A 72,089-nucleotide genomic window follows, 5' to 3' on the forward strand; every position below is an offset into this window, starting at 1 on the left:
TGAAATTCGACTTTTATATTTACTGGGAGCCGGTGAGAAGTAACCCAATCAATTGCTGCGACTGTCACATGACTTCAAATAAGCGAAGAGCAAACCGAGGGAATTTCCCTGGTGAACTCGAGGACCGGTCGTAAATTTAAAATCCAATCGCGAGACAAATCAGGCAATGAGGTCAAACTACGGCCAGATTGAATTAAGTCGGCCGACACATGCGACGCTGATTAAGCCGACACGTGGTTCACAGTCGAACTTGTGCAACACAGACGGATGTTACAGACATGCTTGGAAGACGATCCACCATCTCAGCTTTCTATTTTGAAGACCGGATTCAAATCCCGGTGAGTGTCTAGCTGGCATTTACGGAGGATTAGGACAATATTAGGACAGTTTTCTTCAGAGTGGGCTACTGTAGTTTTGGCGCACCATTGGCTTTCCACGCTAGACGCTCGGATTCAAATCCCGACGAATGCAAATAGGATTACTTCTTATGAAGACTGTTAGGGACAGGTTCCATCGAAGTACTCCTGCTTGAAGAATACTGTTAACCGAAAGTCAGGAGTGTCGGCTTCTCACGCTGGAGACCCAAATTCTAACCCCGATGAACCGATGTGTAATTTTTCTTGAAGACGGGTAAGAACATATTTTCTCGTGATACTCCTGTTTGAGGCGCAGTTATCAGAAAGGTTAGCCCTAGAAAGTTAGTTTTCCACGCTAGAGACTCGAATTCGAATCCCGGCAAAGGCAAATGGAATTACTTATGTGGTTGGCTACTCCTGTTTCAAGCGCACCGTTATCCGGAAGACTGGAGAGCTGACTTCTCATGTTGGAGGCCTGAATTCAAAACCCGATGGCCCAAGTGTGTTTTTTTTTTTTACGAAAACAGACAGTGACAGGTTTTCTTCTGATACTCTTGTTTGAGACGCAGCTAACACAAAGGTTAGAACGTAATATTTTGACCCTAAACTCAAATTTCAAATCTTGAAGTACATACTATCAGGTGTAATTTTTATGAAGGCTGTTAGGGACAAGACTTCTTGTCGTGCAGGCCTACTCTTGCTAAAGACGCATAATTTGCAGAACTAATTCGCATTTTTCTCTAGATACCAGGATTCAAATGCTGGCGAATGCAAATGAAACTATGCAATTTGTAATGAGACTAAATGAAGATAATAGGTCTACTCCTGATCAGGCCAACAGCCAGAACATCGGCCTTCCACGCTGTCGACTTAGGTTAAAATTCCGCAAAGTTTAAGTGGAATTTATTTTTTTTATTTTAGTAGGTTATTTCACGACGCTTTATCAACATCTTAGGTAATTTAGCGTCTGAATAAGATGAAGATGATAATTCCGGGGTCCAGCACCGATAGTTACCAGCATTTGTTCATATTGGGTTGAGGGAAAACCCCGGAAAAACCTCGACCAGGTAACTTGTCCCAACCGGGAATCGAACCCGGGCTACCTGGTTTCGCGGCCAGACGCTCAAACCGTTACTCCACAGGTGATTTTTTAATATATCTTTTTTTATTTTAGTATGTTATTTTACGACGCTTTACCAACATCTTACGTTATTTAGCGTCTGAATGAAATGAAAGTGATAATGCCGGTGAAATGAGTCCGGGGTCCAGCACCGATAGTTACCCAGCATTTGCTCATATTGGGTTGAGGGAAATCCCCGGAAAAAACCTCAACCAGGTAACTTGTCCCGACCGGGAATCGAACCCGGGCCACCTGGTTTCGCGGCCAGACGCGCTAACCGTTACTCCACAGGTGCAGACAAGTGGAATTTATGATGGACGAAGGCAGTGAAGAGAATTTTCTTTTTTTGGTACTGCCGTTTCCTTTGTCAACATTTCATCATCTGTCCACGATTCCTATTCCTCGCCGTAATTTCTTTGAGGAGATTAACCCTATAGAATACCTACAACTAGCTTCCTACGGTGCAAGAAACCATGAAATTTCCAGCAGTCATGCAAATCGACCAACACAGAAGTAATCTAAGTTATTGAGAATTAATAATGGAACGTACACTTATAAAACTAGATCGATCCATTCCGGATATTCAAGGTCGAAAACCTTTGTTTTATAATTTTGGTACAGCTGTTATCACAATACAAGAGCTTGTCGGGATCCATACTAAGAATTCAGTATATAGCTAAGTTGACTTGTTTAGTTAGTTGGTTATTTAACGATGCAGTGTCAACTATCAAGTTATTTAGCGACGATGGAATTGGTGATACGGTTGAGAAAAACCTCGGAAAAAACAAGTACTTAGCCCAAGCGGGAATAGAACCCACTACCGACCACAGCTGCGTTTCAGCAGGCACAACATTGTGACAGAGTTGAGAACTTACTTCGCCTCTGTTTGTTATAAGATGAATGTAATTTACTTTTAGGTTGAATTCTTACAAACTGAACATATTGCATCTAATAAGTCTATCATGAAGGCATCCTAAAGAACAGTCTAGAAATATGGCAACCTAAAGAACACTAATGAAATTTCGGCACGAATTAGACTGGATGTTTTCGCAGTCGCAGAATATGTTCATTTTTCCTCTGTAGGTCATGTTTGCAATCAACAGTAGGTCTACTACGCGGTCTTCACAATAGCAGAGTCAGCTGACGTATTTCCCCAAGAGCAACTAGACTTCGATTCAGCCTGTATCTTGCAGGATCTGTGGAGAAGAGAGATGTGAGCTAAACATCTCTCCGGTCTCTTGTATTTCACCACTGTTTTAGTGTCTAGTCAATTTTATAGCCAAGCAGGTCGTTAATGATGACATTACACATACGTTACAAATGTTAGCACACCGAACAAACTGAGAGCTTTTATTTTTATTCCTTTTGGAGTGGAAAGAGAAAGAAATCTATATATAACAAAACGGATAGAGGCAGTGACAACATTTACAGCGGTAAGTTTCAACGAATCGTTATGGAGACGGGCAAAAGTTTTCTTTAACCACAAATGAAGACAATTTTTTAAAGTGATACCAGCCTTATTTTTGTCTAGCTTCACAACTATCTCTATACTTAGGCTACAAGAACGAGCGACGGTAGAGATCTACATCAGTAATTAACTACTAAATTCAGTGGAAGAGACGAAGGGGTGAAGAAGATCAACAGCAGCAGCAGCAGTAGGTCAATATTGAAAATGAAATGAATTTAGTCAACTTTTATTATTAGAATCAATTTAGAAGATCAGTATCATTTTACAGAAAAAAAAAGTTGTTTGAATAACATTTATTATTATTGCAGAAAATAAAGAAAAGGTTCCGTCGCGGATGTTACAAGATTTGTGAACTCACTTTACACCTTATAGTTAGCTCTGTGGTAGCGTGTCTGTCTCCAGACTAGCCGGTCCGGGTTCGATTCCCGGCGGGGTCAGAAATTTTCATGTAAAACTTCTACCTCGGGACTAGGAGAGATGGCGGTGCACAACTTCTAATCACTAGATTGTGCACCAATATGCTTGGGTTAAATCCCAAATCTCTCCGCAGTGCATATGAAGAGAAAGCATATGTCACTGTTGATAGTGATTCGTCTGTCGGATGGGGACGTTAAGCCTGGCGGGCCTATTGATGCTATTCGACAGGAGTAGGCTACGTGCCGGGACCGGGTTTCCCTTCATCATCATCATCATCATCATCACTCATTCCAGACACTACACTTACACTTACACTCACCCTAGTACACGACATAACTCTCCACAGACAGACATCATGTACAGCGAAGTGGTGTAAGACTAGAAAAATGGGTCACAGTTCTGCCATCTACCCGCAATATGCGGAACCCGAATCACGCAAGTGACGTGGGTGGGCATCGGATATACACACACTTTACACCTTATTAAGAAAGTGTAATCAAGCAAAAACAGAATCGGTAAATGTTTTATAGCTGTTTCTTCCATGTCACGGATGTTACACACATTTTGTCAGGGATGTTACAGATGAGTTAATGTCCTTCATTTTTCCAGTTTCAAGACAACTGTGACATTTCTAAGTAAAAATATTTACTTGAACAATAAGATTGCTAATTGTTATTAACCCAAAATACTTAAAATAAATGGCAGAAAGAATATAGTACAGAGTAAAAAATCCCCTCTCAAGTTCGAACACTGCACGACACTACATATATTCTATCGCCCCTTTCAATCTGCACGATTATTCCACTCTCACTCTGTAGACCAAGGGTCGTCAGCACAGAGCACGCTGGGGCTAGTCTCTCTTACCCGCGGAAAATGCAGTGCACTAGGGTGCACTCCGTAGTTGCTAGCGGGTATGCTCTCTATCTCTCCCTGTTGCACGACAGTGCACACGGGACAGCACCGCGTACCCTTTGCACATTTCAGCCAGTGCTGACGACCACTGCTGTAGACTATAATTGCATCTTACCTGTGCCACAAGATATGTTCAAAGTATCCTCTTTCTGCTTCAATAGACCTACTTTCTTTTTACATATCCGAATTACTGTTCTGATATACTCAGTAATTTAGTTGGAAAGAAATATTTACAGGAACTCGCCTTTCCAAATTAGCAATAACCAAATCGACTTGTACTGGTGTCAAATTTGGCATACTCATGTTTCCAACATGCATAATTTTTACTTTTCGGAACGGAGTTCAGGTGCTTTCCCGGTCTTGGGAAATGTTCGAAATGACTTATCAGGTAGTTCGCTGTAACATGCCATAGGCCTATAGGTTTTATTCCGAAATAATTAAAATAAAAACACATTAGTTTGCACTACACTACGCACGAGTGAACAATGCCTTAGTGTTCTCAAAAGAATAGATGGCGATAGTGAGTGATCTACTCGAAGGCAGAATATAGCCTACGTTAGGCGATGCAATTGGTATGCAAACCACGACTCGTCAAAGAATTACTACATACCGCACGAATTAGTAATCCCTTCAGTGTTCTCGATAAGAAAAAAAACACAACTTGCCTACATTATGCGCGGATGAATAATCTCCTCCGCAGCTTACAACAGACTGAGATGAACTTCACACATGCAACACCCGACAAACGCTCTTGAACTTCGGTGCGTACGACAGGAGCACTGTGGGAGGCAAGGATTCTGTACTACATCCCTTAGCGTAATATACGAATCCCACACTGTGGAACAAAACATTGTTATATAGGTCTACTTACGTTAGCAAAGATTTTATTTTTTATTTTATTTTATTGGGTTATTTTACGACGCTGTATCAACACGTAGGTTATTTAGCGTCTGAATGATATGACGGTGATAATGCCGGTGAAATGAGTCCGGGGTCGAGCACCGAAAGTTACCCAGCATTTGCTCGTAATGGGTTGAGGGAAAAACCCGGAAAAACCTCAACCAGGTAACTTGCCACGACCGGGATTCGAACCCGGGCCACCTGGTTTCGCAGCCAGACGTGCTGACCGTTACTCCACAGGTGTGAACTGTTAGCAAAGAGAGAAAAGAAAGAACACATCCTATTGTAGTCTCACGTGGAAACACTCCCAGACCGTGTGATCGGTGAGGACTACCGCAGAGACGTCACAGGATAAACGCAAGGCAAGGGACAAACATCCAGTTGCATGAAACGAAATTAAACACTTGCCCACGTCGGGAATCGAACCATGGGCCGCTTGATTACGAAGCACACGTGCTACCCATTGTAGGCTACAATAGCGGAGGACACATAAATCTATGATTAAACAAATCGTATTGTAACGACGCTTTTAACTGCAAAGATTGATTATTCAGAATAAAAATTCAATGGGCAAACAATTTTTCCTGGAACACTAATATGAAAAATTTTTTACATACCGTAGATTTACGAAATGGGGCTTTCCTCCCAGAGAAAATCGCGCTAAGTAGGCCTATTTTATTGTTGTTTAAAATCCACTGTCCTCGGTCGAGTTTGGAACCACAAACATTGGCTTCAGAGGCTAACGTGGTAACCACTAGACCATGGATGTCAGCAGCAGCAAGATGTACTGGGTGTTCATTTCAAAGTGTGTCATGACGTTACTGTTGATGAGTCAGCGATTTGAAGCGAGTTTCAGCTTTTGTGTCAGAGAAGTTGCCTATTAATCAAGGCGTTCAATCTGAACTTGAGAAGGTGTACGGTATAACTTAAACGTCGTAGCAACAGATGGCGGTCTGTACGGTCTGTGTGCTACCATAACCTCTTTCGAATTGTGTTTTGCGCGGCCAAGTCGTACGCAGGATATTTATCATCGGTTGCGTACTGCAACATTCCACAACACAAATCAAAAGCTCAGTGTCCATGTTGACCGTCGAAGTTAATGTCAACAAATACGTAAGTAATCGTCTTAACCCTCTCCCCATATCCCGACAGTAAGAAAAAACTCACATCAGTACATGTTTCGAAACAGTTCACATTCCTGCCACTACCGGCGTTACCGTACATATCGGTAAGTATTCTGAATGAACGCCGTACTTGCTAGGCAATTTCTCTGGCACATAAGTAATACACCTCTTCGGAAGTGTAGGAGTTGAATTCTCTAGGCTCATCGACTAGCCACATGACGGCATACAGCGAGCCATGACAAACTTTGAACTGAACACCCAGTATTACTGTAGTCTAAATAACGTTCGATCTGTTTAGATAACGCCTTACCCATTTGACGTACCTTTAAGTAAGTCATGGACGCGAAATGAAAACGGAATATGAAGCTCACGGCATATTGTGCAGTTTGAAGAAAAACATCTAGGTTACAGGTATAGTCAGTAATTTAAAAATTATTTTTAAAACGTTGTTGTCAGGTTTGTCTGAACGGCCGGCATTACTATTTGTAAAGACGCACATCGCATGGCCAAAACTCCACTTGTAGCTAATTTTCTTTACTTTTTTTACTGCTGAAAAATGTTTTGTTACTGTTACTCCTTTGTTGAAATTGGCAAGTTTAAATGTATTTCTCGCGTGTACTAAATTACGAGTTTCGTAGATTAATGTATTATAGAAATGACATTCAGTAACAGTGTTAATAATATAAAAATTACTGAATAGTGCAAAAAAATAAAAATAACAGAAGCTGTAATAAGGAGATTCGAGTCTAGGATTGCACGCATATAGATCATTCGTTATCTCGTGAAACCAAATGTTTTTGTGCGTCGTAGCATATAGTAAGAACCTTATGGTGGGGATAAGTGAGGTTGATTGCTACAAGTAGAAGCGTAGCGACGGAGGGAAGTTTCTCAAGCTACTTTCTTCTTTCCCTGACGCGCAGATAGATTTCACAAGATACCGAATGGCCTATACTAGATCCAATGTTGCTTGGCTATGACGGGTTTTGCTGCAGCTACAAACTGCAACTCATGGTTAGTCTAAGCACATCACTTTAAAAGCGACTACCTGTCTACATCTATATCTACTCGTCGACCTGGGTAGCGTAGTCGGTATAGCGCTGGCCTTCTGTGCTCGAGGTTGTGGGTTCGATCCGGCCCAGGTCGATGGCATTTAAGTGTGCTTAAATGCGACAGGCTCATGTCAGTAGATTTACTGGCATGTAAAAGAACTCCTGCGGGACAAAATTCCGGCACACCGGTGACGCTGATATAACCTCTGCAGTTGCGAGCGTCGTTAAATAAACCATAATTTTTGTTTATATCTTCTCTGCGTTTCATAACCTAAGTATGCTGAACTCATCTTAAAACCCTACAATATTGTAAGAGTTTCATCAAAGTTGTGCTGGTCTTGCTACTGCTGATGATGATGGTGATGGATAAAGTTATTTTATGAGACATGTCGGATATTCATAGAAGACAAATAATAGCCTACTGCAATTGAAACACTATCTGCACACTTTGAAGTTTGTGTATTTTATCTCGATTCTTTGGCACCAAATAAACATTTAACTTCCACATTTACATAAGTAGGAACCTAACATTGCTCTTACGTAAGGAATACAAATTCTCTGCATTAATCATAACACATCAAAAATATATTAGAAAACCAAGTCTCTATCAAACTTGTTACACTTACACTGAAATCAAAGAAAATCAACTTGAAAGTGCATGGTATAAAATGTAGGTTATGTTTACAATATTTGTGAAGTTGATCTAGAGAGTTCAAATTCTAAACTGAGAATTTTTAGTCTCAATCTACTCTATGACAGTAAAATTTAACGACAGGCCATAAGTCAGCATATCCGAATAATGAAAACATATATTCAATCATTAAAAACATTATGTAGCCATTAAGTTGTAGCCTGCTTAATGGCTACCGGTGTACTATAATAATATTCAAAGTAAAGCGATAAGTTATTACTCACCACCTTGTAGTTTTCATTGAACGATACGTCATAAATGCAGTTGGACATAATATCATATCTACAAGAGCTATTGCTCGACGTGTTCACCACTGGTTTCAAACCTACCTAGGCCGCTAACTGGCTATCTCAGATAACGTCTTTGCTAACTAGATCGCTAACTCGCCGTTTCAGGGACTGAAGTCCAGTGAGCTCTATGCTAGTGTAGAGCTCACTGCTGAAGCCGTGGTTTAGTCGCTTGGTTTACAATGGAGCCTAATAATAATAATAATAATAATAATAATAATAATAATAATAATAATGTAATAATGCATTAATTTTTGGAGCAAAACTTTATCCGCTGAACAATAATGGTATAGTTTGTCGTTTTGACAATACTGTACTAAGATCTCTGAGCTATGTCGCAGCTAGAGTGCCTCTATATAAACCAGGAACTCTAGGCTTGCAAGTCTGTGACCATCCAGTTCTCTGGCATGCTTTTTCACTCTCATCTTACAACCATTAGGCCTACAACTGATGAATCAATGTTATTCAAGTAATTTATATTTCAATAACAATTTTTACGTGTACTGTAATATATCAAAGACACTTCTTTATTATATATAATTTTTTTGAAGTACTGATATACAATTACATTTAATAACTTTTATTTAAAAATTATTTTCAATACAATTTCACCATCAAATAGTTTATATTACACAACATCCGACAGCATTCATTCGACTTTCGAACGTAAGTGATCGTGTCTGTAAGTCTACTAAATTATATTTTCTGTTTTAACACTCTTCCCTGTTAACAACATTAGTAGGCCTGCTGACGCAATGAGGCGTTTTGAAAATGTTTGTGCTAAGTGAAAAAGAGCTAAAGAACGAGAAGAAAGTATTAAGAAAATTTTGAAACTCTGTAGTAAACCTTATGTAGGCCTAGATATTTCTCAGAGATTTGTATTTTTGGAAAATCTGCATGTGTTGGGCAGTTCAGAAATATCGAAGTATTGAGAAAGTCTTGCACGTTTTTTATAACGGAAATCTTGTTTCTGCTGTCCTGACAGCTCAATGTCACCACTTTCCTGCATCTCTGAAAGTGAAATCTTTTCAAGAATACGCTGAAGATGATCAGGATTATAAAATTTAGTATTAATAACTTATATAGTTAGGGTACATAACAATGACATCTTCTCAGCAATCTCCAAAATGGAAACTGCTATGAGAATTTTCCTGACATTGCAAATCAAGCTTTCAGGTAAAGTTGATTTGAATAATTTCGAGGGAAAAATTGTTCCGGGGCCGGGTATCGAACCCGGGACCTTTGGTTAAACGTACGAACGCTCTACCAACTGAGCTACGCGGGAACTCTACCAGACACCGATTCAATTTTTCCCTCTGAATTCACAGACCTCAAAGTGGGCTGACAACCGTCAAGCAACAAACATCTAGTGCACACTAGCTCTGCGACTTAAATTATGGTTTTCTGTTAACGAACAGTGACGTGTATGATGCAAATCAAGCTTTCAGATATAACTCCCTGTAAAGTTGATTTGAATAATTTCCTGACATTGTTTGCGACCAGTGCATCTGGAGAACGTTTATTTTTCATGCTAAAATAAAATAAATAAAAGATAAATTAAGAAATCGCACAGAACGAGTCTTAAATAATTTATTATTGAACACGAAATTTGGCGATGATAGATTTAAAGACATAGATCAATATTTTGCCTTCTCAAAGTGCCGAGACTAGAGACTAATATTGAAGGGGAGAGTGTTAATAAAATATGACAACATTGATAACTTACTGTGAGTGAAGTTCGTCCCTGTGTTCAGCATCAAAGAGGTTGTTTCCTTTATTAGGTCTATTGCTATTATTATTAATTTTTATTTTTTACTCAGGAGCCCATACCATTCTTGATACGTTCCTGGACTTAGGTAATAGAGGTTTGTGCACCCAATTGCGGCACATGACATCGGCATTTTGTGATAACATCACACTCGGTATGTAAGTTACACTGCAGATTTAGAATCTTTGAATGTAGATTTATTCTATAGATATTATTTATGTTTAAGGAGGTTTTTGGTTTATTTATTATTTTTATATACCATAGTCTGCAACAGAAATCTGCGGTATATTGCCCGCTTTAAAAATAGCGACTTCAGACCTAGATTCTCGATGCGAAGTTAGCGATCTAGGTGGGTTTGAAATCTGCGGTGTTAAGTGTCAATAGTTTTAACATCACCTCACTTTACAATGATACCAACAATATAATCAAAATATTACAAAGTAACGACAATGACTGATAAAAACCAGTGTTGCCAATTCAGTAAACTTCCAGGTCCTAAAATGCCGACGAGTCTCTTCTGGAATTTTGTTTCAAAGAACTAAATATCAACAAGGAAAAACGGGGACACTAACTGTAAATGTTATTCATTTTATCATTCTTCATCAGCATGAATTGTGCAGGATTAGAACTTTTAGTCCTATCTTTGAAAACTCAATTTTAATTTTCTAGCCTAAAACTCACCTTTTGTCTCCCAAAGTCCCATTTTAAATTCGGCCTACTCAACTTTTCTAGAAAGCCTAGTCGAAATCTATTGAACATTTTTTTCTTTCGTCTTTATAGCAACATCTTAATAAGATTTTTTTTTTCATGCAAGATAGATTGGTTAATCCACCTCATCTATTTTGTTTAAAAAAAATTCTATTGATGAAAATAACTAGTAGGTAATAAAACCAAATCGTAACTGTATTAATTATCTCATTTTTAAACGGTTATTTAACCACCCAATATCAACCACAATCATCTAGCTTTGATGGAATTGGTGCAGCAAAATATTTTGGAGAGACGAGTCCGAGGATTCGCCATGTGATTACCTCACATTCGCTTTACAATTTGGGAAAAAGAATTCAATCAGATCGAAAATGAAGCTCATGCTTGAATCTAGTCTTGGAAGATTATCCCTGAACTACGATGGTGGGCAGACTTGCCTGGTCTCTCGTTCTATCTTACATGGCCTTTCGCCATGCGAACCACCAGTGCTGGGTAGACTGAAAAAGTCTGCTTACCTTGTATCTATTTATAGAGCAGATGTTTATCGGCTTTTCTATCAAAACTTTTGTGACACAGACCCCACAAGATGATGATGGCCATTCATTTTCACCCCCAAACAGAATATCTATAGATATAACAAATACAAATTATTTGTCTCAGAGCACGCTGTTAGCCAAGGATATTTCCTATAACACGAAAACTGAAATTTTCTATTTTGTCTTCCTCCACCCGCTATTTTAATAAGTAAATGTAGTGTCGATCCCCTATCTTTGTAAGCACATTTTGTTTCATATGTCCAACTTGAAAATGGTTTCTCTTTTAATTCTACAAATAATGACCTCATTGTTCTCTCAGTAGGAGCCATTTCACTCAAAACTAATATAAAACAACGCATACACGCGGGCGGGCGCGCACGCCCACACACAACTCCCCCCCCCCCCCCCTTTGTTTAAACTAAACTCAACAGTGCAGCATTTTCAGAGAACACCAATATCGCTCTTGATGCCTCATTTTGATTACTGTGACACTCTCTACACTGACCTTAACATGAAGTTGACAGACAGACTACAGCGTGTTCATAATGCATGTGTTCGATTTATTTGCAACGTCCGTAGATCTGATCGTATCACACCTTCACTAAATATGCTGTCCTGGGTCCGTCTCAAAGAGCGAAGAAGTATTCACTCTCTCACTTTACTCTTCAATATTCTTCAAAACTCTATTGCTCTAACTCTAGCTACTTAGCTTCTCGTTTTCAACATTTGTCCTCATATCACGAAATAGATACTCGTTCACAACACCATATCACACTCTCCATTGCTAAACACAGAACATTGTTCTACTCTTCATCTTTCATCTCTGGAACTCTCTACCACAACATGTCAGAGACTGTCGGACATTGCCTAGTTTCAAAAATAAATTAAAACTGCACTTTTTCAACTCAGATTCCTTTCAGTTATAAGCTATTTTCTCTGCGATAGTTATGTAAAAATATAGGCTATATATTTCTTTTCCTTCCTTTCCCTTTTTTGTTCCCTTTATCAGTTGACGAATTTATTATCATAGCCTTCTATTGTGAATTTTATTTAATTTTCTTTCTTTTTTTTTCTTTTTTATTATTTTATTATATTCTATTTTGTTATATTCTTCCTTACGTTTTCCATATTAACCATTTGTGCTAAATGAGTTGCTTTTGCTATATTCCAATGTATTTTACTTTCTTTTTTTTTTTCTATTATGGTATTATTTTCATGTTGTTTAGTGTTGATTTTATTATGCTATTATTATTTCTCTTTGTAATATGTTAGTATTCTGTTCTGTAACTTTTTTGTTAAATTTTAACTGCTTGAATACTTTGTGACCTGGTAGAGTATAAGAGAAGGCTCTATGGCCTTAACTCTGCCAGTATAAATAAAGAATTATTATTATTATTATTATTATTATTATTATTATTATTATTATTATTATTATATAGCGCTACGTAATTTTGAGACGAAAGGCTAGCCTCTTTCGTATGGAGATTAGCGAATCGATATCCCTTCCCTGGTCCCCCAAAAGCTTGCAAGTCAAGGTCGTAGCCATGACTTTAGAGGCTTTATACCACAGGCCTCACGGCTCGCACTGCTCTCTCCATACTGGAATGGCTGCCAACAGTGAACTTAATATATGGAAGGATCGGAATGTAACCAAGTGTTACGATACATCGTACGAATTTATTGGCCTCTGTTACTAGAAATAATAACTCAAATTTTTTGGGGTAGGCTAAGCCTCAAAAGCCTCTTAAGCGCTTCGCCACTGCCAACCACATAACTAAGAAGCTTTGCTTTCCTGACTGCTTTATAGGAATGTATTCTCTCAAAGCAAAGTATAATGAATGCATCTGATGATATCACCACTGCCGTGAGATTAGGGCTGTTCTCGAAATATAATGAATTTAGCAATTTTAACTGAATGTGAGTGGAAGAAAAAAGAATGAGAATTCTCAAAACTTGATGTGGCAACACTGGTTACAAATCAGACACATGTAACCTGTAATGTGTATATCACAAATTGTCACTCAACCATACACATGTAACGAGAGCTTTAGGAGAAAAAAAAATAGTATGAAATAATTATAATTTGCGTCTTTCTGAGTGACGCAGTGCTAACCCAGGCACTTGTGAATACAACCCAGGTCTTCAATACAGGATTTTGCTACCATAATCATGAACACTCTCTCACACTTTTCATAAACATTCATCACCAGTACATCAACACCTTACTTAATTCGTATCTGTAACAACTGGGAAATTATTAGTAAAATTCAATACATTACTATATTTACAGTGCATGACAATATAAATAAGCAAGGAAGCTAATGTCCATTCAGAAGTACCCCACTGACTCACTTCTGTGGTTCCCCACACACTATCATACTTTACAGCATCACAAAATCACAATGAAATTATTCTCAAAAATATTTAAATGCAAATCTCTCAAGTTTAAAAAATAAAATCTGATAGGTGTAATCTTTCCTCACACACGACTCATCACAGTTTACGACTAGAAGATGCAATACATACAGCAGCAGCAGCAATAGGCGCGGACTCAGGACCAATTAGGACAAATGGCTGGAAATTTATTTTCGATTTTAATGCTTTATTTGAACATTTCCTGGTCTTCCATGTATTCAGATATGGACATGATCTTACAGATTAATAGAAACTGCTTACCTGGCAATGTTCATCATAAAAAAACTTGACAATCTGGACCTTAGACCCATTTCATTTCAAGAATTTTAATTTAAAAGCTATTCTACTAAAGTTTCTTTCATCTGGGAATGCTAAATGTTGATAATCGACAGAAATTTCCGAAATTCTTTCGTACAGACAGTTTATTTTAGGTGCTGCAAATACAGGGCTCCCACACAACACCTTTCCGGTTTCGAACACATGCAACTTAAGTTTAATGAAACTCAGAAACTCATAAAATTCATATTAATAAAAAGAGAAACTCAGAAAGTTTAATACATCACATGTGGTAAGACTGCTGCATAATGACATTTATTCAATGTTGAGACGAAATGGCTGCTAAGAACAGAAAAGCTTTTTGTGTCCTTTATTTTCATTTTAAACAGTAAGTTATTAGTATCCATGCCATTTCCGAACAGGATTTGGTGCACGAACACCCAGTGGGTCTACAATCAGCAAGTGGTATTCCGATTTTAAGGCAAGAGGATGTGTCTGTAAAAGGAAATCAACAGAACACCCATCAGTAAGAGAGGAAACAGTTGAGCGTGTCTGTGAAAGTTTCTAATGTAGTCCGCGAAAATCTACCATTAGAGCCAGCAGGGAGCTGCAAATACCAAAGTCGATTGTGTCAGAGAAGAATGAACAACCGACTACCAGGCAGACTGGGTTAGTCGCAACAACAGTGAACTTCTTCGCTGGCCTCCACGTTCTCCAGACTTGACATCTCTGGACTTAAAGATAGCATCTACATGCCATCCTTACCACAGAAACTCGACTATTTAGTGATAAAATTGTTAATAATGTAATTATAATTGGAACAACGTTGCATGTTAGTTTTTGACAAAAGTGTTTGTCGGTGGAACAACATTGCTTGTGACTAGCTGGATCGAAATCAATAAGAATATGTTCTCAAACGAACACCTAGATAGTGCTGCTGTAGTTTAAGAGAGCTATAATCGTGTTGTTAGTTGTGGAGCAACGTTGCATGTGAGTAGGACGATGGCAAAGGTTCCCTCATGAGTCATGGCATTTACCTAATCACATGTCATTACTTCACTAAAATAAATCAAAAGTTCATGATCATAGAGCATAGTTTTTCGCCTTGTGATCGGGATTTTGCCCTTATCGAGCATGCTAAAAAAACGGCCAAAGCAGTTGTCCCCTCAAATTGGAAGACAGCCATTGTGGCATCAAAGATCTTGACACCCTTTCCCCAGGAAAAATAAAGAGAAACGTGTCGATCATTAGGTATGTCTGGTTCTAAGATGACCACAGACGATCCAAAGACACTCTATTTAAGAGTCACATAACCTTTTGAGACCATGGCGCTCAGATGTTTCCAGCCACTCCGAATGTGATTGATTACAGTGATCTACCACGTTTACATTCAGCCTCTCTCCACATTGCAAAAGAGAAAAAGAAAAATATTTTGGACATAACAAAGTACCTGATGGACCCTAAACATCGTAAGTTTTATGAAAATATACCAAATTGATAAAGAAATCTGATGTATATTTTCAGTTTTTTTCTTTCACTTTTTTCTTAATTTAAATTAATGATTTTGTCTTTAATTCTAACATGTATTCATATTTTTCTGAACTAAAAGTGAAATATCATTTTTTTGTTTAATAAACTTTTCGAAAAGAAGTCATGATTTTATTCTTTATAATTTCCATGGAATAATGCTGCATGCACAAATCCTTCTCATCTAGGCAGCTTTTCCGGAACTCCCATTCAATATGGCTCCTGCAAACTTGACTTTTCTAACATGCAATGTTGTTCCAGTGACCCATTCAATTATGAATCCTACAATATCTTTAATTGTGAAATATGTGCAAAATGGAATTCTATCAATATTTCTATTTAATCCGATTGGATTATTTGATCCTATTTGGTGTAGAAATAGTAAGTGTACTATTACAGTTGCTGTTAAAATAAATGGCTGGCTTGATGTGTGCCGTGTTAACAGGAAGGCCCAAATTGAACATCTTTGAGGTAAGACACTAAGAACTTTTGAGTTTTTCTTTCTATTGGTACCAATTTTATGTATCTGAGTTTCATTAAACATAAGTTACATGTGTTCAAAACTGGAAAGGTCTTTTGTGGGAGCCCTGTATATGAGGGAGACCAAACTTTTACTTTTCTTCCAACGGAACTCATTCTAAAGATTCTACCATTTGCACCCATCATTTGAACTCTCAAACTTCGGATGTAAAGACAAGCTCTGAAATGATTTCATTTGAATGTTTTTCTCTGAAAATATATGTATTTTATACACGAGGGATAGTCAGTAAGTTACAAATAAATTGAAGTAGCTACCAACATTTTTTTAATGATCCTGAAGTTATCACCACTAGATGTTAGTGTTATCAATATGTAAATAAGTGAAACAAAGAAGCCTTCACCCTCGACTGTGTTTGACCGCAAACCTAGGATCTAATGAAGAGCAGTGAAAATTAATCATTGGAATGTTTTCCATAGTGGGAAAATTAAGAACTATGTGAAGAACAAAGAAAAATAACCACATAATCCACTAACTTTTTGCTGCAAATCTTGTAGCACATTAACTATATATATATATATATATATATATATATATATATATACACCCACACCTGGGAGTAATGGTCAGCGCATCTGGCCGCGAAACCAGGTGGCCCGGGTTCGATTCCCGGTGGGGCAAGTTACCTGGTTGAGGTTTTTTCCGGGGCTTTCCCTCAACCCAATACGAGCAAATGCTGGGTAACTTTCGGTGTTGGACCCCGGACTCATTTCACCGGCATTATCACCTTCATATCATTCAGACACTAAATAACCTGGATGTTGATACAGCGACGTAAAATAACCCAATAAAAAAATATATATATTTTTACTTTGTTATTGAACGACGCTATATCAACTACTAGTTATTTAGTGTTGATGGGATTGATGATAGCAAGATGGTACTTGGTGAGATGAGGCCGAAGATTCGCCACAAATTATCTGACATTCGCCTTAAAGATAGGGAAAACCTCGGAAAAACCCAATCAGGTAGTCAGCCCAAATGGGAATCGAACCTGCGCCATTAACAATATTAAAGGAATGTTTTACCAAAGATACTGAAACCAATCACAGAACACAATAATAAAAAAATGTCTTCTATTTGGTAAAAAGTAACATGCATATTTGTAACAGAAAATAAATTTAAACAAAGCCATCACTGTGCTGTATGTACCAGCTGAGCATATAAGAAGCAGCTGCCCTAGGAGCTTAAGAAAATAATGAAATAAAATCAGAGCTGGAAATGCAATAAAGCAGGAAACCGATATTCTGGTAATGATTTGATTTGGACTATTCCAGGATCATCCACTTGTACAACTTCGACATATGGCTATGATGCGGGAGAAACTGTTGTACTGAATAAAAGCTGGTCACAACTATTTTATACACAACAAATCTCAATTTTTAATTGTTTATTCCAATGGGCAGATTTGAGTAGGTATTATACTCCTAGTGGGTATCTGATGGGAATTTTGTACTGACTTAGGTTGTGAATGGGCACTCATATAAGAACACATTTCGAAGATCAGGGGAAGGAAACTTTCTCAATGGACCAGTTACACTAGGGATTTCAATAAGAAAAGAAATAAATTTATACTTAGAAACAGCAGTGAAAGTAGTCCTTAGAAAGCTCTTTAAAAATGCCGTAAAATATAGGAACAAACAAGGTCCATGCTTAGTCATATTGAGTCAGTGCCTATTACAACTACTTTCCATTTCTGAATTCCAATTCAGTTACAGTTTGTGCAGATCTGGATATACCTACACACATGGAGCACCTCATACCAGCAGTTCATCCACAATATAGTCACGAGTACACAACTATCAGTGAGATTGTATTGTTATCCTAGATATGCCATTACATTATAGAGATTCAAAACGTAAGAGTAAATATTCTCCACTTTCAAGAAGGATGAATGCAGCCTAGTCAAATTAACACAACACATGGAAACATCTGCAGAGAAGTAACACATTCCTATTGTGCAACACATGGCAACTCAAACATGATACACAAAGTAGCGTTATTATCATGCCTCCCCTCAAGACACTGCAACAGCAAACTATGATCATTCAAGTTTCTACATTATTTTTCTGCAAAACTCCATTGGTTGAACGCTTTCTGATCAGGGTCGGATTAAGGTATAGTACAGCCCCTAGACAGTGCTAAAATTTGCCACCCCCCAACTCTCACAAACAGTTTATGAGCAGCTATTATACAATTCATGTTTAGTTGAAATTAGTCTTAAATTAAATGTTACACTGCAGAAAACAATACATTACTGGAATCAAAATACATGCTTCTTACTTGTGAATTATAAAGATTTCCTTCGCACTTTCTTCACAGAGAAAGCATTGATGATGTCATCAAGTCGATCTGACGAAGCACATCAGATCAGACTTGATGCAAAGAAACATATTCAAACTTATTCATTGTTGAAACAAAATTGATTTTGTGAAAAGCAGGCTGTAGTTTATTTTTAAACATTTGTTTTGTTGGTGGTGTAATTATTACGAGTATTTCTTACTTCGATAGGAAGTATAAAGTAAATTGAAAAATAAACTCCAAGTTTTTGCGGAATAAACCTTTCGTATCCAATTATATCATGCACATGCTGAAAAGTGAATAAATAGTATTGTTGACAATATAATTATTATATTGGAAATGTAACAGAGTTGTGGTTACTATTCATAGTGATAAATAATAAACACATATCCAATTTGATTTTCAACAATGCATTCTTGTTTATACGATCAGTTAAATTTAAGCAGTTTCATAATATAATAACGTCATTACAATATAATTATGCAGCTGCACACTTTCCTTTTACTCTCGCCACTACAGCGACAATGGGATAACAAACAATATTCGACTTCCACAAAGTGTTCAAGAACAAATTTCAGAAAAGATTGACCAACAAGTGTTATAAAAACAAAAAACACTGTCAAAAAAAAAAAAAAAAAAGTGAGGGGGGGGGGAGAGAGAGAGACTGCAGCCCACCCTAGGCAACTGCCTAGGTTGCCACTGTTTCTGACCACAGAAGGAGGTTGCCCTTTCACAGGGTAATTTCCTAAGGGAGCAGCTATGATGTTAACGCTATTTGTTTAAAATATCTGTTGCATTCTGTGATGTAATGTCGTGGTCTAACGCATCATACCTGGACTTGCACTTGTTCGAGCCCTCACTGGGTAAGGGATTTTCTCATGAAATTTCGGCCAGTGTATGGGACTGGTGTCCACCCAGCATCATGATAAATTTGAGGAGCTACGATAGGTAACAAAATACAGTTTCAAAAACCAACTGTGCTGACCACATGTTACCCTGTACTGGTTGGATGATTGTTCACCTCAGCTGAGGCATGTGGACATGAGACCAGCAATCAGCTGATCAGCCCTGATCCTTTATGGGCTGTCACACCATGGATTAGCATCTATTGTGCAATGTGAATAACTTCTCTGCAGATCCCTACACACATTACACTTACTGTTTGTGAAGGAGTCTGCAACCCTAAAAATAATATGGGATGTTGGCACTGTGAACTCTCACACTGCTGTCCACTGCTGTCATAGGTAAAAGAATGCTTCTGTTACTCTACTACTAGTAATGAAAACATTTTACTTAGCAGTGATACTACTGATGTACAATAAGGGAGAATCGCTAAGTACTAAACTAATCGTCGTTTAAGGTGAAAATGCTCATATCCCACAAAATAAATATTTTATAGGAGAATGAAAAAAACTATTTTTTGTCTTCAATAATTGCGGACTTACATGGTATTGAAATTTTTACTTTTCCGCGATTAATCTTAAAATGTGGTTTACGAAACTTTGTAGGTAGATGCAAATCACTTTGACGAATTTAACGATACAAAAAACTCTATTTAGAAAATTTTGGGACTTATGGGTATTTGTACCTTAAGCGACATGTTTTTGGAAAGTACCACAGAACTTAGAGTGATAATCATAGAAAACACACTTCTAGTATCTCTAACTCTCTCCGGCTGCCATGAATGCAGATTCCAGTCGTAGGCAATAGTTTCACCAGGCTGAGTTCCTTCATCCAAAATGAAAACATTTACTCTTATTTTTAAAATAATTATCGTGTATAACAATGCACAGAGCAATAGTAACATCAGCATACACATCACATCACTCATCACAAATTTGCTATTGTATTCACCTTGCCAAATACCTCTGTTCACAGTGGTCGCAGCTTGAAATATTTTCCTTGTTCAAGATTAAAGATAAGAGAGTTTAAATATTAGATATTTATACAACAACAACAACTACTAAATAATGTAGCAAGTCATTGAAAATGGGAAAATAAATCAATAACGAAATTTATGCATATGATGGGATTCCATGACAGAAACCCCAAGTGTAGGTTTTGTGTGCTACAGAAAGGAACTACCTGGCATGTAATTCATGAACGTTTCATTAACTCTCAAAAGAATCAGTAATTGTTTGTATCATAAATTCACGCAGAGATTACCACTGAAGAGATTTTAAGTTAACTTCTGAAGCTGTGTTAGGTTTCTGAATTGCGTAATTAATTCTGCTCTTGCAATAGAAAACTGTTGGGCACACAGGGTCAATTGGCGCTCAAGTGCTTATGGCCAATCTAATCTTGTTACATTTCTATTCTATTTATAAAGACGCGATAAGTGACGAGATGAAAAGACAGACTGAAATGACATGACACTCTCTTTCAACATGGCCTCTTATGTTATCAATAATTCAACTCGCAGAAAAACATGCTGCTTGAAAATACAAAGTTATTTTAAATTTCCATTATGTTATGTTAAAAGCTCAAATAAATAATTTATTACAATGAACGTAATAAATAATATATAAAAATACTATCATGACTAGTCCTAAAATATTCAGTTCTCACTAAACTTATACTGTACTGAGATTTTAGCTCTTCGAAAAACCTGCAGCACTTAAAAAAACAATTATGTTTGCAACTAACCACAAATCGGAGGTACAATCTATGTAATAATTATAAGCTTAAGTTAAATGAAGTGACAAAATGATCAGTGGCGGTTCTAGAAAAAATATTTCAGGTGAGCATGACCCAAACTTAAAGTAGTCTTACCCCCAAATATTTACTCTGCAATAAACAGAATAATATTCATATGTTGTTGTTGTTGTTGTTATCTAATGCCGGGCTTTGGCAACGAAGCCATTAGTGTTCTTGCTCTTCAATATTTCTCTGTGGTGGATTCATCAGATAGAACTTCATATGTTAAAATACCTTTACAAATTAATAATGTTTAATTAATTTTATTCTGTTCAAGAATTTTAATAAGTATGATGATGTGTGTAAAACAATTAATAAATGTATTATAAACAGAGACCGGAAGTTTAGGCAGGCAAAAAGTTATCATAAATAGCTAAAATAGGCAGGCAAAAAGGCATTATAAATAGCTAAATACGCATTAAAAGGCAATTACAAAAACCTTGCACTAGACCCACAACCTTGCATTTTCCACAAAGGGATTTCAGCAGCAAGAAAAGCTTTACATAAATCAAAAGCAAATTGAGATTTTCAACTCGATGTTGCAATAACTGTTGGAAGCAAAGAAATCTTCTTCCCAGTAGCCCTGGAAAGTGCATTTTTGTGTTTGGTTGTGCTGATATGTTGCGATATGAAATATTTAGCTAGCTACAACAATGTCGCAATGAAAACTGAAAGAAAAATAACCGTTAAAAATAATGTTAGACCCTCACTCATTGTTGCCTTGTCAAATAAACACAAACGATAATTAAAACGCTTACTGTTGTACATTTTTGCACGGCAGCACTCATTGTTGCAAAGAGAATATGAACTGACTGAAAGACAATAATATACATTCGGTGAAGTCATTTTCATTGTAGCGGTTATAGAAATAAATTAAAATATACCTGTAGGCAATTTTTAATAATAAATTAATAAATAATAGATAAATAATCAAATAAAGGCAAAAAAAAAAAGCATTTATTTTGTAAATTAGGCATTTATATTTAAAAAGGCAGAAAAGGGCAACATAAAACTGTGACGTTTCAATCACAAAGGTATAATTCGTACAGATTTACTTTAAAAATGAAGATAGATTTAACACATTTAAAAAGGCATTCTGCCAAAGTTCCAGTCTCTGATTATAAATATCATGCTAGATGTGAAAAAATAATTACTGGATAATTAACAAAAACTGCAAACTGACTGATCAACAAATGATGTTCAATCACTCATCTGACTCCCTACGATTACTAGAAATGTAAAAATATAGAGCTTCCAATATCAAGCACTCCAACAGGCATCAGCTGTATTCTAGCCTGTCGCTCGCCCTTCGTCTGCCATAACAGAGCCCACGTCACAGTGAAATGCGCAAACTGAGACTATTCTTATGATTAAACTACAGCAGTGGTTCCCGAAGCTGAGGTGGGTAGCTATATGATTTACAAAATAGAGCAAAAAACGCCTTACTGACATAAATTTAAAGTGTATTTAGAACATAAACAAATTGAACATAAAAACAAACAAAAAAAACGTTTCAGTAGTTACGAAATAAAAAAATAATCACACCTAACACGATAAAATATGTGCCTGTTTCTGAGAAAATAGTTTTTCAAATCCGGACATTGTATTCAATACACACACAATGATATCATTTACCAGTTCAAGAATATTTCTCCCTTTTGTTCTGATGGCAATCATAGACAAGAAACATATTTTGCATAAATACGAAGTTACAAATACTGCCAACAATTTAAGATCTTCTGTTGCAAGCTCCAGGTATTCTTGCATTCTTTTGATCCAAAACTGTCGACGCTCTGAGAAAAAAGTAGTCTACAGTTTCAAAATTCCATCATTACATATTTCAACGAGTTTTTCCTTAATATTGTATGGAATTTGAGCCAGTTGAGCGCAAATGTCGGATTCAGTATTTATCTGTAACTGCCATCAATGTTTTGAGTTTCTTCCGGAAAATACTCAATAAACTGTTGTTTAAAATGTTCAAACGTAATTGCATGTATGCAAAAACAAACTCATTTTTTGTTGTATCATTATGATATGTAGCTACATTTTCCACTGAAATGAATAAACTTTCTTTCTATCAAATTATGTCAACCAAAAATAAAGTTTCCTTAAAAATTCGTCGATTTTATTTCTAGCTATTATTCTGTTAATATCTTGGCCTTGCAAACTACTATTCAAAGTATTTACATGTTTGAAAAATATGATTGGAGCGTAAGTCATGGCAACTAATTTTATTTTTGGTGAGAATTCGAGAGTGGGTGGAAAATGTGAAATATACAGATGAAAGGACAAGGAATGGACGAAATGAATAGACATTTAACAACACGTTAACATTTTGCTCCTCATGTTTATTACAGGATTCCTGTGACGGAATCATTACTGCACACATACCCGTTCTAAAGGCCCTCAAAGTAAGTCTCCTATAACATTCACAACACACTGCCAACGATGTGGAAGGCACCGAATACTATCTGCTTCATCATTTTTCTCATCATGTGTGACTCTGGTCATCTGTTGTTGCACAGTAATGGCAATGTCCACTTGTGTCCCAAACCATCTACCATGTAATGGTTCCTTTACCTTCCATATGAGGTCAAAATCACATGGAGAAAGGTCCGGAGAGTATGGTGGGAGCTCCAATTCTTCCCAGCCCCAGCGCCGCAGTAGCTGCCCCACACACTTTGCTTTATGTGTCACATCAATCTGCACATTCACTGGACGTCCTGCCCGTTGCTGATTGCTGGTTACTTCGCATCCTCGCTGAAACGCTGCTACCCAACTCGCGACTGTCCAGTATGGAAAGGCATTATTCCCGACAGCTTCTACCAACTCTCTGTAGCATTCTCTGGCATTCCTCCCACGGAGAACGGCTATTTTGATATACGAGTGTTGTTCAACGCGGGTTGCATACATCCTGCACGGCAATACACTGACAACTGATTTAACATTACTCTCTGTTCTATTACAGACAAGTACAGAGCCATCTTGTGTTGTGAACACACACTATGACTGCACGGCTTCAGTGCGACATATGACATTTTGTGATACTAACACAAGAAAAAATTGTTGCCATGACTTATGACTCAACCATCGTACATCAGCAAAGAAGGGCAGTCTAAGAAGCCAAAGAGAATTGCAGGTATCAGTACATTCGAATTTGGGTGGTATTCACTGGTTTCGAGTAAAATTATCGTTGTTTTCGATTTTACAGAAATTTGTATTTTTCGAACTGGGGGGAGGGGGGGGAGGTCTCAAACCAAAGTCTCGTCCAAGAGTGGGTCGTGCCTACGAAAAATTTGAAAACTACTGAACTACAGAATTAAGAGTGTAATTAAATATCATCATAGTGTTTAATCTTATCTTAAATTACAACAAATATTCGAAATGATGTACAGTAGTAGCAAAAAAAAAAAAAAAACCGGACCAATCCTTGTAGCTGATTTCAGAGCCTTGTTCAGTCCAGAGCACGATAGACTGGTAACCAAGACTTTCATGGTTTGAATTCTGCCTGGGAAGGAAATTTTTTTTTGTTCCTTATTCAAATTTATTCCCAATACTTTTCGACTGCAGTGATATTTTACTACTTAATTAACTTATTATTCCCAGAATATGAATTTTACCAGCAATCGAAGCTCTGGAGTGAACAAAGCTCTGAAATCAGCTATAAGGGTCGGTCTGTTTTTTTTGCCACTATTGTACATCTGCTCAAGGACAAGCTTCACATCACTTCCGCACATTGCTGAATACTAGATCCAGTTCTTCTTGTATGATGTTATGAAGAACATTGCGAAAATCAAATAATGAACGCTCATGTAACTAATGAAGTGTTTCCAAATTCCAATAACAATTGTTTTGGAAATTTATGTATCTCGATCATGTTTATTTTTATTTTATTAAGTTATTTTACGACGCTTTATCAACAGCTTTGGTTATTTAGCGTCTGAATGAGATTAAGGTGATAATGCCAGTGAAATGAGTCCGAGATCCAACACCGAAAGTTACCCAGCATTTGCTCATATTGGGTTGAGGGAAAACCCCGGAAAAAACCTCAACCAGGTAACTTACCCCGACCAGGAATCGAACCCGGGCCACCTGGTTTCGCGGCTAGACGTGCTAACCGTTACTCCACAGGTGTGGACTCGATTATGTTAATAACATTCCTGAGAAGATAACGAAAATCAAGATGACAAAAACCCACTATGTAAATTTGTTTGTAATATAATAGGCCTATTCAATAGTACCTATGTAACTTTTATGTATCAAATATGAATGAGGTCTCGCCCACCTCATTATATTTTGCTCGACTAGTATGACTAGTCAGTTTGTTTTTATACCATTAAGTACGAGAAAAATTCGTACCGGCACCGGGAATCGAACCCAGGACCTCTCAGCTGTGCGCACTGAGTGCTCTCTAACCAACTGAGCTATGCCGGAACCCGATTCACGACGCCGGCCGAACTCCTCTCGTAGTATCGTGTTACGGCCTTACTGCCTGCACTTGAGACGATACATGTCATATATGTACAGGAGCGCATATTACACGACTTTATGGCCATATTCAACAACAGTTTCTTTAAACTGTTAACATCATATATGTATCAAATATGAATGAGGTCTCGCCCACCTCATTATATTTTGCTCGACTAGTATGACTAGTCAGTTTGTTTTTATACCATTAAGTATGTGAATCAGGTCCCGGCATAGCTCAGTTGGTTAGAGAGCACTCAGCGCGCACAGCTGAGAGGTCCTGGGTTCGATTCCCGGTGCCGGTACGAATTTTTCTCGTACTTAATGGTATGTAACTTTTGCATAATAAGATATCATATGTGTGCAACAAGAACTGTCTCTTATAAATAAACAATACTTTTCATTATAAAAATCTATCTCATTCTGTAGTTTCTAACGTGCTGAATTGAGTCTCTGAAACACTGTTTTGGTAACAGAGCCGGCAATCCCCATATTTTCGAAAAAAGTCGGAAATCTCCATATTTTAGTGGCTTTTATGAGACACTGTTCAACATTGAAGTAAAATCATCAGTGTTTAGTGTTTCACAATTTTCTGTTCAATGGCAAATCTTTCACTACAAACCCAGTATTCCCCAATCTTCCCTATTCTCTGCCTTCCTCTTAGTCTCCACATACGATCTATATATCTTAATGTTGTCTTATCATCTGATATCGTCTTCTGTCTCGAACTTTTCTCATGGTCGAAAATTTACAATTTGTAAGTAATTAGAAAGACAGTGCAATTTTTTGTTAATATATATCTAAAAACTTGAAAAGTGGAAGATTATCACATTTGATTCTAGTACATACGCAAATATTTATTAAATTGTTATGTCGTCCATAAATATAGTACTACTCAAACTATTTCTTGTCTTTAGTAGTTACCTCATCCAGTTCTCCATATGTTAACTTCCTGCCAGTAATGATACGTTGCATATAATTTAATTCTATATTAACAATGTGTGAAGATATCAAGTTAATATTTTTAATGAACGCATGTATGTTGCCTTTAAGATTTTCAGATTTCTAAAATATCAGTTGGTCTCTTATTGCGTTAACATATTCACTTACACCTACATCATTGGTGCAGCATTTTTCTTAAAATTCTTTATGTGTCATAATTTTTAAAAGTAGAGACTATAATAATTTCAAACCAAACAATTGACGACACTAGTTTGCATCGTCAATCTGATCAGGAGAATTATAATTCGAGTGTGGGGTTTCCGTTTTTGTTCGATATTTTCATGGAAATCTTGTATTTTAACAAAAGGAAAAATGTGCTAAAACCGCCACTGAAAATAAACTTTGAATTAATACTGAAAGATAATTTGGTACATTCGCAAAGTAGTTAATGATGCTCGATAGTAAAGCATACCACTTTATACATGTGTTACTCTTTGGGTTTTTTCCACAGAAATTAGAATAATAATTTAGTTATTCATTACTACATTGAATCTCCTTTATGGTTCCTAAAATAAAGACAAATTTATTTGCTAAATTTGTAAGTAAGCAGAAGAGATTGCAAGACATATTATTATATATTGTTAAGACCTTCGAGAGCAAAAGATGATAACACTTTGTGACGCATTCTTCCTGAGAAGTGGAAGACCTTCGAACTTGTTTAAGAATCAGAAGTGGAATAACAATATTAGGTATTTAGTGCTATATAAAAAAGAGACTGACATAAATTAGTATTTAAGATCTCACACGTCTACCAATAATCTACATAGAAATCTAATTCTATATCTACAGTCCCTGAATAAGTTGACAGAGAAAAAAAAAAAAAAGCAGTGAACTGAAATACACAAAGAATTTACTTGATGTTTTAGTCTATTCTAATAACTGTGTTTAGGGGATAAAACTCTTATAGAAGAGAAGTGAAGCTGTAGCATCAAATTACTGCATCTGACATTCTTAACACCTCCAACATAATATTATCATCCTCCCATGTAATGAAAGCCAGTTAGCTAGGCTTTAGAAACCAGCATTCGCATCTTCCCTCCAATTAATTTCATATAACAATATACTACGCAGAATTTAAACAGACAAGAGAGATTCTTCACTTCCTAGAAGTGCCACTCTTCCTACATTGCTGAATCAACTGCAATGGTATGCCTCACCACTTAGTGCTGCTTGTGTTTAGCAAGCCGGGCAATCCGAGGGATGCCCAGGAACAGCAGGAATGGCTTCACAGCATGAAGCATGAACTGGCAGCCGTAGAACAGACGCACATCACTGGTAGGCACGGCGTCAGCCGCCATCTGGAACGCCAGCATGAGTGACAGGGTGCACACCATGCCGATCACCACATTGTGCCGGGGCTGGCTGCGAACCCTGGACACACACATCACGTGACGCACTGCGGCCAGAAACATTTCATACAAGTAAATAAGGTTCAACAAGAGCTTAATTCTCAGGAGTACTTCCATTATATAATGCTCTATAACATTTCAAACAAGAGTAACAATAGAAATTCTGTTTCCTATCGAAAGCAATCATAAATACAATATTAGGTAGATTCTTAAATCCTTAAAAAGACCATGAATAGGCGTAATACAAAGCAAAAGAAAACTATGGAGACGAATTGAAAAATGAAATATGTGAAAATACCGATTTATGACCAGTTGTCTGATTTCTAATGCAGTCACTTCAAAACTACTTTATTAGATACAGGTAGGGTTGCCAACTGTTTTTGAAGAAAATACGGGAGACTAAGTGGTCTATAATATTTCACATAGAAGATTGACAAATTATTCAACTCAGTTTATTACTTATTTACAGGGAAAGGATTTATATGTAAATACATATTTACTTATAAAGCTAATATAATTTATATTTTGCATTATCTTTATGTTTCACAATGTGTAGGGTTGAAAAATCCTACTTTTATTTTCCATATTTTTCCATATTTTAGAGTTTAGTACATATTTTCGTTAATTTCCATATATTTTCCATATTTCATATAAAACAGTCCATATTATATTAGGTTTAACAATAAAACAAAACAAAATTCCATTAACTTTTAAAAATACATTTCAACAATAGAGATTTAAACACATGTTCAGTAATCCCTTTAACATCAGAGTTATTTGAAAATTAGCAGTCCTATCAACAATGGGAAAGTAAGTTACAAAACTGTATTAATTTAATTTAAAATTTTTAACAGACTTCAGTTGTGCAGCTCAACAGTTAAATGCCAGTCAGAGTACACATAGGTTCAGTTTTGTAAATCATACTATAAAGACGGTAAATATGCCAAAAGTACGTCATTCAGTCAATTTAAAATCAAAACTAACAAGTTACATTTCAGAATTTAAAGAAGATGGTTTATCAACTGACAATAAAATATTATTTTGTAATTTGTGTCAGTGTGCAGTATCATCTACACAAAAGTTCCTGGTGCAACAACACATTACAACTAGTAAACATCAGGCCAACAAACAACTAAATTCCAAGCAGAGACAATTGTTTTTAACACAACCAACAACATCGAATGTAAGATCTGAGTTTAACATCGACCTGTGCCGTTCTCTCATCTCTGCTGATATTCCTCTCTACAAACTAAAGAATAAGGTCTTCAGGGAATTCCTTGAAAAATATACTCAACATACAATCCCGGATGAGTCAACACTTAGGAAGACGTATGCTCCATCCATCTACGATGAGACAATACAGAAGATAAGAGATGAAATTAAAGATAGTTCAATTTGGGTTTCCATTGATGAGACTCCCGACAAAGAAGGTAGACTTGTTGGTAATGTAGTTATCGGTTTGTTAAGTGAACAATATTCTGAACGAATTCTTTTACATTGTGATGTTCTAGAAAAGTGCAATAACAAAACTATAGTTAAACTGTTCAACGAAGCTATGGGTATCCTGTGGCCAAAGGGTATTATGTACGATAATGTGTTATTCTTTATTAGCGATGCTGCCCCTTATATGGTCAAAGCTGGACAAGCATTATCTGTTGTATATCCTAAATTGACTCATTTTACTTGTGTGGCGCATGCATTTCATCGTGTGGCAGAAGTGGTCAGAGACAATTTCCCTAAAGTAGATTTGTTGATTTCATCAGTGAAAAAAGTATTTCTCAAAGCTCCCAGTAGAGTTAACGTGTTGAAAGAAATGTACCCTGAAATTCCATTGCCACCAAAGCCAATTTTAACTAGATGGGGTACATGGCTAGAAGCAGTTGAATATTATGCCGAACATATAGACTCTATTAACAATGTTCTCCTTGCATTGGACTCTGAAGATGCAGTCTCAATTGATACTGCGAAAACAGTTACCTGTGACATAAGTGTGAAGAATGACTTAGCTCACATTCAGCATACATTTTCATGCATCATAAAAACGCTCAAAAGTCTCCAAAATAGGCACCTTTCACTATCTGAAAGTTTTGAAATTATAAATAGTACTGTGGAACAACTGAATCGTGGTAGAGGTAAAGTTGCAGATGCAGTAAGAGCTAAGGTGGACACTGTACTTTCAAAAAACCCTGGATATGAAGAACTACAAAAGGTTGTTGCTGTGATGAGTGGTGAATCAACAGTGAAGATTAACTTGGACTTATCCCCAGCAGACATTGTGAAATTGAATTATGTACCAGTTACTTCTTGTGACGTCGAACGCTCTTTTAGTCAGTATAAATCTATCCTCAGAGACAATAGAAGAAGATTCACTTTTCAGCACTTGAAAGAAATGTTTGTAACCTATTGTTATGGTAACAGACAATAAAAATTGTGTTTTGTTGAAACTACATTGGAAGATAAGGTACGTCCATTATATTTTTTGTTTAGTTTGATTAAAATGTACCAATATTTAACGTACATAGTCATTTTTTTATAATTTTAAGTCCATATTTAATTCCATATTTTGGTAAAAATCCATATTTAATTCCATATTTTGGTAAAAATAACTACATATATATTTACATATTTCATATATTTTTAGTCCATATAAATCCGTTCCCTGCTTATTTACTTACGGCTTTTAAGGAACCCGGAGGTTCATTGCCACACTCACATAAGCCCGCCATCGGTCCCTATCCTGAGCAAAATTAATCCAGTCTCTACTATCATATCCCACCTCCCTCAAATCCATTTTAATATTATCTTCCCATCTACGTCTCGGCCTTCCCAAAGGTCTTATTCTCTCCAGCCTCCCAACTAACACTCTATATGCATTTTTTAATTCGCCCATTCAGTTAGCGATACTAAAAACAACTTTATTTCATATTTTGGCAGTTAGGCTTAAATTAAGAGTATTTTGAGACATTTTGTCTCGTATAATAGCTCCAAACAAATCGTAAAAATTCCCTACATTAGTTGAAGTTGACTGTGATTTGCAGTTCTGATTTGATTAGATGTGTTGCGCTCCTGTTTCAAACATCTGTTCACTTATTGTTCGTAAGGGAAAACACTCTCTGCATGAGCTTTGCTGCCTGGTATGCTTACAACACATCTCACTATTGTTTTTTTTTTATTTATAAGTCTAACATTGTTTGATTTTAAACTAGTGAGCCCTGAAACCATTTCTGACAAGTATTACCTTCTACAGAGATTGCACATTTCAGAACCATCTCTGGAACAACAGAATCCATTATATAAATCATCTTCAACCACGTAAAAATTAAATGTTTCAAATAAGTTTTTACATTATGCAAAAATAAGGGAGTAAAAGGCTCGAAAAGAAGGAAAATCTGGGAATCGGGAGACTGTTAAAAATTAAGGCAAAATATGGCAGATCCCGGGAAACATGGAAAGGTTGGCAACCCTAGATACAGGCTTTCTTAAGGTAGATTGCATATAACAATGAGCTCAGAATAGTGGTAATAATAATGATGTAGTAATGGTGAGAGTCTCTAAGACACTTTTCAAAGTAACATCTAGTTTAAAAGTAAAGGGGTTAAACATTGGTTGGCTTCCAATGGCTCACATTTGGGGACTTTTAACTCATGTTGTGCCTTGCCTCACAATAAAATCCACTTAGATTTTTTTTATATTTGAAGTTCTTTTTTAAGTTTCGTGTAGCTCAGCAGGTGATACTGTCAATTTTTCTTTTGTAATCCAAGTAGTGTACAGACACGGAATTAAAATTTGGAGCTAGTCTTATGAGAGTCCACCTGTAAAATGTTAAATGTTATGTTTTATTTAACGACACTCGCAACTGCTGAGGTTATATCAGTGTCGCCAGTGTGCTGGAATTTTGTCCTGCAGGAGTTCTTTTATATGCCAGTAAATCTACTGACATGAGTCTGTCGCATTTAAGAACACTTAAATACCATTGACCTGGCCCAGGATCGAACCCGCAACCTCGGGCATAGAAGGCTAGTGTTATACCAACTGCGCCAACCAGGCCGACTTCACCTGTATGTAGGCAACAATTTCGCATGACTGTCCACAAGTAGCATATATACAGGGGCTCTTGTTTACTGCACATGCACAGTGTGTTAGAAGCGAAACTTATACAATAAGGCAGCTCCAAATTTTATTTCCTTACCTGTACAGTAGTGGCAAAAAAAACCGGACCAACCCTTGTAGCTGATTTCGGAGCCTTTTTCACTCCAGATCACGATAGACTGGTAATTAAGACTTTCGTGGTTCGAATCCTGCCTGGGAAGGAAACTTTTTATTGTTCCTTATTCAAATTTATTCCCAATTCTTTTCGATTGCAGCGATATTTTACTACTTAATTAACTTATTATTCCCAGAACATGAATTTTACCACCAATCGAAAAGTATTGGGAATAAAGCGATATTTTACTACTTAATTAACATATTATTCCCAGAACATGAATTTTACCAGCAATCGAAAAGTATTGGAAATAAATCTGAATAAGGAACAAAAAAAAAAGTTTCCTTCCCAGGCAGGATTCGAACCACGAAAGTCTTAGTTACCAGTCTATCGTGCTCTGGAGTGAACAAGGTTCTGAAATCCGCTACAAGGGTCGGTCTGGGTTTTTTTTTGCCACTACTGTACATTCTTCTGCTTCTAAGATTTTTATTTTGCACAGGTGAATGGCTAACAAACATTCCAAGAGCTCCTTTTCTTGGTTTTGTACAGTTGATTACCAGTGTTCTAACGATATGTACTCATTTTAATGTAATTCTTGAGTATGTTTGTTGACTGAGAATTTTATTTTGTGCTTGGAGATTTGTTCTTTTTATTTATTTTTTTTTTTTATTTTTTAAATGTTATGGTGACTGCTTTACTCGTGATATGCCACTACTGGCAATGCTATGCCAAGCTCCTATTGATACTATTACTACTGACTCTGACAAGCCAAACCCCTGATATGCCAGTTCCGTCTCCATTAAATATAAATGTCCTTATTGATTTCACTGGATCTGCGTCATTTCTGAGTCTCTTTGTAACACAGTCATTTTCCATTCCGTATAATGCTACAGCCATATTCTGCTTACTATAACTTTTTTTTAACACAGAATTCTTTCCTGATATGATCATAAATCTCCTTTGGTCACTTATATTTCAGTCAATTCAATTTTATTCTTGTTGGATTGAATTAGTAGGTACGTAAGTTTCCACTCTATACATCAATAGCGGAAATGTCATTGATTTATAAAATTTTAATCAGGTTTCTTTCCTAATCTTGCTTTCCAAATGACCAACTCGTGGTGTTCATATAACAAACTAACATGCTGAGTCAAATTAATTTAATTCACTTCAAATGAAGTAAGTTAAGTTCTATGCATTGAAATCTTTTGTGTCAATTCGTTTTTTTTTAATTTCAAGAGCTTTACATTATTTGAGTCTGTTATGGAAAAACTGAAAATTGAATCCAAATGGACTTTGACAATTTGTGTTACATAGGTCGTAAATAATAGCATCAAACGAAACAGTGTGTTCCAAATATGTCTGAGTAAAAACAATAATTTTATTACTACTGGTACCTAGAAAATGATGCGTCATTATTTTAGATTAAACAAGATCCACAATAGTTACTTGTATCTTGGACCTAAATTTTATAAGTTGCCTGAAAATTTAAAACACATCTTCTGGCTTAGTTGCCTCATGAGTTATGCCTTATTGGTGTCAATTATGAGGTTCTGACCGGTCTTCGGACAGTTGACTAAACAACAACATAGTAAAGCTTTTAAACTAGAGTATACATATTGTTGGTAAAGCATCCTTTTTATTCAATTGATTAATTTTTTTATTTTAATGCATGTAATATTAATATGTAATTTATTTTTAACAATATATTATAAACTGCTTTTTTAAATCTTTTCCTTGCCAATTTCCTGTATAGTGCTTAAAGACAAATAAATGCTACAAAAAATCTAAAATTCCTTGAAACTAAACGAAATACATGAATTAATTGAAGGGTTCAGAACCATAGCACCATTTACTAAAACTGTAGAAAACAAGGGTTAAAATAAAGTCATTACCATAATTCAATCGAAACATATAGCAAGTAATATAAAGTATACACATTAAAACTAAATGATATATCAATCTTCATTAAATTATGGTATTCATTTAACTTTAACCCTTGCTTTCTCCATTTTTAATAAATGGCGCTTGGCCCACTATGGCTCTGAACCCTTCAATTACAAAAGCTATTATAAAGCTAGCCATTTCTCCATTTTCGAACAAGAAACTGTATAGTAACACAGGTTGATTTACTAGTAATGCGTTTTACTGCTCAGTTGACAATATCTTTCAAAACACTAGCATTCCTTATCAGGAATCTTTTGAATAAGAGGGTTATGGGGTAAAAAAAGAGAACTGCCCATTTAATTGCTTATTCAATAAGAAGGGGTAAAAAGTAACAAAAAGCAGTTTTGTGGCATTCTCTTGGCAAAAACAAAACAAAATGGATGATTAGAGAAGGATACAAACTGAAAATGCCACATTTTAATGAAACTTGTACCAGTTTGTAGGACTTAAAACAGTATATTCCAAAACGAGGCTCATCTTTGTGTTTCTGAATACAGTGTTATTTAACTTCATTATAGAGTTGCACTTCATCGCTGATTTTATGAAACCTCCTATGTGACAGTACAGAGCATAATTTTTTCAGGAGGAAGAAAAGACTAATTAAATATCAATAGGTCTACATAAGAATATTAGATGATTCGTAAACAGAAAAAATATTAGAAATGATTACAATATACAGGTACATAGTTTTTTTTTTGCGAAAAATTAATGACATATTTGTGCGTAAACTGTACAATTTCTAAATGAAGTCGAATATCTTAATTTTATGGTTATAGAGAATGTCTTCCATGTGCTATATGGCAGACAAAAGTTCATCTTTTTACTTCATTGCATGTTAAATGATTTCATTTACGTAAGGTCTTTTGTATAATAGCTAGTTCAAGAAAATAAACTATCATGGGTGATGTCACTTGCAGCATGAAAAAAGGAAACTGAATTGTTGCGGAATTTGTAAAACATTATATTGTAATAAAGTATATGTCATCATCTCGAATATTATTTTTACATCATTATCATCCTTTCCTATTTTAGGTCTCATGGTCTATTAACATTCTCAATCAGGGGTATCATTTCAGTTTTTGCTTGGGGGAGGAAAGTAAGATTTTTTAGGAAGGACCTTACAAGGTACATTGGTTGGCATACTCCCTTCCTTTTAACTATCTTTCATACCAAAAACAGGGGCCAATTTGACTGTCAGGGTAAACTTGACCATAAAAATAATTTAAACCATGATATCAATGCACTCAACACATATTGAATGTTAATTATTTTTCCTCATTTCTAAGTTTTCTTTTTCATTATTTCAAGTCACAAATAGGGCTGATATCATGGTGTATTTTTTATGGTTAACTTTACAGCACATTTCCAGTTTCAACACACAGGCCTGGTTAACTTCTTATCCTACTTATGTTGTTGTTTACTCAATTGTCCGAAGACAGATCTGAATCTCACAAGTGAAACCTAGAAGGCACCACTTATGACTAAAATCAGAAGTGCAATTGAAGCGACATCACTAAGCAGAGTGAATGAAAATAGGCATATCTAGCCCTTTACTATACAGTGGAACTTCGATATCATCTTCCACCATCATAATTTTATTGACAGAGATGTCTGTGACCTCGGTGTTAGATTAACATTTACTTAATTTGGGTGTAGAAGTACAAGTTCTTTAGGTTTTCTTCTTTTTTGTCTTTCTCATAGACAATTAGACAAGCATGAACAGTTTGCAATATAAATGGCATGAATACCATTAAAATCCATTAACTTCGAAATTCTAATACTTAATTGTAGTTTTGCAGGATTATGAACCTGTACATTTCTCCTTGATAAGTAACATTCGCACAGTCTTGGATATTCATAGTGTGCTCAAGTGATGCAGGCCTTTAAAGGGGATGTCAGCTGTTAATTTTAATAACAAAGTTGGTAAACAAACATGGCTTCACATTAAAACATGCAATTTGCTGTGTATTGAATTTTACAGTTTTTGTATTAAAGTCCTACAAGAAATGTAATATATTTAATATATTTTTAATAAATCAAATCAATGTGACAGTGTTAAGGGACAATATTTGTTGTAGTAGGCCTGCATAAGTTTCAAAGTTAAAACCTAAACTACAGATGAATGTTTGTGACATTTTCAGAATTGATTGTCGGTATAATACAGGTTTCTAGGACTTTCTTATTAACGTCATTTGAGTAACTGACGTAGTTTGTGGAACGAATTGAAGATGATAATCGAAGTTCCATTGCTCTTCCATCATAGGCAGGCAGGCAGTCAGTTAATACTGTACCGGGTATTGTTGGGTGCTGCCAATGCTATCCCAAACATGCTCCCACAGTCCCGAACGAGAGAAAAGAGTGGGGTTGTGTTCACGTGGATCCACTCGGGCCGCTCACACCACTTGAATGCCAGACGCACTGACCATTGTGGGTCCACACCTGCACACACCACTTAATTCAGTCTTTATCTGTTTAACTAACACTACCTTCCTAATATCTTCAACTAATGTAGAAAATTACTGTTTCCTCATTTCTTCAGCCTGCATTATATAACGTAACATAATATCTTGTTGGTAAACTGAAATAGCTGAGAGATATTGATATTAAACCAGTACAGAACAATATCAAGAATATAAGAGAATGCATTTTTTACAACTAATTGGCATCACATACATATCTTTCTCAGTCTCATATCTCAACCAGACCTGAAGTCTCTTCATATGGGTGTCGTGTCAACTTCTAGCACAGCAGAGTTGAGAATGAGATATGTTCTGTAACTGCAACACAGTAACTGCTGGGGTCGAAGCACACAGCTTGCCAAGTTATACTTGTTATGATAAGGAATATTTCTGTTCTGTTCGTGTGTATATTAGTAGAGTAGTAAACTCTAAACTTAATATGATAAGACATGTTTCTATTCTGTTCACTACATGTTGAATATGAAATTCAATGTCGAAGAACTAGTGATCATTTGTAACACATTTGTAAACTAAAGATTGTGAAGAAGAGTGCAAAGAAAGTTTCGTAGGAAGTATCCATATTCCCCAGTACCATGCAGAGCAATTCATAATGTAGCGAGAAAATTTTGCACCACATATTCCATATTAGATATCAGCTCCCTGTGATTTTTATTTATGGCATACTTCGAAAGAGACAGTTCATGCAAAAAAATCATCGTTATTTGGAAACTGAAAGAAAACATTAGGTAGTAGACTTATGCCATTCTAGATAAACAACTTCATCATGTATCAACAAACATTCTTAGAAGGTTCGAACTTCGTTTGAAGCAGAAGGTTGGCACTTCAGGATGCTGATGTAATATAAGGTAAGTTCTATTTCACAGGAAAACTGCATCGCAAATCCTCAGCTTAACCCCATTACGTTATGCACGAAACATGCTGTTATGAGTGTCAGTTGCAAATTAACAAGTAACAGAACACCCCTGCATTGATTATGAAGTTTATTGAAAAATTATTGAAATCATAATCAGTTTCAGAAGCTTACTTATAGAATAATTTGGTGGTGCTCTTTGTCCCCATTTATGACATCAAACAATTGATATCTTCTGAGGTTTAATGAATAACATTCATAAACATTCCAAACTGTCTCTTCTTCTAACTTACACTTAGATTTCCTTCATAGAATCGCACCTGTGCATGCGCTTTTCTAATGATACAGAACCCCATCAGTAAATCTATTACATTCCTCAAGTCTGTCTTTTTCATAATCAACATCTGTTTAATGTGTCTTTAAAAGCACCTCTCAATCATACCTGCATAAGTCATCCAGGATTGAGCATATTTTATTTCTGCTCACTACTTCAGTAAGGAAAACTGCTGTACTTTAGATAAGCTGTATTTCAAGTAATCCAAAGAAAGCTCATTCAAATTAAAGTCATGCAGATGAATTATTAACACGAAAAAATAGAATAAAGAGTTTGTTCTCCAAATTACTTTTGGGTCAGTAGAGAAAATAAATGGCAATAACAAATCCATTGTCGTACGCTGGTCTCCGCAGTCGATCCTCTCCGACGTGTTGTCGAGGTGGGGAGGGGAAACGGGAGTGACGTGACAAGATGGCTGTCGCTTGTGGGTGGGGTGATAAGAAACTGTGGCGAAGTTTAAAGGAAAGACTGTTTTTAAAGTAACATTTGTTTATTACAGAAATAGCTAACAAAGAAAGTATAACCGTGGTTCCCTCCTAGTCCTGTGGTAGGGTTAACGGGGGGTTGTGATATTAATAATTTAGAATTTCGCACTGAGGCTTCTATGCGGGAAGAGTTATGATGGGTGATAGTAAAGTACGATTTGAGTGAGAGGGAGGTAAGGGTAACGGGAGTGCCTGGGGAAAATCGGCTTGCTCTCATGTGTGTGGTGGGAGGGGGCAGGATGACGAGAACGATGAAATCGGGTTACGGTTGATTCTCTAGGTCGAAGGATCTAACACAGCGTACTCTGCGACTTATCGACGTTCGAGAGCACACCCCTTTGGATTCGGAGGATCAACACAGCGCACTATGCGACTTACCGACTCCAAGAGAGGGAGGAATGGTGGCCTCTAGCGTTCGGAGGATCAACACAGTGTACTATGTGACTTACCGACACTAGAGGGGGGAGGGTTGGTGGCCTCTAGCGTTCGGAGGATCAACACAGTGTACTATGCAACTTACCGACACTAGAGGGGGGGGGTTGGTGGCCTCTAGCGTTCGGAGGATCAACACAGTGTACTATGTGACTTACCGACACTAGAGGGGGGAGGGTTGGTGGCCTCTAGCGTTCGGAGGATCAACACAGTGTACTATGCAACTTACCGACACTAGAGGGGGGGGGGTTGGTGGCCTCTAACGTTCGGAGGATCAACACAGCGTACTATGTGACTTACCGACACTAGAGGGGGGGTTTTCAGGAGAGGACTGTGGTTTATCGAACAAGCCGGGATAAGTGGGGAGTCGAAGTCAGGAAGAGAAGCGAGTGCGTGGGAGGTGGTGATGAGACTAGTAGCGAGACGAGAATAACATAAGTTCAGGATACGTAAGAAGTGAGGAAGATTTGGCTGGTGTAAGAAAGAATACAGGAGACAGGGGCGCAGCTTGGCTCCCTGTTCCCGGAGTGGTGGCCGTGTGTAGACACGTCCGAACAAAAGACAGTGGAAGATTCCATTAAATATAAACTAAACAAATATTTTGAGATGGGAAATGAATAATCGGTGAAGCCTCATTCCTCATAAATGGAAATGAGCATTGAAGCCGAAATCTCTCCTGAAAAGTATGCAACATCCCATGCACTCTGACCTTCACTTTGTAAACTAACTGTTTCTTGAGCGCTGGTACGTTCAACCAGAGGTCCCGGGATCGATACCCGGCCCCGGATCAATTTTTCCCTTGAAATTATTCAAATCTGCTTTACAGGGAGCTTCACCTGAAAGACTAGATTTGCATAACTGTTTCTTGCTGTTATGAAGTATTGCTACTTAATGACAGTATTTTTTTTTATAATGTAATGTAACAATATGCATTCAGGCACACTGGATTTGTATATGATGTATAGACCTAAAGGTAACCAGGTAAGCTGTTCAAAGAAACAACTACAAACATTACACCATAAGGAAATTTCTCATTCTTAAGATGCCTGCAACAAAGAGGGGCAGAGAAGGCCTGACGGCCTTATCTCTACCAGGTTAAATAAATAAATCTAATCTAATCTAATTTATTTGTGATCTCATCCAAAGCCGACATGGAAGTCCAAGGGCAGAAGGTGTTTCACAGGTTGATCTTAATTTAAATGCTCTTTTGTAAAAATTGAAACTTTGCCAACCATTCATGTGTGTATAGGTGCCACCAATATCCTAATAAAATATTTCACTCTTATTCTAACTCACCCTGCACACATGTTCCATTTGTAATAAAGGGGATGAATGAGAATTTATGTTCGAAGTTATGACTATCTGCTCCTCTCTTTTTAAATTTCAGCTCAAATGGATTATTAAATACAAAGCTTTTGCTATGTGTCAGTTGATATTTAATAGTAGTGGCTGGTAAGGGAATACTCATACTTGGTCTTGTTGGCATTCTAGAAAGTCGAATCTGTACCCATTCAACATGTTGAGGTTATGTGGGAATAAAATATTAATTAGACTATTTAGTCTTCAAATTTCAACTCCTACGCAGTTCTGCATTACGAATAACTTCTGTTAAGTTATCTTTTATGACAAAATAAAGATAAGAAGGTGGCAGATACTTAGAGCAATGTTTTAGACGTAACTTTTTAACTATTATTTGTGCCAAAGGTAAAGTTGATATCAAGCATTCTTACCCATCAATCTCTGCAGCCAGTAAGCGCCAAATGAAACTGCAATCATAACCACACTAGCAAGCAGCATCTTGGGCCGGGATGCTGAACGCCAGCGTTCAGTCAGGGTACACTGCCCTTCATCTACAAACAACCAGGCTGTCGCAACACCTGCATCAGAAGATGAAGCAGTGTTACAACTTGATGTGTGCTTATCATATTAGTATAATACTGATGTGATTTCAATATACCAATAAAGGAGATAAATATTAGTGTGTACATATTTGGGGCACAATAATAAGTGTTTCTGGTTTTATAAAAAAAATACTTGCAATATAAACAAAATGCTAGCAAAACAATACTTTATTACAGAATGTTTACATCAACTCCACAATATCAATACTGCTTATTAAATGTCTCTGCTCATCTTTCATACGAGTGTATTGACAGGTTTCGGTTTTAACTGGGAACATGCAGATGTAAGTTCGCCTGCTTCATAAAACATCCTTTTGCTAGGCAGAGAAGCTATTTGACAGCAAGATATGTCAAGACTAAATTACTGTCCTCTATATTCTACAATTCCACGGCATCTTTCCTTTGAAATTATTGCCTCATTTAAATAGTGCTCTAGTTGCACTGAGTAACTATTACTGAAAAGTAACAGCGTGTTTTTGTTGGAATAACAAGATACTTCATAGCTAAACGATTGCCCTCTAAAATCCACCATTTCATGTGATTACTGGCTCATTTAAATAGAGCTCTAATTATGCTGACAAGCTATTATTGATAATAGTAACATCACCATATTTTTTTGCCTTTTCCTCGAATGACGAGTACAAAAAATTACTTTTTCTCTTCATATTATAAAAGGTTAGTCAAGTATCGACAAATAAAACGTCAAACTGTATATCAATATGATATACCATATTTGTCAGTGTATAAGACACACTCCAAAAATTGAAAGAAATCTTTCAGAAAAAACTGAATTTAAAAGAAAAATACAACTAATGTTAAGAATTATTCGCTAACCTCCAGAAGCCTTTAAATTCACTCCCATCACTGTAATCGGAAGTTTCTTCTTGATTGGATCCATTGAAGTCGTCATCAGAACAGGAATCTTCATCTTTAGATTCATAGAGAAAATGATCCTCACTTCCAACTAGTGCACTGCTGATACCATACTTCAAAAAAGACTTCACAACAGTGTTCTCACTGATCTTGAACCAGGATATTTTCACCCATTATTTATTCATTATACATAGCACTACAATCCAAAGTGGACCTTGGCTTCTCTAACAGCCCTCCACTTCACTCTGTCCCCAGCCAGTCCTCCAATTCCTCACTCCCAGGCTTGTAACGTCTCGCAATATGTCGTCCATCCACCGCTTCTTTGGTCTTCCTCTCCTTTCTCCCTCCATTCTTGCGTTCATCATCTTAGGAAGCCAACCCTCCTCCATTATCATTACATGTCCTAACCATCTTAGCATAATAGATTTAATAAAGCTCACTATATTCTCACCTTCCAATAGCTGATCGACCTCTTTATTTGTTCTTTTTCTCCACTCTCCTCTATCATACACTGGACCATAAATCCTACATACAATTTTTCTTTAAAAAATGAGCAGGTTATTCTCATCTTTCAGTTTCTTTGTCCTTGTTTTTGCTCCATAAGTAACTAGTGGGCGAATGAGTGTTCTATATAGTTTAAGTTTTGTTTCTTTAGAAGCATTCTTAATGTGAACATATGTAAGAACGAGAAATAAGTTCTATTTCCATACATTATTCTTTTGTGAATTTCGTTCTCTATTTTATTTTCATTACTGATACACAACCCAAGGTAAGTGAATCCTTGAACCCTTTCGAATTTATAATTCTCCATTTCAAAATTTACTAGTCTTTCATTTCTCTGTTTATTCAGTCTCATATATATTTTCACTCATTGGAAGGGAAAAACTAAAGTGCGGGCAACTATGAAAAATAATGGTACATATATCCTATTTTGAGAACAAAAAAGTGCATCTTATACACAGACAAATACGGTGTCAATATTATACTCATTAGGAAAACATTGATAAATATGTTGTTGTTGTTGTTAACTAATGCTGAGTTCTTGGCAATAAAGCCATTAACTCTCTTGTTCAACAAAGGAAATTGATGTAGCAAAAAGTATAACTGTTTTAATGTGGGCACATATTATGGTGCTTATATCACCTTCACACAACTCCCAAACTGTTTGGAGGACCACACCTCCCAATGGTTAGTGGATCCATATGACCTAGCCGGGAGGATTGTCAGGCATCTCCACTGACCATATCCCATCTTCATCACTTAGGAGATGCTTATGCATGACATGGCAGGTCAGCATGCTGAAACGGCATTTCCTCCATTTTTGATGGAACAGTTATACCGCTGTGACTTGGTCCCCAGAGCCTCGTTTGTTAAGTACAGGTTGCATCATGGAAGGATGAGGATGGGATTTGAGTAGGAGACGTTATGTAATGCACTTCACTACTCTTTGCACCCACTGATGAATATCGAAGCACACATCAAGTTACAACAACTTGAATTAAACACAACAGTTTTCGAAGAAGATAGTGTTCAATTAGAATGAGGAGAACAGAATTAATTCTCCCTGGAAATAATTATAATGATTTAGGGTCCACAGCAATTCCTTTCATGCATAGAAAATGTATTATTAGTTACAAGGACCAATAATAGGTATCCTGTTCACATAGTAAACTACCAGTTCTAACATAGGCCTAAAGTTTAAATTGAACTACAGTATTTATAATATTTGGTGTATATAGTACAATTAATCCAAATCTCTATCTTAAATATACAGGAGACATGAACATAAAAATCTTCAGTTATTTTAGCATATTTTATATTATATGGATAGATTACAGGGAGAGTGGAAGAAACGTATGAGGAACTTTGGCCGTACATACATAGTTAATTTGGTTTCCAATGGCAGACATGTTCTTGACTTTCACAACATTCTTCTTGCCTCCCAGTACAGGTCTGTCATGCTCCTTGATTTGTTTGTTTTTTTTTTACGCTAGTGCAGGTTAATTAGTGTTCAAAGTTCACTGTTCCTGTGCAAATTCTTTCACGCATAACAAAGGGAATTTAAAACTAATGACCATTAATCCTTTAAGGGGTTAGGTACAGCTTACAGCAGTAAAATTTTGGAAATATCAAACTTTTTTTTCCTCCATTACTGTACAATAATGCAAATTAGTATGTGTAAAACACTGTCCTTCTGCTATATGAAAAAAAAATATTTTTATTTTTTTTCTAAATTCAGTTCACTGTGCAGTGATGAAGCGTTTCCCACATAACTAAAAAACTATACAACATTCTGTGATGAAATTTCTTGTGCGTATTTATGCATGTCATATCTACAATATGATGAAAGATCACTTCTCTACCTTTAATAGACTGTCTGATAAAAAATAAATTCATTAAAAAATGGCCAAATATCAGTATTTTCTTCTAACACAAAATAAAAAAAAATATTATTTATTAAGGAATGTAGTTGAAAGAGCATGATATTGTAAACATGAATTTCAGCAATAAAATGAAAGAGAGAGAACATGATAAAGTTAACAAGTTTATGAGTTATAAGGGAAACACTTCATCACTGCACAGTTAACTACCACCATTATGAATTTTGAAAAAAAAAATAAATATAAATAATTTTTTTAAATCGTAAAAATATTTTTTTCTTACAGTAGAAGGACAGTGTTTTACACATACAGTTTTCATTATTGTACAAGATACTGTAATGGAGGGAAAAATGTTGAATATTTCAAAAAATTTTACTGCTGTAAGCTGTACCTAACCCCTTAAGAAAAAGGAATCCTTTACCTACGTAGTTATCTGAATGGAGTGAGTAAAAACAGACTAAATTTCAACGAAAAGTACATATAATTAAGTACTTAACAATTATTTTGTCTTAGGAAAGCAATTTCCTTCCATATGAATTCTTATACTGTTCATTTGTATTTTTATTCTACCTAGCGCAAAAAAATATTTGGATAAATTCGCCATTTCTTTTCTTTTCTTTTTTTTGTCTAAAATAAAAAATTAAAGATAAAGTCCTCCTCATTATAGGCCATGGTGAACCACAGAGGTTAGGTTCTCATCCATACAATCAGCATTCATGACAAAATAAAGAATATTGTTATTAAAATCATTGCACATTATTCCCCAGATAATACAGAGTATGAACAAATCCTCTCAATAACTTAGTTCAGGAGAAATCATTCTAGTACACAGAAAAACAAACGTGTCCAAAACCACTTTTTCAGTTTATCAGGAGTGCTCAGGAAAATTTAAAAATCGATGTCAGAAAGGTTCCCAATGAGAAAGTACAGTAATATGGCTAAAGAATTTTTTTTAAACATAAATTATGTTTAATATATTCGTTATATTTTACAATCGATTCCATACCATGGAGCTGTGTTTCCTCCCTAGAGGAAAATGTCTGAATCTAACAACTGCAAGCAGAGGTTTATGCAATTTAAGACTGTATTTTGGAAAATCTGAGATAGACAAATTGATCTGCCTATGGTGGCTTAAATTCAGAATCATTTTGAAACTCGCTGAACAATTTACTTGTAGAAATTCTAAACCAAAAGGAAAGGAACAATCCATTTTATGGGCACATATCTGTGTCATAGGTAACAAAGAAATTAATGTTTTAGGCCTATAATGCAGGTCAAGTTCCTTATTAAGAAACCCCTTCTACTAGTAAATAGGAAGGATTGATAAATGGTGACAAGTGTACTGAAAGGTCATTGTTACTTGAAATGACATGTTCAAGCCATCAGCATTAAGTTCTGATTGGACGGAATCAGGTGAAAATAAGTCCTTACCCTAGGAACTTAAAGAGGATTAAACAAGTCAATAAATGTAAATTTTTACTCGTCCCCAAGTTCCGTGTTTAATTTATCATAGAATGGAATGTGCAGTCAGCCCACCTAATTTAGGTCTTATTAGACAAAGAGAAGAAAGAGAAAGAAGCAGACAACAAAGAATAAGATGCCAAGAGTTACAGTAGTCCTGATCTTGCCTGCATAGGTTGTCTCCCATGAGTCTGCAGGTTTTGATACCTCATCTTAGTGCTTAAGTTAAACTATAATTATTTCTCTGGTTAAATTTTAATTGGCATTAAAAACTTCGGCAAAATATATACCAGTACATTCAATTTCATTAAACGAAATTATTAAAGCTAAATAGTGCTTTTCTTCTGGAGAAGAAGGTGGTGGAATGCCATTCCGACGTGTTCCGCCAGAAAAAAAGCACTGAAGCGAAGAATTCTTTTCGAGTAAATGTAGTTAAAGAGTCTTTATGATGAAACTGCGCTTTTGAACAAAGAATGGAGTTTTCAGCAAATTTAATGATAACTGTTTTAATGATATGTCTTTAGATCAAATATGGGGTGAAAATATTTTAAAACTCCAATTTTCCTAATTCCTTAAATTGGTGTCAAAAGATAATGTCTGTACCAGTTAGCAATGTTTATGTTGAGCACGTATTTTCCTTTAAGTCCAATCTGTGGACTGACGAGAACAATACATTAAGTGTACACTTAGTTTAGGCAGAATTGTGAATTACATTGAATCTTAAGCTGATATGTCAGCAATTTCCAGAATATCTAGCCAAGGAAGATCAAAGCTACTAGGCCTATAATGTTGTCAAAATAATCAGAAATATATGTTATGTTTAAAAGGAATGCAAAGAAAAGACAATTTATAGAATTTATACACAATACATTTCACTTACCTTAAGTTTTCAATAGTAGGCCTAAATAGACCTACCTATAATAAACTCATTGAGATATTATGAGAATAAAAGTTGTATTATTTTTCTCTGGGTTAAGCTTAACTGAAAGGTGGGCATCCTATACCTGCCACAAGCCCCAAAAGCGTCTGATGCGGAAAATGCGTTGCCGTGTAGAGGCGCGAGGCTCCGACGAGCACCATGAGTATCATGTACAACATCCAGAGGGTCATGGCTAGGTAACGTCTTCGCCCATCACTCAATCTACCCTTGCTGGCCCGGAGTACGTGCTGAAGCACCACGTACATGAGAGCAGATGCCCCCTGCACGTGCCCCGACGGAGAGCCGGGGCCTGTCTCGCAAGTTAGTGGTGTCTGTCTCAGCGCGGGGCGTAGGCCCTTACCGTATACCGTAGTCTCCTGAACCCACCAGAACGGCCGATGGTCCATGAGCATCCTGCAATGGAAACACTAATGAGTATGGGGCCAAAAGCCTAGAAGACATAATGCGGGAATCCCATAATTCAGCACAATATTTAAGCCTACCACTTGAGTAGAGTGTTGGACCACTCTGCCATCACAGAGACCATCATCATGTCAGTTGCCAGGACCGTATGCATTCCGGCTGCCAAGGGAATGATCAAAGTAAACGAATATAGCGGATCAGCAAACCGTGATATCGAAAAGAAAAAGCTGTCACTTCGGGGGAACCTATAAACGAAAAAAACAACATTATAGTGTTGTACCCATGAAGATTCAATCTCTGCAGTGTCTGTCATCTTGCATTAGTAGACTTATTAGACTTACGTTGTTTGTATCGACTTAATACCTGCAGTCCCTAATCGCCGGATTTCCTCTGATACATTCATTATGTAAAATCCTGAAAATATATTGGTGCAAATTAATAATTATAAATAATGAAGTGATAGTGTTTTACACTGAACTTTCACACAGAGCTTTCAAAATTACCTTTATTTCCAGTTCAAGGTATGACGTCGTCACCTTTATGGATTCTTAAACCGAAAAGGGCAGTAATATTATCTGTTTATATCGGTACAAAACATGACAAACACCTGTCGTAAAACTTTAAACATATCCTACACACCGGTTAAAACACCTTCCTTCTCCCCTCCTACGCCTAGCGATCGTCATATATCTTGCGGATATACGCAGAGCATGTTTCAACTTTCAACCTTTTGACAACGTTCAGAAATAACTTGTGTAGATGGAGATGGTACATTGAGTGATCGACAGAGGACAGAAAACTGCTTGTGGCACCTGACCTCTTCCGGGAGTCGGCAGAATGACAATGATCCTACAAGTAGTCCATACTGAAGCTGCACGGTTCAATCCATGCGCGTACGCATGCAATTCGGGAAGAATATTGAAAGAATCAAGTTAAAAACGAACGTTCAATTACGATGCGTGAAGATTTTATGTCTAAATTGTGCGACGTTTTGAACGTCACCTTCATTACGTATAACTGGCCAGCCTACCCCATTATTTCCTGGCCTAGTTGCCTCATAAGTGGTGCTTTTTGGTATCACTTGTGATGTTCAGACCTGTCTTCGGATAGTTGACTAGAAACAACAACAATCTTGCATACATTGCTTGAATGCGTAAAGTTGAAAGAAAAGTTGAACCGTGTAGATGCACCTTAACGGTGCCTCACGAATGAGGAATTTCACAATCGAACGAATAAAGAAAATCAGTAGCAGTCAACGAGTTAGAAACTCGTTGGTAGCAGTATTACCAGTCAGATTTGCATCATGGATGAAAATGTTTGCATATTGAAATAATTATCTCGTTCTTAAGCCTCGTCAGTAATTGTACTGCAACATTAGACCTATATAGAGAAGCAACGGGAGAATTGCCATTATTGTGAAGAGGTTGTGTATTACTGGAGTAAGTCACTGTTAGTTACAATGTTGCAGAGCTTCAACACCGTTTCGTTTTTTTTATAGAAAGCTCTAGGGGGGGGGGGTGATACCCCCAAAATTCCCCTCGCTGCGCCAGTGGATATAAACCTATGTATTACAGTAGGAACGATTATTCTTATCCGTTAAGCAGTGGCCCCCAACCTTTTGAGTGTGATGGATGGATCCCTTGAAGTTCATATTTCATTTTGGCTTGACATCCAAAATGTTTTGTATAATTTAGGCTGGTAATTATGTTCTACGCATTAAACATTTGGCACAATGTAGTGAATTAAGGATCCTTAATTAATTGACAGCGATATTAAGCTTCAGTTTTAGCTTTTGAATATACTGTAATTCGAAAATGCATAAATACAAAGTTATTTTGCGGTACATCATATCTTTGCTATAAAAATGAAACCAGTCTTTTAGACTTACCGTGAGGTTATTAGTGCAGTGGGATGCTTGATGTCATTGCTGTGAAAAACTAGTTTTTTTTAGACTTGCCATTAGGTTACCAGTGGGATGATTATGTTACTTGCGAAGTCTGGCTCAATTGTAGATGCTTTAAGTCGCAAGTCTACCCCAACATGAAGTTTACTTATAAATTTGTCTTTCAAGAAGACCAGAGCAGAAATTAAAGACCTACTCTGACATAAGTACGCTGATGTAAATGGCATTAAATGTTGTATTGCAATTCGGAAAACAGCGGGATATATGGGTGGTGCATGCAACCAAAATTTCAACAGGGACGTCGTAGGAAATAAGATTTTTAAGCTCGAATCAGAAAATAAATTCTAACAGCCCCTCTTCTTTTTTTGACGGACAAATTATTATTATTTATCACAAAGAAGAAAATCTTCATACAATTGTTTTTCTTTTCCATTTCATAAGGGTAATATTCCCTTAACAATAATGACAATAAATGACTCAAATATATCGGACGTTAGTTCATCATCATGTTTTGCTATAAAGTCACTGGCATTGGGAAATGAATCGAATTCTCGATTAATAATTCAGCGAGACCACAGGTTTAATTTCTTTCTTGTTGCTTCACTCTTATCCTGAACGTAGTTAAAGTTGAACTTCGAAAATTAGAATAGAAAAAAAAACTGAAAATAACGGATAGGTACGCAAGATTTGCAAGCCAAGAGAAGTCCCTCAGGCGAACTCATGCGTAAGTGTGTGTCTCAGTAACCTGAAATAAACAAAAAAATATTGCAGCTAGCTGATACAAATCAGAGAACGTAGTAAAGTTAAGCCTAGTTAAAATACTTGGTTCTCTTACTCATTTCAAATCACTCGAAAAGAACCCATGGGATCCGCGGACCACAGGTTGGGAACCGCTTCTTTAAAGGATGTTGTGAGGATGTTTAATGAAAATAGATGAGCCTAAACTTGCTATGCATATTCAGAAATAACAAAACAAAAAAGAAGTATATAATCTCACACCACAAAAAAAAGAAAATGCTACATCGTTCTTCTGGCCACTCTATTCTATACGAGTACGCGAAAAGTGAAAGCTACTGACCAGAAGAGTGCGACGTTATTATACAGACTGGATACTAACTGATGCAAGCGAAGACCAGGGCGTGATTGAGCAAGTAGTAATGGTGAAACTAGAAGGAATGTCCAATGTGCCCAAATGTAGCGGAGTAGCGGAATTTGAGACTTCGGGAGACGTAACGGCGATAATCGAAATCCTCCCGAAATGTAGCGGAATTTTAATAAATTTATTTTAGAAGGTTAAAGTTGTATCACAGTCTAGTATAGCCTATACAGTCACGAACTTGAGTTGTGAGCGTGCTAGGAACAATAGACTGTGCCGGTACTATTTCGCATTGTCTGTAATGAGGCGATATTAGCGATCCTAGTGGTTAGCAACTATCTATGGATGCATATTTACTACGTATTGAGCTTCGTGACTGTATATACTAGACCAGTGATGTCAAAGCAAGCGCATTTTTCTGACCTTGACGTCGTGCGCGGGCATCAAGCGCTGAGTATGGAAAGAGAAAGGGTTGTGTATATGAATAAGCAGAATGTTGGATTAAGAAAACAGTGGTGCACAAACTTCAAATGGAACGTGAAATTTTGTCGTTATTTTTATATAGCGCTTTCTGTTTAATATTATCTATATTGTCTGTGAAACAAAAGTACCACTACCAATTTCTTAATATTGCACTTGTGTTTTAAACGTTAATAACATAATAAAGAGTTAAGGAGGAATATTCACATAAATTCCATAGTAGTACAATTATACTGTACTAAGTGAACGAAACATATCATTCATAAAGAAAGTGATATACCAAAAAAAGAGACTGAGTATGACATGATAAGTTGGAATTGCTATTGATGGTATCTTTAGTCTTATAAAAGTAATCAATAAACGAATCAAAACAATATTACAGTACAAAGCAAAGTTACTTAGGTGCTGTATATGTTTTAAGTGTAACTAATATTCCATAACAAAACTCTTACCACATTATACTTTTAAGGTGATAGTGATGAGCAACTTCCTGTCATCAGAATATCAAATTATTTTCTCGAAACTTGTTGAAGCTATAGAGCTGACATTTTTACAACACATGGGCACGTATCTTTTGCTTATGATGTAACAGTAGTTGCTTTGTTAATTCATTTTCTTACAAACAATTTCCATGCGAATATTTTCAGAATTTTCAATATACAATCTTCAGTAATACGTATTTACGATATATTAGATTTACGAAAACATTCTGTAAGGCTATTAAATAAATAGGCCTATATCTGAAAATTTCATTTTTCTATAAAAATAAATTGAGAAAATATTTCTTTTGAATAAAAAATTCAAACTTGTGAAAAATGAGTATTAAAATTAAAACTTACATTCTTATAATGCATTTACACTTCTCAGACAAATCTAAAAATTAACATGGATACAATTTTAATAAGTCCTATTCCCTTTATCTATTGAATCAGTGCTGGCCATCCCTGAATATAGTTCGACCAAGCGGCATATACTACCTTTTTCGTCTGTCTCTTTCCTTTCCGCTGTAAAGCGCTCAGGCTCTCCTAAGCTCTAAAGCGCGCGGTTGCTCCTATGGGCATCAATTGACATGATTGTACTAGACTGTGGTTTTATTATATTCTCTGAAATTTCCAAAATAAATTTTATTAGTTTTCATGCAAGATTTTAAGTAATTCTAATGTTCCCTAAGAGATGGCGCTATTGCTTATAATTACATGTAAAAATTGAAATATCACCGCTTTCCCAACTGTATCAAATAACGAGCTTGTTAGTAGTAAAGAAATAGACTGTCACCTACCATTGTAAGTGCTTTACTGAGAATAAAATTAGATCTGGAAAATAAAAATATATGCTGTGAAATCTATAAAATTGGTGATATTCAGGAGGTTCAACTAACAAATGTATGACAAGAATATGACCTACTCCAACTTCACAGGATTCACCTGGGGAGGAATCTGATTACTTGTATAATATCTAAAAAAAAAAAGAAACAAAAAAGGGATATCGTATACTTATAAATGTGGAATCAAATTAACGACTTTTTCAGTAGTAGAGGCATGTAGTAAGGTTATAAAAAATAAGAATTTAACATGCATTGTGTATTCTGGGGCGAGTAAGTAAAGAAATCCGGGTACATTAGAATATGCTTATTAAACCTACGTCATCCCTCCTAGTTGTCATGTAGTCTCTCGGAGCGACTTCGGGATTCAAAGTTGGCGGCGGAGTGGGTGAGCGTGTTGCAGCTGCACCCCTCTCGCTGACGAGGTGTGGGAGGCCGTGATGCTGGTCTGCTATCATTAGCAAGTATTTTACTCCTCTCATTTTCAGCTAGCTCCCCTATACTGGAGGCTGGAGACATGGAGCACACACTAACTTTAAGTAACATTACGTAATGATAAAAGTAAATTAAATACATGATATAGTATGTTATTACAGAGAAATTAATGAGTAAAGAAACTTGCTTTCATATTTGTTTTTATGAAATAAATATGTTTCAATAAAATAATGTCATTAGACCCTACTTATATTTCTGTTTACAAAATACGTCTTTATTAAATTTAAGCATTTTTAAAATAAATATGGAATAAAATTAATGTAAACCATAACTTTGATTTACAAACAATATAAATTACGTCAGGAAGCACAATAAAACTATTTTATTTCTGTTATCCTTTAATATATTTTGTATCGTTCCATATTCATTCAGTACCCATAACCGTAGTGGAATGTAGCAGAATTTTGGCAGATCCGTAGCGGATTTCTTGTTTCTGGTGTTGGGCACAAGAATTTTTTTAAATAAATATGGAATAAAATTAATGTAAATCACAACTTTGATTTCCAAATAATATAAATTATGTCAGGAAACACAATAAAACTATTTTATTTCTGTTATTCTTTAATAGTCTATATTTTTTATCATTCTATATTCATTCAGTACCCATAACCGTAGTGGAATGTAGCAGAATTTTGGCAGAACCGTAGCGGATTTCTTGTTTCTGGTGTTGGGCACAAGAATTTTTTTAAATAAATATGGAATAAAATTAATGTAAATCACAACTTTGATTTCCAAACAACATAAATTATGTCAGGAAACACAATAAAACTATTTTATTTCTGTTATCCTTTAATATATTTTTTATCGTTCCATATTCATTCAGTACCCATAACCGTAGTGGAATGTAGTAGAATTTTGGCAGATCCGTAGCGGATTTCTTGTTTCTGGTGTTGGGCACAAGAATTTTTTAAATAAATATGGAATAAAATTAATGTAAATCACAACTTTGATTTCCAAACAATATAAATTATGTCAGAAAGCACAATAAAACTATTTTATTTCTGTTATCCTTTAATATATTTTTTATCGTTCCATATTCATTCAGTACCCATAACCGTAGTGGAATGTAGTAGAATTTTGGCAGATCCGTAGCGGATTTCTTGTTTCTGGTGTTGGGCACAAGAATTTTTTAAATAAATATGGAATAAAATTAATGTAAATCACAACTTTGATTTCCAAACAATATAAATTATGTCAGGAAACACAATAAAACTATTTCATTTCTGTTACCCTTTAATAGTCTATATTTTTTATCGTTCCATATTCATTCAGTGCCCATAACCGTAGTGGAATGTAGTAGAATTTTGGCAGATCCGTAGTGGATTTCTTGTTTCTGGTGTTGAGCACACTGGGAATCACTGACTTGATTCTTTGGTCTGTCCCCGTGTAGTGCAGACGTGTTCATTACAGTGGCGTAGCCTGGTTTTCAGACTGGGGTATGTAACCCAGTTAATATAGTTTGAAAATGGAATTTCCCATATCTGTATCCAGCATAGCGTATATACCGAATACAATTGTATCATGTAGTAGGCCTATAATCACTGCATATATCTTCCTTGCTAATACAAATTTACAAGTATATTACCTACCTAGTAAAACATCGACAAATAATAGACACACTGAAAAGTGTTTTAATAAACTTAGTTTAGAACTATGCAGTAAAAATAAAATTAATAAACTCACGTTTACTATCCTTGGAGTATTTTTTACTTGGTTATATAACGACGCTGTATCAACTACGAAGTTATTTAGCGTTGATGAAGTGGTGATAGTGAAATGATATTTGGCGAGATGAGGCCGAGGATTCGCCGATTACCTGACATTTACCTTACGGTTGGGGAAAACCTCGGAAAAATCCCAACCAGGTAATCAGCGCAAGCGGAAATCGAACCCACGCCCGATTGGTAACTCTGGATCGGCAAGCAAGCACCTTAGCCGACCGAGTCACGCCGGTGGCTCTCCTTGGAGTTTCCCGGAACATTTTTAGTCGTTTTTTCAAATATTATATGGTTACAAAAATAGTTATGTTTCTTGGCTGCCTTATAAATATTATTTAAATCTTCATAGCCATTGGTATTTCAAACGGACTTTTCATTAGAAAAGAGAAGACAAGACCAGTAAACCAATTTGTTTAAAGTCTTACACCCTCACAGTCACGACTCACTTTCATAAATCTTTACATTAAAATGTCTTACACACTTTTTTATGTTCGTAGTGATACTGGTTTTGAAGGCCCTGCTTTAATTACGTCTTATTTTTCACAGAACGTTAAAGTCTGGAAGCTCCTTACCTTCAATTTGTCGATTATACAACAATTTGTTTCCATATTTGATGCATTGCGATTTGCGACAATGAACACGAAACAATTTTCCTTTCACTCACTGCGTGACCTCTTGGATGTATATTGTCAGCGAACATATCTTGAGCCCATAAGCGCGTAACACAAAGATCTTAACCTAAATAATTTATTTCAATACTAAACAATTAAGCTTTCAAAACAGTCTTCAGTGTTCACAAATGAAAAGAGTAACATTTTGGGACAAATAACTCACTCATCATTCTTTATAAGTCACTGGAAATAATATTATAATACAAGAATGACTATACGACAATATGTACTACAACGCTATACATACGCCAGGGTCACGAGCATGCTCACTGCACGAGTTTCCTCGGGCTGACCACAGATGTCGTTGAGACGTTGCGAAGTGTTTTTAAACATCAAGCGGGCCGTGCCCATAGAGTTACAGTATAATTCTTACTAATGGTCGCGCCTTCTGTTCAAGGTGATTAAAACATAGTGCGAATTCAAAATCAAACATTCTGGGAAAACTTGATCTGTCCGAAAACGATTATATGTTACAATATTATAATTCATAATTCAGAATCATCTTGAAGGAAATTGCAGGGTATGTAACACATCTCTCACATTCATGGACGCTACGCCCCTGGTTCATTATCATCTTTTATCATCCATTATTCATTTAGGTTTTTTAAAATATTCACCTATGGGTGGGGTACTTTGATACTACTTATTGAGTTATTATACAGAATATTCTTTTATATAGAGAATTTAGCAGGCTACATGGCATCAGTAAATTAAGCCCAAGGCCAAGAAAGAGAACGAAGAAGAATAAGAAGAAGAAGAAGAATCACTGGTTTGGCTTTACAAGGGCCGGACTTGGGACGGATCCCTGCACTTTGGCATCCATTGGCCCTTTGTACGCCATTTAATACGATGTTTAGCTGAGTCCGACTGGTAGCCTGGGTGGCAATAGTGATTCAGATGCTGACAGGCGGGTTCATCCTACTTCAGCCCTGACAGGGCCAAGCCCTATCTACAGACGAGTAGGCCTACCTGATAAATCCCAAGTTCGGAGCTTCAAGTCCTTAAATCTTGTACTAACATCGGAGAGCAGTAATAATAATAATAATAATAATAATAATAATAATAATAATAATAATAATAATAATAATAATGATGATGATGATGATGATGATGATGATGATTTTTATTTAACCTGGCAGAGTTAACACCAGAGTCTTCTCTAACACTCAACGAGCGGGACAATGGACCAAAGCAAGCCTAAATGAGATTACCTGTTCCAGGTCCAGCCTCGAAAAGCCAAGCCAATCTCGTGATGTTGGGTGTCCGTTTGTTCTGCTATATTGAGATAGAACTCTTTATTCTTCTTCACCTTATTTATTATTTGATCTTCCTTTTACACTCTAATGTGGTGCAGAGGAAGGTGTTTTTGGAGCAACATTAGACTCCCTCAAAATGTCTCCCTGACCGTGTGGTCTGCACGATACAGGGCCTCTATAGAGACGACTCAGAACAAGACAAGGAACAAACACCCACGCCGGGTATCGAATCACGGACAATGTGGTTGGGAAGTGCATGCCCTATCCATATAGGGCCATATTCATAGACGTTCTTAGCGCGGGCTTCCGGTGGTTGATCAGCAAACTAACGTTTTTCGTATTCATAAACTAGTGTTAGCGATATGATATGATATGAATTCTGCACAAGTAATCAGTCGATAGCCGGGGCTAGTTTAACACGCTCGTAGCGCGGGGTAGCGAAATGTCTATGCATAGCACCCTAAAAGATTAGGTACAGCTTACAGAAGTAAAATTTTGGGAATATTCAACATATATTTCCTCCATTACTGTATCTGTACAATAATGAAAATTAGTATGTGTAAAACATTGTCCTTCTGCTATATTAAAAAAATATATATTTTTACGATTAAAAATATTATTTACATTTTTTTTTTTTTCAAAATTCAATTCAGTAATGAAGTGTTTCCCATATAACTCAAAACCTATACAACATTGTGTGATGAAATTTCTTGTGTGTATTAATGCATGTCATATTTACAATATGATGCAAGATCACTTCTCTATCTTTGATAGATTGTCTGATAAAAAATAAATTCATTTAAAAATGGTCAAATATCAGTATTTTCTTCTAAGATAAAATAAAAAATAAATTAAGGAATGTAGTTGAAAGAGCATGATATTGTAAACTTGAGTTTCAGCAATAAAATAAAAAGGAGATAACATGAAAAAGTTATTAAGTTTATGAGTTATGAGGGAAAAGCTTCATCACTGCACAGTGAACTGCACATTTTGAATTTTGAAAAAAAAAAATATATATATACATATATATATATATATATATATATTTTAAATCGCAAAACATATTTTCATATAGCAGTATAGTGTTTTACACATACCAATTTTCATTATTGTACAAGATATAATAATGGAGGAAAAAATGTTGAATATTTCCAAAAATGTTACTGCTGTAAGCTGTACCTAACCCCTTAAGCCATACCGGCAGATGACCACTTTATTCTGTTTTCATATTAATCATATTCGTATTCGGATTATTTCAAGAGCTGTAAAATCTCTGTCATTTTTAATCGGTATTATGCCAATGGTTATCTAGCGTCCATGAAATTGGTGATAGTGAGAAGTATTTTGACGAAATGAGTCCGGAGACTTACCATATTATTTCCTAACATTCGTCTTAAAGTTGGGAAAACTTGGAAAAAAAAAAACCGACAGAGTAATCAGGCAAACGGGTTTCGAAACCACGCCCGAGCCTCACTCGCTAGGGGTTGATACGTATTGAGCACAATGGTCAGAAATCATTAACTGCGCTTACATCGATTTCATTCTAGTTGAGCACAAATAACAGTAGAAACGATTCTACGAGAAGAGCACAAATGCACAGAGTGCCTACATTCCCCAACTTCACAGGCCTAGAGTGCGGAACTGTAGGCAGCTATTAATGGGTGTCGAGTTCATCTTTGTCAAGCTTGGTTTCGACAAATTAAAGAACTAGAACTATCGACATTTTATAAGGACAACCAATCCGAGTGTGATATTTGGCTGCGTTCAATTTTTGGACTTGCCTACCTTGATCCAACGGAAGTCGACACTTCACTTGTAGATGATTTCACGTCTTGCCAACCTATCGAAGTCAGTAGATTCAGCGATTATTTAGTAGACACGTACGTAAGTGATATTGCACTATTCCCTCCGCAAATGCGGGCATCCGAGTCAACAGACTCTCAAAGGACTACAAATGCTTTCGAGGCATTTCATTCTAAATTCAATAAGAATTTTCCAGTCCACATCCAAACATATATGCATTTCTTATATTCTAAAAGGAGCTGTATTAACATAAGAATCTGCAATCGTCAAAAGAAAACCGCTCGACGAAACATAAAAAAACTAGATATTTTGACAGACATATTATTAAAATATAAGACGGAAGTAATTTCTCGATTAGACTATGTAAAACGATTAGTCTATCACTGCAGATCTTTTTAATTAAGACAGTTACATGATTTTAATTTTGACCAACATTTTTAACCATATCAGCAAATAATTTTGACCAACATTTTTAACCATACCAGCAAAATCAATGGTATCAGTCCTAAGTCTGTACAAAATGGAAAGGAAAATGTGTCAAATTGTTTGTGCTCAACGTAATAAACGATTTCAGACTGTTTGTGCTCTACTGGAATAAGAAATAAGGGTTGTTCAGGTATATTGTGCTCAATTTGTATGCACCCGTCGCTTTTCCCTAATATCTCATTGGCCCAGCTGTTATTTAACATTTTCTTAAAAATTAAAGGAAGAATTCAACTTTTATTCCTTTTTGGCAAGCTGAAAACATAGAAAGAATTATTATTATTATTATTATTATTATTATTATTATTATTATTATTATTATTATTATTATTATAAATGCATTAAATTTTTCAGCGTGTAGCTCCTTTATTTTATTAAGGCTGTTCTACTTGTCTTTTTTCTAGATTTTACAAGCCTATTACTTATGTTCAGCACTCAGATTTATAACACATAATATTAGATTCCTAGCAAATCTGATAGACTTCCCTTATTTTTTATATTATTCTGTCAGTATCTTTTTATATCTTACTACTTACGTTCAACTTTTTGGTTTATAATTAGGGACAGGATTTTTATGTAATTGCATATTATATTTCTTTCAACCTAACCGTATATAAATAACAAATATTTGCGAATCTTGTAATTACCATTAATGTAATCATATTTGATACTACATATTTTTACATATTTACCCCACATTACATATTATGGCTTGGTATTACATAAATCTACATATTTAGAGGGTTTATTCATTTTTACTTCTCTAAAAGGAAAAAAAAAAGAAGCTTCTATTAGGGAAGTTTACAATTTGAAAGACACAGATTTAAAAAGCCTTTTTACCTACCCAAGAAAAGATATTTTTCGGCACGAAACATAACATCCTTAGTTCCAGGCAAACAACAGTTTGTAAATGCCTATAGTTTGAGGTTTTAGTAGGTACTTTGTTTCTTACAGGGAGCAGCTAAAATGCATGTGTGCAACATCTCCTCTTATTTTCTCCTAATCCAGTAAAGCGAAACAGTGCTTGCAGTACTGTTGTGTCATTCATTTCACTCAGTTCTCTAGTTTTAGTACTTACAGTATAAAGTGCAAGTGAGTTTATCTACTGCTTTTAACTAACTAAAATGGCCCCTGTATCTTCAAGCCTAGCGACGAAAATAAAATCATGGATTGCGATGGACGGTTTCACTACAGATGGAAAAATTGCAACGTGTCAAGTATGCGGTAAAAAAGTCGGGTGCTCTATGAAATCACAACTGGAGAGTCTTACCTATCCTCTACCTGCCACATATTGATATTAAATATTTTCATGAATTTACATATTTTGGTGCATATTCAGCTTATTTTTCTTACATAAATATGTATATATTTCACACCTGGATATTACATAAAAATCCGGTCTCTATTTATAATACATTAGATTCTTAGCAAATTTCTCATACTTCCTTCATTTTGTTAAAATTGGTTTGTTCATTGTTTCTATGTAAGTATTCCTATCGATCTTCGACCTTATGGTTTATAAAACATGAGTTTCCCAAGAAATCCGTCATTGCCTACTTGGTACAACGAACGTGATCTAGCTATTTCTATGTTAAATTCCCTTTCCAGTCAACTTATAAGTATTTAATTGATTCAGTATACATGTGTAAATCAATATAGGTCTACATAGCTATGTTATTTTTCAGTGTAGACTAATAAGTTATATGCCTGACCTTTCCGTTATTTGTTTATTTCAACGCCAACATATCTGTGTTGTTCCTTAAATACTGCACAAGAGCATATGTGGGCCTTCCAGCTCTTCAAACAAGGACAGATCTCACCTGGATACTTTTTTTCCGCCCATAAAATGTCTGTTTACCTCTACACGGAAACTAGTATGTTAAACCTGTTTATGTTAACGCATGTGGAGCATGCATTGCATTCTTTTTGTCGCATACAGCTACCACTCTGCGTATTCAATTTCACTTGAAGGATACTGTAATACTTCTATATATCACTTTACATATTAATTTCAATTTAACCATAAATTATTTTAACGAAATTACTTGCATTTTTACAGAACAAGAAAGCAAAAACCAAAGAAACTTTACTGAGAGGAAAAGATTAAGTTTGTACTCCTTTATTGCTGACAAATTACAAGAATACATAGCATTTAAAAGCTTCTTCTACTTTCCATCATCAGCGTTCGCTCACTTTTTCATTAATTATTTTATTCTCTAAACCAATTCCACTACAACCAATTCACGTGGGAATTGTATATTGTGCGGACACCCCTCTCCCTTCGCTAACCTCATTCTCACACAGACTTCCTGACTACATTGAGGTCCACTACGAACTCGATTCTGTGTAGACAACCCATCAGCGATTCTCAATCTATAGGTGGTACGCAAGCCACTGCTGGGTGGTACATAAATTTTGAAATATAAATGATAATAAATAATAGCTGCTTTCTGTATATTTTATGGAACACTCCATTGAATAAATTCAAAGATTAACTGTTTCTTAATTAAACACGCCTGAATAAAGCAATAATTGTTGGTGTTGGAGCAAAGAAACGTTTATTCTGATCCTGGAAGCGATGACACATGTCTTTTCCCATAATAAATTTGGTTAATGGTACTGCATATTTCCTAAGTTAAAAATAGTGGTACGCCATTAAAAAGGTTGAGAACCACTGCATTATATTATGCCCCTTGGAAAGTGATCGGAGAATGCTATGAAATGAGAACAAACTGGAGAGTTGACGGAAAGATATAAATGCTTATATACTGGGGAAACAGGAGAACCCCGGGAAAAACACCAATTGTAGTCTTGTCCGCCGTAGGGTCCTATTGGTTTTTCACATGAAAAAGTTCACTCCTTTTACTCTCACTGAGTGTTTAATTCTTTCTTTATATTTTTATTATAATCGATTTCCACTGACTGAATACTTTGACTCCTACTATCCTGGCTTTCTTTAAGAATTAATAACAAATATTGTATATCTGTTTTACCAATTAATAATACTCACTAAAGTTTCATTTTGTACCACTTTCTTCCTTACCAGCTACTATCTCTAAATCCTGTGCCTTTCATTGTTACGGTGACATACATTCTCTCTCTTCCAATAGTCATTTTCCGGTTAGTCAGGTGGGTTTAGCCATTCTCAACAGGCCTAACGAGTGGTATTCTTTTGCCTCAATGTTGATTTCAGGATGAAAGTAGATTCAACTTTCGCATCGCTGTGTTTTCTAATATTTTTACCAGGAACGGAGAAAATCTAAACTAAATCTCTTAGTCTTAATTATTTACAAGTTTGAATATTCCAAGGATTTCTTTAAAAAGAGAGCGCAAGCATTTATAGCATTTAAATACATAAATATCTTCCAAGTACCAATTAATGTCCTGCACTCTTGACGGGGTAAACAAGTCAAACAACCAAATAAAGAAAGTGGAAGCATATCATGCAGTCTTTATTGAAAAGCAACAAGTCTCAAGCGGTTCAGTAGCAGTACGGGTAGTTGGGGCAGGCGGCGGCACTCACGCCGGCGGGGTACTCGCGGACGTGGTACCCCAAGGGGGCGTAGCTGCCGCAGTACGGGTAGTTGGGGCAGGCGGCCGGACTCACGCCAGCGGGATAGTTCTGCGCGGCGGTGTAGGGGACGGCAACTTGGCCTAGGTTGTTGTACAGCGCCACCACGGCGTTGTCGCAGTGCGGGTAGTTGGGGCAGACTGCTGGGTTCAGGCCCGCGGGGTACTTGTCGGCCTGAGCCGCGGCGACGGCCACCAGGGCGGCGAGGATCACCTGCAACGACAATGGCACACTCAGACAGGGAAGAAATCGAGAGGTGCATAGCTTTACTATGCTGCATATCTTTATGTAGAACTACGTGTTACATGTGGGTGCGATCACTTGTAGACAAGTATATAGCTTTAGGCTCTATGTTGTATATCTTTACGTAGCAGGGATTGTTGACTAACAGTGCGCTAATCAAGGAGAACAAAGGAAAACAAGGATAACAAGGGGAATCTAAGGAGTATAAAGGATATACAAGAAGAAAAGGGAGTATACAAAGAGAATAAGGAATTCAAGGAGAACAAGAGGAATACAAGAAAAACAAGAGGGAGAATACAAAGAGAACAAGGGGAATATAAGAAAAACAAAGGAAAAACAAAAATAATAATGATAATACAAGTAGAATAATGGGAATAGAAGGAGACCAGTGGGAATAAAGAATAACAAGGGAAATCCAAGAAGTACAAAGTAAATAAAAGAAGAAAAGGAGTATAGAACAATACAAAAAACAGGGAGAATACGAAGAGAATAATGAGAATACAAGGAGAATAAGGGGAATACAAGGAGATCAATGGAAATACAATAAGAACAAAGGAAATACAAAGAGAGCAAGGGCAATCCAAGAAGTACAAATGAAATAAAAGAAGAACAAGGCGTGCAAGGAGAACAAGGGTGTCGAGGGAAATAAAAGGAGAACAAGGGAAATACAAGATGAACAAAGAGAAAACAAAAAGAATACTGGGAATACAAGGAGAACAAGGCGAATAAAAGAAGAGAAATGTAATACAAGGAGAACAAGAGGAAGACAAGAAGAATAAGGAGAATAAAAAGAGAACAAAAAGAATGCAAAGAGGAAAAGGGAAAGACAAGGAGAACAAGAGGGATACAAGAAGAACAGGGGTAATAAAAAAGAAAGATAGTAACGAAACAGATTATGAAAAGGAGGAATAAAAATTGTATGATTAATAAAACTAGTAGTAGTGGTAGTAGTAGTAGTAGTAGTAGTAGTAGTAGTAGTAGTAGTAGTAGTAGTAGTAGTAGTAATTACACTTTGGGTTGGTTTCCTCAACACGTAGTGATAAAGAAGTAAATAATAAATAAAAACAAAGAAGTAAATAAGTGAATAAATGTATAAATAAATTAATCAGGCGTTTCGATTAAATCGATAGCTCTACGAAGAATCGCTGTGTCCAAGATTTGAAGCCTGCAATTCGGGTCGTCTTTAGATTAGTTACCACAGCTCGTAGCCATAATGAAGCGAATGTCTTATCCGCGGGTATCATGTTATGTTCTTAATGTGCATTTTTAGTTCAGTACTATCATTTATGTAACATGGATGAAATAAAATAACACATGTAACATCAATACAAAGCGGGCCTGCCACCGTGGTCAACATGTATGGAATGGACAGAATCAACAATCTCCACTCCGCTATGAGTTTGTCGTCCCTGATGATGAGAAACTTTAAGGCGAAGCTGACGATGATGCCGAAAAAGAAGGAAAAGTAGGTTATGATGATGATGATGATGATAGTGCCCTATTTGTTACTCGTACTTTCCCACAGAAGGAGATGGCTCTCTCTCTCTCTCTTTTACAAGTTAGTTTCCCGTCCTTTCCTCTCTCTTTTACTTTTTATCCAGCAACGAAAATTTGCATCTCACATGAAAAACCCTATTGCAGTGTTATACAACAGTGAAAGAATATGCTATAAAGGTTGGAAGTGATATAAATGTGCAGATTAACAGGTTATTCTTTTCACATAATACAACAGAATTTCTAATACCATTATATTAGTCCCAACTGAATACTTTCCTCAGAAAAAAAATCCCCTACATGTTAACATTGTTTTACTTGATAAGCAGGCCTACTATCCGAACTATTCTGATTCCTCACAGGGGAAGAAATTTCGGCCAGAGTATGGGACCGATGCCCATTCAGCATCGTGATGAATTTGGGCAACGAAATCAGGTTTCGAAAACTAATTATAATGGTTGGGAGGACCATCGTGCTGATCACACGTTAGTGTTCTAGTTGGATGATCGTTCACCTCTGCTGAGTCTGATCGGCCTTGGCTTTTCCTGGGCTGTCACGCCACGAATTACACACACATACACATAATGTGTATGTGTGTGTGAATGAGAGAGAGAGAGAGAGAGAGAGAGAGAGTGTGTGTGAGTGTGTGTATGTGTGTGTCTGAGTATACTGTATTTTAATTTCAAAATTTCGCTCAAAATTTATGTCGTTTCAGTTTGTAGTATTCACATCTCCGTACTGCAAGAATAAAATACAATAGGCTAATAATAATAATAATAATAATAATAATAATAATAATAATAATAATAATAATAATAATAATAATAATAATAATAATAATAATAAGGAAGTTAAAGAAAAGAGAAGACGTTGTTGGTGATGGTGTTGATAGACAGTATTTATGTAATCATTTTAGTATGTTAAGCGTCAACACTTGTGGTTGTAATTTGATACTAAGTTGGTGACTGGTTCAGAAGCATCGGACTCTGTAATATTCACTCAATATTTGTCTTATTTCTGCTGGCGGCACGTTTCATATAACAAGGCTGACAATATTTTCACTACTAATCCATGCCATGTACGCCTACAGCCGATGAAGAAATGTCTTAAGTCTACAGATCCTGGATTTATTTTTTCACCCGACTCTAGAAGGGCACTGGTGATGAGCGGCCGACACAATTCCAGACTCATATTTAAAACAACACAGGAAACCAGACCGACAACGGACAAACATTTATCTTTCAGACGGGATTCGAGCCCAAGACCGTGGCGTTTAACCTATGTCAGACTTTTCATCAATCACGGCCGGTTGAAAATATTGCTGCAGGTCCTCATTTTATCTTCTTAGGGATCCTGTTTTAACGACACCTGAATGTTCACAAAACAAGACAGTCTAAAAATGCGTGGCTGTTTTCAAGAACTGAAATAACAATTATATTAGGAAAAATAAAGTTGAGAATGTCTAAGCGATGGACGAAGACCTCAGGCAGCCACCCGGCGCCTCTCAAACTTTCTACTCCAAGCATTCATTACATAGCTACTTAATAATGCCGAGAAGAAAACACGGACTTCTGCAGTCATTGGTTCCGATTTACAAGGATAATTGAAGAGTCCACTGCAAGAATGATGGATGTCATTTGGAATTCATTTTGCAGGAGAAGCAATTGAAAGTTTGAAATGCTTAGCGCTCAAAGCTTAAGTGTGATTTTCCGATCATTACTGGACAATGACTATCAGTGTTAATGCCGTATAACTCTCTATGTACATTCTATATGTCTTAAGCTATGCATTGACAGACTTGGTTCATTTTCGACAAGAAAGTGACATCATTCTTGCAGTGGACTCTTCAATTAATATGGTACCGCGAGATGATTCTTTTGTGGTCCATCAGCAAGTGAAAAATTGTGTTCTAAAATGCGAAAAATTCTTGTGTTTTAAAATTACTATTACAGATTTCCTATAGATAAATATAAAGTACGACGAAAATCCCAAATTCTTCAGTTTTAGTACAGTAGTTATAGAGAATAAAATGTGGATATAAATATGATGTAGCCTAGTAACATATAGAAATTTGAGATTAATTATTGTCTGCAGTCTAATTTTTAAATATCATTTTTCTTATTATTTATTAAATAATACTGTTCAAGATAATTCGAATCAATTCTTTACTACTGCATTTCCCATATTACAGGTACCTATATAATATACTATGTACGATTTCATTTAATTTTCAATATAATACACTTACACTTAATATAGAACCTTTATTTAGGAATCAGCAGAGATAAACGTTTTCTCTTCATTGAAGCCCTGTCGTAAAGTGTTGCGAGTAAGGGCGTCACTTTATTTGGCGTCCATATTAGTGTTGGAATGTTTTCGCTCCGCTTACTTCAAAGACAGATGAAGTGCGGATCGTGAACAATAGCAGTTTGAAACTCCCTTTCAGTATAAGTCTGAGGATAATCACAATTCGAATTTCCGAAACGTCCTCGAATAATATAATATAATATAATATAATATAATATAATATAATATAATACAATGCAATATACAAGTGTAATATAATATAGTATATTACAATATAATGTAATAGAGCAAAATATATATTATCATTATAAATATATTATTATTATAAATATATTATTATTAATATTATTATTATTATTATTATTATTATTATTATTATTATTATTATTATTATTATTATTATTATTTTCTCCCAGTCCTACAGGATAGTACTCCAGTATCTATTACAGACTTCGTTTGCAATATATAGAAAGCTACAATGCGTGTGGAGGTTTGAAAGATGCCTATGGTTCGCAGATGTTCGACATAATTGCATTCCTTGTATAAGTACATGCATTGGATTACTTCATTTTGCTTCTATTAATTAACTTGCTAGGTTTTTAAAACACAACCACTTCAACAAAATATGTTTCCTTCTTTCTTTTTTCCATTGCCATTATTATTATTATTATTATTATTATTATTATTATTATTATTATTATTATTATTATTATTATTGCAACAAAAACATTTGAAATAAAAGCATTAAAATGATAAGTAAGTAACGCGTTAAAATAAAAAATCACATATTTTCTTCAAAATATAAGACAAACACTAATAATGTTTCTTACAAAATAAGTTAACAGTGCTGAAAAGTTTCAGGTTTCATTACACAGTACAACAGAGTCATGTTATTATTATGTAAATGGGATGTTTTTTTACATTGGAGCAATGTGGATTATATGCTCTAAATACATTTACAACTCAATGCATTTTGTTACAAAATTAGTGTTCTATAGTGTCAGTAAAATGTGTTCTAAAGTGTCAGTGAAATGTGTTCTATAGTGTCAGTGAAATGTGTTCTAAAGTGTCAGTGAAAAGTGTCGTAGTGCCAGTGCAGTAAGTAAGTTATGAGAGTGAAGTGAAAGAGCATTAGTACCAATGTGAAACTTATGTAGGCCCTCTACATATGTAGGTTGTAATGGAAAATTAGCTTCACTTATTAATTAAGTTCTTTTATGTATTATTATTAATTGTAATTATTGTGTATTTTGTAATTATCGTGTATTAATTTTTATTGTGTACAATAACGTTACCACTACCACCGGGTGTTTGCCCACTTGCAGTATAAATAAACAGATACAAAATGTAAGAAGCGTCGAATGAATTTACATACTTATTAAAATTTTTCTTATTTCTTTTTAATTGAAACATGCAGCTGAACACGTGTTGATTAACTCTGTATATCGCTAGTAACAACGATTCTTCATTCCAAAGCAATGATTTCTAAAGCAAAATCGAACATTCTTAGTAATATCTTCGTTTACAATGACCGATTAAAGAAATTAACTGAAAATGACAACGAAGTCAAGAAATAATATATAATAGAGTCAGAAGTATAGGCTAATGATTAATCAAGTTTTCAAAGTGACTTTGGTTAAAGAACATACTAGAAAAGAATAGTAATGCTAGGAAAACGGACAGGGCATGGTTGCGCCCCACGGTCAGGTATGATGCAGCAGATAAAAAACGGTTCCTGTTTTGTGGGCATAGTTGCGCCCTGTTCCCGTCAGGTAGAGAAAAGGGGCCTGGCATAGTTGCGCCCCGATGAAATAGGTAGAGAAAAAGATATTACGGGAACTCGAGCCTCGTAATCAACCAACCTTATTGATTTCTTATTCGATTTAATATTCATTATCGATACCGTTAAAATGAATACCATGAAGTTGGCAGTACTTTATTAGCTGACACATGCAAATGAGTGATTTTTGACACCGTCTGTAGCGTATAGTGAGGTTAATTTAAAATGAATGTTAAGTTTAGTGAAAAAGGTAAAGAGTTAATAATTCACAATGGTTCTAAGTTTCGATTTGCGAAACCCTGTAGCGTACGGTTAAGATATCGGTGTAAAACAAAAAATGCAGTTTATTTATTGTGTGTGATCGATAAAAAAATATTATTGTAAATAGAAAAATTTATCATATGCTACCTGATTCCAGTGCAGCTACAACTATAATATTTTTAAGTAGGCCTAATTTATTTATTTTATGACAATCACTTTCGTGTGTACTACACGCATAGGGGCGCAACTAGGCCATGTCCATTCTGCTACCTGACTTCTTCGGGGCGCAACTATGCCATGCCTAGGCCTCTCAATTGACCGCGGGGCGCAACTATGCCATGCCGAGGAAAACGAGTAAAAATTTTGAGTGAAACCATAGCATACCACTACAGTCTAATGCTTATCAGGAAGACGAAGAAGAACAAGAAGAAGATTTTAAAATTAATTTTGATTAACTCAGATTTGTCTTGACACTATAAGTTTGCAAGTGATGTTCTATGGTACAAAGAATTCCCACAAACAGACATCTTGAATGATCTTGCCATGGATTATCGGATAGTACTCACCAGCTTGTACATGTCGATTGTTGTGGCGAGGTTTCTGCGACTGCGCGAAGAGGAGCTGTCTCCTTGACAACAATACGCGAGGCTTTTATAGGCGAGGCGCTCCATCTCGGTAAATAGAGCAAATTGATCCCCACCGCCACAACCACTACGAGCATGAGCGACACAAGAAGCAAATAATCCCGCTTCGTAAGTTGGACGCCTGCCATCTTGGGATATGAAAGATGGCTTCGAGCTATCAACTAATAGCTAGCTTCACACACATAGGTAAAATTGTTAAAAAAAAAAAAACATATGAAAGAAAAATTCATGATCGAGTGATGAAGCGGAACACTTGGGCACGTACATCGTGTCGAAAAGAACACTTAAATACATTGATACATTGTATCGCCCTTCAAAATTAGTCACTCTAAGCAATGTCAAGGTCATTTGTTTGGTTGCTCTGTATCTAAAAGGCTGATTATTTCAATACGAGGCAATGATAACAATTTCTTCAGGGAATCTTTAATAATACAATAATTATTTATTACTTTTTCCATATAAAAACTGAGCAGGAGAGCCTTCTGTTATGCAAAACGTCGCCTTTGAGATATACTCATATGTCCACAAGTCCCTTTATTTATGATTGACCAGTCATCATCATCATTATAAACAGCATCAGCAGAATGACAGGGACTATAATATGGTGGCTCGATCCTATCATCTCATTATTGGTCTACAGTCGTTTCGTCTTCCAGTGAATCTGTTGTATAGTCAACTGTCCGAAAACAGATCTGAACCTCATAAATGATACCAACAAGGCACCACTTATGAGGCAACTAGGCCAGAAGATAATGGGGTAGGGTATCCAGTTCCTTTTCCCCTCCGTTGCATACTAGTTACATATTACACTAACCATACTTGAGATGTATACAAACAACTGTTCTTCCTCTGACACATATCGTCAAGTGAGATGTACTGCCTGATAATAGAGGTACATCAGCCAGAATCTCAATCAGAGGTACCAGTGAGTCTATAGTTCATCATTTTTTAACATAGTCTTCATTCTTTCGTTTTTTTTACTTGGTTATTTAACGACGCTGTATCAGCTACGAGGTTATTTAGCGTCGATGGAATTGGTGATAGCGAGATGGTATTTGGCGAGATGAAGCCGAGGATTCGCCATAGATTACCTGACATTTGTCTTACGGTTGGGGAAAACCTCGGAAAAAACCCAACCAGGTAATCAGCCCAAGCGGGAATCGAACCCGCGCTCGAATGCAACTCCGGAACGACAGGCAAGTGTCTTAGCGACAGAGCTACGCCAGTGGCTTTTTTTCTTTATGGTTCTTTCACTTTTGCCATATATTATCGTTTAATTTTAAACTCTTGAACCCCAGTTCTTATCTAATGTCTTAATTTTGTTATCTATGAGTCTATATCTCGCCACATGTCATAAACACTTCATTTCAGGAACTTTTATCTTCATTTTTTTTTAATTCTTGTGGCTCTATCAGAACCCAACGCTCGTCATTACACTTCAGCAGAGATTTTTGGTCACAACTTTTTATTATATCGTTTATTGTCCGCACAGTGCAGGGGCTCGGAACCCTCCTCTTGCGAGGACTGCGGCAGTCCCATTCAATGTACGCGTTCCTGTCCTGACGCTATTCTGTCTTGCTTCTCCCCCTCCCCCCGGCCATGTGGTGGCTATTAAGTTACGTCCATTTTCGGCTTCCACTTCAAAATTCTCTAAAAGTTCCTTCAGTGGGACGGCGAAGTTCGGAGTGAGACATAGTCAGTTTTTCTCAGTCCAAAACTCCCTTGCAAGGACGCGCTTCGCATACCTTTTAAATGTTTCTTCTTCCATTTCGCCCCAGTGACATTGGCATTGACATCGAATATTGTTTGTCATTCATTTATATCTCTACTAGCCTACTAGTATGTGATACAGTATATTCAATAATTACCTGTATATTGTGGGACACAAATTTTTTGCACTATAGTGTGTTTTTTTCGTCGTTACAGCAAACAAACGGTTGCCACGTTTGGAAATTGATTTTACTGAATTGAGAGTTGCCAACCTAGATAAGTAGGTTGAAATATTACAAATAACTGCTCTAGAGTTGTAATGGCAACCACTGCCTTCTATTATGCTACGAGTACAATCCTACAATGCATGCAAAATTCGTACGCAAAAGGTAATACGAAACAAATCACTGCATTTGAAATGTACTGAACTTTTTTTAAACAATTAAAACTTCACTTAACAAAATAGAAATAAAAATCATTACAATTGAACATGAAATATTACAAATACCTGAATCGTTTTTACTCCTTCGGATTGAAGTTGATGGCTAGGTTTATACGTTAGCCAGACTGCTAAAATCAGCCAGCTGTTCATAGTGTAAAACATGTACTGTATATTATGATTTTTTTTAAATATTATTTTCAAAATATACTGTTGTGCAAAAAATACCGTAAAATACACGTTTGTGAAGTGCATTACAAAATCTCGGAAACTGAAAAACTCACTCTGATCGATTTTCAAACTTTTCCTCGATTTTATAAAAAGCACTTCCCAACCTTGTATCGTAATATACTATAACACGTGACCAAGTTTGGAAACTACAAACAAATTATGACGATGGTGATAGAGGAGATGATTATCGCTAATGACATAGGTTCTTTTTTAAATACAGAGACCGTTAGACAAGATCAAACAATTATTATACAGCCACGATGAAATTATGGTAGGATGAGAAGGACAAGGGAAGTCGAATTACACTGAAAGTTTTGTTAACCACAATCTCATTGAATCTACGGGAGCTCAAACCGAAGTCATCATCTTTGGTGAGTGTCCGTCCACTGCAGTCCAGTGCACTGTCTGAGATAGGCCCTATAGTTACGCACGGCGTTGGTGTAAAAGAGAAACTAAGAGGAAGAGGGAAAAAGAAGTAAAAGAAAGGAGAAGAACGTCGTGCTGACTGGAAAAAAAGGAAACAGCAAGAGGAAAAAAAAAAGAAAAGAAGAAGATGGTAGTAGTGATATGATGGCGATGATGATGATAATGATGATGATGATGATGATGATGATATAAAATAAGAACTGGAACAGAAGAATTAAGAAGAAGAAATATGAAGATGATGAAATTATGGCAGATACGGGAAAAAGGGTGTTGAAGAGGAAGAGAAGACACGAAGGTGATGATAAGGATATGTTCAACAAGAAGCAAGAGGATGAAGAAAGGAAGAAAAATGATAATTCTGATAACAGTGATATTGATGAGTATACTTAATACTATTAATGATATTGCTACTTGCTGATGGTGATGATGTCTAATACGAAGCAGGAAGATGAAAAATAGAAGAATAAATATTATAACGGTAATGTAATTATGATATAAGAGGAAAGAGGGAAGAAACAGAAGACCAAGATAATGATTATTATTTCTAACAGGGAATAGAAGAAAAATAAACGACTGCTTTGATGAATACAACAGCAACCACAATAATAATAATAATAATAATAATAATAATAATAATAATAATAATAATAATAATAATAATATTGTTTTTACTAATGGCGGATACATGACTGTTGGTCATTCACCCATACGAAGCCAGGCGTAGACCAATTTTCCGACAGGGTCGTTGCCTAGGGTGCGCCATAGAAGGCTACACCCGTGTTGAGATAAATGATAGAGGTTTGTTGGGATACCACAGGGAAATCGGAGCTCCCTTATGTTACCTGGATCACGGACTTGCCCAACACAAGTTATAAATCGCGGATACATCGGGGATCGAACTCGGGTCCACAGGATTATGAGTACAGAGTTCTAGCCACTAAAATACCGCAGCGGCTATAATAATAATAATAATAATAATAATAATAATAATAATAATAATACTTACTTACTTACTTACAAATGGCTTTTAAGGAACCCGAAGGTTCATTGCCGCCCTCACATAAGCCCGCCAGCGGTCCCTATCCTGTGCAAGATTAATCCAGTCTCTATCATCATACCCCACCTCCCTCAAATCCATTTTAATATTATCCTCCCATCT

The 72,089-nt window shown here is 36.1% G+C and overlaps 2 protein-coding genes across 5 annotated transcripts; both read right to left on the reverse strand.

Annotated features, from left to right (window-relative positions):
• Window positions 1-7,788: 7,788 nt before the first annotated feature.
• On the reverse strand, window positions 7,789-47,296 carry G6P (Glucose-6-Phosphatase). Of its 4 annotated transcripts, XM_069847472.1 has the most exons (8): window positions 47,102-47,293; window positions 46,940-47,012; window positions 46,679-46,843; window positions 46,261-46,589; window positions 40,371-40,517; window positions 36,351-36,498; window positions 27,717-27,930; window positions 7,789-24,004 (listed from the first exon to the last, which is right to left on the reverse strand). In XM_069847472.1, the coding sequence occupies exons 2-7, from the start codon at window positions 46,999-47,001 to the stop codon at window positions 27,720-27,722; spliced, it is 1,062 nt and encodes a 353-aa protein (XP_069703573.1). In that variant the 5' UTR covers window positions 47,002-47,012; window positions 47,102-47,293; the 3' UTR covers window positions 7,789-24,004; window positions 27,717-27,719. The 4 variants fall into 4 exon arrangements, with proteins under 4 accessions (XP_069703573.1, XP_069703574.1, XP_069703572.1 ...); XM_069847473.1 differs by having other exon boundaries at window positions 7,789-27,955; window positions 47,102-47,294; XM_069847471.1 differs by having other exon boundaries at window positions 7,789-27,930.
• A 12,631-nt stretch (window positions 47,297-59,927) lies between these two features.
• LOC138715040 (cuticle protein 1-like) lies at window positions 59,928-68,177 on the reverse strand. The gene is made up of 2 exons (XM_069847476.1): window positions 68,047-68,177; window positions 59,928-61,608 (listed from the first exon to the last, which is right to left on the reverse strand). Exons 1-2 carry the CDS (start codon window positions 68,149-68,151, stop codon window positions 61,306-61,308), a joined length of 408 nt encoding a protein of 135 aa, XP_069703577.1. The 5' UTR covers window positions 68,152-68,177; the 3' UTR covers window positions 59,928-61,305.
• Between the last annotated feature and the right edge of the window lie 3,912 nt (window positions 68,178-72,089).

Source organism: Periplaneta americana, chromosome 15 (genome assembly GCF_040183065.1).
Source record: "Periplaneta americana isolate PAMFEO1 chromosome 15, P.americana_PAMFEO1_priV1, whole genome shotgun sequence".
Classification (NCBI taxonomy): domain Eukaryota; kingdom Metazoa; phylum Arthropoda; class Insecta; order Blattodea; family Blattidae; genus Periplaneta; species Periplaneta americana.

Coding starts and splice junctions, on each gene's coding strand:
- G6P (XM_069847472.1), bottom strand. CDS start 47,001: ATGAATGTATCAGAGGAAATCCGGCGATTAGGGACTGCAGGTATTAAG. Junction 46,844..46,939: donor ATTAAGTCGATACAAACAAC/GTAAGTCTAATA, acceptor TTTCGTTTATAG/GTTCCCCCGAAGTGACAGCT. Junction 27,931..36,350: donor GCAGCACCCAACAATACCCG/GTACAGTATTAA, acceptor GTGTGTGTCCAG/GGTTCGCAGCCAGCCCCGGC.
- LOC138715040 (XM_069847476.1), bottom strand. CDS start 68,151: ATGGAGCGCCTCGCCTATAAAAGCCTCGCGTATTGTTGTCAAGGAGAC. Junction 61,609..68,046: donor CAATCGACATGTACAAGCTG/GTGAGTACTATC, acceptor TTGTCGTTGCAG/GTGATCCTCGCCGCCCTGGT.